Below are 60,948 nucleotides of genomic sequence, written 5' to 3'. Positions count from 1 at the left end.
GTGTGGTTCCTGACGCTAGCTTGTACATACTGCAGGAAACAGGTACTGGAAGAATTCCTCTGGCAGAGGCTCCGATCATGATCTCAGTTTTGCACAGGGAGTCGATAGATACATAACGCATACCAAGGGGGAGATTTACCAAAGCTGGTGCACACAGAATATCATGCAGTTGTGCAAAGTAGCAAATCGGCTACTAACTTTAACTTGTTCAATTAAAGGGGTTGTAAATGTTTTTTTCACCTTAATGCATTGTGTGCATTAAGGGGAAAAACTTCTGGCAGTCACTGGCTTGCCTGAGCCCATTCATCTCCTCCAAGGGGACACGTTGTCTCTCTCCACTGGGTCCTGGCTCTTGATTGGCTAGATTGATAGCAGCGCAGCCATTGGCTCCCACTGCTGTCAATCAAATGACCCAAGGGGCGGGGGCCGCAGTTCGGCATTCGTGTCTGTGGAAACAAATGCTGGACTTGATAGCACGCCCGCAAGGTAACCCCCTCGGGAGCGCATTCCTCTTAGGGGGTTATCTGATGTGATTGATTGATTTAATGGATTTATAGTGCGCCAAATACTGGCCCGTCAGGGCAGTGTCAAAGCGCAAGAAGCAAAACTGGAAATAGATAAATCAAAACGGGGAGTGAAGGAAATAGAATAGAGAAAAAAAAAAAAGAGAAGAGCAAGATAGACTGAGAGACAGATCAACAGAAAAACACCAGAGAGAACTAACCTAACTCTGCATACTTTTTCTCAAAAAGCCAGGTTTTTAGCCTTTTACGAAGGGAGTGACCGAATGGAAACAGGGAGACTGTTCCATAGAGCCGTAGCTCTCTCAGAGAATCCCCTGCCACCAAAAGTAAGCAAACGGGCAGATGGACAAGTGACAAGACCAGCCGTTAATGATCTGAGTGCTCGTGCCGGAGCATATCGCGTTATCAAGGAATTCAGATATTGCGGGCCCATCCCATGATAAGCACGATAGGCAAGACAGAGAGCCTTAAAGCGGGGGTTCACCCTTAGAGGGCACTTTTCCCCCTTAGATTCCTGCTCGTTATTACTAGGGGAATCGGCTATTTATTTTAAAATATGAGCAGTACTTACCCGTTTACGAGACGCATCCTCTCCGTCGCTTCCGGGTATGGGCTTCGGGAATGGGCGTTCCTTCTTGATTGACAGGCTTCCGAGAGGCTTCCGACGGTCGCATCCATCGCGTCACGATTTTCCGAAAGAAGCCGAACGTCGGTGCGCAGGCGCAGTATAGAGCCGCACCGACGTTCGGCTTCTTTCGGCTACGAGTGACGCGATGGATGCGACCGTCGGAAGCCTCTCGGAAGCCTGTCAATCAAGAAGGAACGCCCGCTCCCGAAGACCCATACCCGGAAGCGACGGAAGAAGATGCAGCTCGAAAACGGGTAAGTACTGCTCATATTTTAATATAAATAGCCGATTCCCCTAGACCGAACGAGCAGGAAGCTAAGGGGAGATTTTTTTTTTTTTTTTAAATGGGTGAACTCCCGCTTTAAACTCAACGCGCTCTACCACAGTGAGCCAGTGCAGTGATCGCAGGGTAGGGGTAATATGCTCCCACCTGTTTAGGCCGGTGATTAGTCTGGCGGCCTGGTTGTGTATGTGCTGAATTTTCTTCAGCCACTTTAAAGGCATGCCCAGATACACAATGTTGTTAAAGTCAATCCGGGAGTTGACGAGAGATTGAACCAGAACTTTCCGATGGTTCTGAGAAAACAGATTTTTGACTTTTCTCAGACACCTGATGTAATACAGTGCGTTGCGGATACATTGATCGACTTGGGGTATCCAATTCAAATTACAGTAAAAAATTGTCCCCAGGACACGGACTTGATTCACCGGAACAGGACACGACCCAAGGTTCGTGGGCCAATTCCCCAGAAAGACAGCTGGATCAATACGTCCAGAAATGAGAATTTCTGTATTTTTAGAATTTAGACTGAGGGAATTGTGATCCATCCACTGTTTGATGTCTAATAGACAGTATTCGAAAAAACCTCAAGGAATGGGATTATATAGGCAACACACAAAAAGCTTCAAAATATATAAAAAAATATATCGATTTATTACAAAAAATAGAAATATTACATAATACAAAATATCTAAAATTATCATATAAATACACAATATACAAATCATATATGATGTAAATACTGTCCAGCATATGGTACCATCACCAAGATTTGGGAAGTAAGTTGTAGCAGATAGCTGACGCGTTTCGAATGCTAGGCATTCTTCATCAAGGCATGTGCAGGTATTACATCTACTGTTTAAAAACTTTGTGCCCAGAAGAGGCTAAGCCCAGGGGGGATATCATGGGGTGCAGATGTCTCCAATGCAAGCTGGGCCAACACAAGCTTTCTCTCCATTTATTGGAGAGTCTGCAATCAATCTACACCCAGTGGGACTCTGTTTTGGGGCTGGCTGGGAATCGTTTTCCACCTATTGCCTTGGAGAGATAAGACTTGACCTTAAAGCCTTTGTGGATTTCAGTGCCACTCGATTGAACTTAATAGTTCTGTCTACCCTATGAGTGAAAGAAACAAGGAATTTTGTGTTGGCCCAGCTTGCATTGGAGACATCTGCACCCCATGATATCCCCCCTGGGGGGGCCCCTAGGCTTAGCCTCTTCTGGGCACAACGTTTTTAAACAGTAGATGTAATACCTGCACATGCCTTGATGAAGAATGCCTAGCATTCGAAATGCGTCGGCTATCTGCTACAACTTACCTCCCAAATCTTGGTGATGGTACTGTATGCTGGACAGTATTTACATCATATATGATTTGTATATTGTGTATTTATATGATAATTTTGGATATTTTGTATTATGTAATATTTCTATTTTTTGTAATAAATCGATATATTTTTTATATATTTTGAAGCTTTTTGTGTGTTGCCTATATAATCCCATTCCTTGAGGTTTTTTCGAATACTTTCAATAATCACGGGATGATGGCAACTACATGCCGTTTTGTATGAGTTGGCCCTTTTTCTACTGATGTCTAATAGACAGGAGGCGAGCTGCAGACCAGGAGCAGGGTCGGATAGACTGTCATTGACCAACTGAACATCGTCTGCGTACAGCCGGTTAAACACTGCAAGCGGCCGAAGATACACATTAAATAGCCATGGCGACAGGGCCGAGCCCTGAGGCACCCCACAACTCAGGGTGCTGATGGCAGATAGGAAAGGACCGGTTTTGACCTGAAAGGTCCTGTGAGTGAGGAAGTCTGAAAGCCAGTGTGAAGCAGAGCCGGTAATGTGAAACTCGTCCCGAAGCCTGGCAATCAACATAGCGTGGTCTACAGTGCCAAAGGCCGCAGAGAGATCAAGAAGCACCAAGGCAGCCCCCACCCCCCCCGCGCGTCCCTGACCCCGAGCAGCTTCTCTCTGGTAGAAAGGACCATGAGCTCTATCCCACGGCCCGGACGAAATCCGGACTGCGAGTCGTGAAACAAACCCTTTGTCTCTGAATACGACTGAAGTTGGAGAAAAATTTCGTATCTCACCAGTTTGGCCAGGAAACCTATAGCTGAAATGGGTCTATAGTTCGAAAGACAACCAGGGTCCAAATTGGGCTTTTTTAAAATTGGTGTAATAATAGCATGCTTCCAGCGGGCCGGAAACACGCCATGAGTTAGAGAAAGATTGACATGTGGAGAGGAGCCGCAGAGGGACCCCAGAATAGGAGGATCGGGGTGCCACTGCAAAACAAGCTGCACAGTAGAGGTAAGTATGCTATGTTTTGTTATTTTTAAAAAATCTTTTACGATCATTTTAAGTTTTGAGAATAAAAACTGGAAGCTGATTGGTCACTGCACAGCTGCACCAGATTGTGTGTGCACCAGTTTTAGTAAATCTCCCTCATTGTGTCAATGACAGTGGGTCCCGCATTGATCGATGTTGGAATGGGGGAGCATCACCACTTAAGGCTTCCAGCCCAATATATATATATCTATCTATGTGTGTGTGGCCCAGTGGAAATGGCCACTCTCCTGTCTCCCTGCCCTGTCTTCTCATGGGTGTAAAGAGCCATTATAATCAGCACAAAGAGAGTTCCTACTATCAATCAAATATGAGTATATAGTTATAGCAAATTACTTCTAATTAACCAAAGACACAATCTAGTTCAAGTGTTTATATACAGTATCTCACAAAAGTAAGTACACCCCTCACATTTTTGTAAATATTTTATTCTATCTTTTAATGTGACAACACTGAAGAAATTACACTTTGCAACAATGTAAAGTAGTGAGTGTACAGCTTGTATAACAGTGTATATTTACTGTCCCCTCAAAATAACTCAACACACAACCATTAATGTCTAAAACAAAAATGATTACACCCCTAAGTGAAAATGTCCAAATTGGGCCCAAAGTGTCAATATTTTGTGTGGCCACCATTATTTTTCAGCACTGCTTCAACCACAGGTTGCCACTGGAGTCCTCTTCCACTCCTCCATAATGACATCACAGAGCTGGTGGATGTTGGAGACCTTGCTCTCCTCCACCTTCCATTTGAGGATGCTCCACATCTCTGAATAATGCTCTCCTTGCCCAGCCTGTCAGTTTAGGTGGACGGCCATGTCTTGGTAGGTTTGCAGTTGTGCCATACTCTTTCCATTTTTGGATGATGGATTGAACAGAGCTCCGTGAGATGTTCAAAGCTTGGGATATTTTTTTTTTTTTATCCCATAACCCTGCTTTAAACTTATCCACAACTTTATCCCTGACCTGTCTGGTGTGTTCCTTGGCCTTCATGATGATGTCTGTTCACTAAGGTTCTCTAACAAACCTCCGAGGGCTTCACAGAACAGCTGTATTTATACTGAGATTAAAGTGTATGTAAATTCATAAAATTTGAGCTGGGCACATATATCTGCAGTATTTTGTTATCTCTCTACACTGAGCTAAGTCCCATAGCTCTCTCCTGACCCCTTCCTCTTTTGCTATAAATAGATTAGCAGGGAACTGGCCCTGTTACAAAACACCTTTAAAAGTCTCTGCCTATGATGAGAGGGGTGTGTGCATTTCCTCCAATCAGCAATTTTAGCTATCTTGGCTGTATGCCCAGACATCACACTCTGTAAACAGGAAGATCTGAACTTTTTAAACAGTATATAAATGTGAAGACAGCAGATATACAAGTAAAACTTGATTTGGTTCATCTTTGTGTATCATCTGAGGCTGTTCACTTCACTGGGTATATGGAGGGTTTACATCCACTTTGAGTTACGCACAAATGGACTCTATTTACTAATTAGGTGACTTCTTAAGGCAATTGGTTCCACTAGATTTTAGTTAGGGGGTATCAGAGTAAAGGGGCTGAATACAAAGGCACCTTTCACATATATGTATTTGTAAAAAAAAAAAAAAAAAAATTATAATTTTCCTTCCACTTCACAATTATTTGCCACTTTGTGTTGGTTTTTCACATAAAATCCCAATAAAATACATTTATGTTTTTGGTTGTAACATGACAAAATGTGTAAAATTTCAAGGGGTGTGAATACTTTTTCAAGATACTGTAATGGGGACACTTGATGTAAAGGGGCATTCTGATGGGCACACCTGATGTGATGGGGACACCTGATTTAAAGGAGCTCTATTATGACGGCACCTAATATAAGGGGGCACCCTGATGGGGACAAATTATGTGAGGGGGCACACTGCTGGGAGACACCAGATGTAAGGGGGCCTTCTGATGAAGAAACCAGATGTAAGGGGGCACTTTGATGGGGATACCTGATATAAGAGGGTACCCTGATGGTCGCAACTGGGGGTAGTCTGATGAGGGCACCCAATGTAATTAATAACTCTGATAGGGGCATTTCATGTAAGGGGGAACACTATTGGGGACATTTACATTTAGAGTATTACTAGACTGTGTGGAGGAAACAGTAAAGACAAGGTCCATAAAGGCATGGATGAGTGAGTTTGGGGTGGAGGAACTTGACTGTTCTGCACAGGAAGGGATTCCGGCGGGACCTCGACTCGTGGCGGCACCGGCTCATCCACCGTGTTTGTATTTTCCGATTGTGTGTACACAAGTCAGTCGGGAAAAAAAATCCAAAGTACAAACACGCATGCTCAGAAGCAATGCTAACCATAACACAACAATAGCAGAAGTTGCCCAAAGAATGGCGCTAAAGAACTGAAAAAACACATAGCTTCGTATTTGTTGCCCAACAATTCTTTTCCGTTTGTATGCAATACAAGTTCGCGGCCAACGCCCTTCGGACACAAGTCCTACAATTGGTTCGTGGAAAATCCGATCGTGTGTACTGCTTAAGACTGGGATGCCAATAAAGTTCACGTGCGTGTAAATGCAGGCGTCCCAATACTTTTGATAATATAGTGTAGTATGGATGGTAACAATGTTTCTGGTTACATGTGTTCCGTGTACAGTCTTCTCCAGAATCACGTGTTATAAAAACAGCTCGGCCATTATTTATTTTTAACCAGACTGATACATATCGATTTGTGCCAACAATCTTCGATGAATAAAGGATTGTTTCACTATCACCTTTTTCTACAGGAGATGCAAACACATCACAAATCATTTTTCTTTCTTTTTTATTCTCCTCAGACATCAGAGTAGAGAGGGGAGTAATATGGAACAGCAGAGTTCACACATTAGACCTGAGCTGCTGTTGTTTCCTCTGTCTGCATGACAGACCACATCTCCCAGAATCCCCCGGGGCTGGGCGCCTACTGATGACGTCAGAGCTGTGTTTCCTCCAGGAGAAGGCATGGCTGCTGTAGAGAAGGCTGCAAGACTCCTGTCCCTGAATGGACTCTTCCCTGTCTACAAACCTAAAGGGCCAACATCAGCCCAGAGCCTGTATGAGCTGAAGATGAAGCTGCTGAACGGTAGGAGGAGGAGGTGTATGATTATATGTGTATGTTTATTATTTACCTTCCTGAGGTTCCACTCCACACCTACATGTTGTAGTAACAGATAAATGTACAGTGCATGTGTTAGTGTGGTGCCATTCATTTTCAGTGATAATACAACATACATGTGCTTCCTTGCACCACATTGGGAAAGAAGAGTTTCAGGTTATTATGTCCATTCTGGTGCATTCGTAGCCAGTCCAGAGACCTTAATGTGATATCATAACCCACCGGAATGGAAACGTGTAAGGGGGTCCAGGGGGGTTTAATAAAGTGTACCCACTTGATTACTTTTTTTTTCTCTCAGAACTTTATTGGTGAGAACTCTGCTCCGAATTCCTGGGTCTGCATACTTGCCGTTTCCATTATGAGGGAATCTCGCACATCCCAGTGTGGAGTTCCCAGGTCTGCACACCTGTTGTGCCTATTATGAGAGGTTCCCACCATCCATGTACGGAGTTCCTGGCCATGTACACTTGCTGTTCCCATTATGAGAGGTTCCCACCATCCCTGTACTGAGTTCCTGGCCCTGCACACCTGCTGTGCCCATTATGAGAGGTTCCCACCATCCCTGTACACTTGCTGTACCCATTATGAGAGGGTCCCACCATCCATGTACTGAGTTACTGGCACAATACACCTCCTGTGCCCATTATGAGAGGTTCCCACCATCCCTGTGCTGAGTTCCCAGGTGTGTAAACCTGCTGTGCCCATTATGAGAGGTACCCACCATCCCTGTACTGAGATCCTGGCCCTGCACACTTGCTGTGCCCATTATGAGAGGTTCCCACCATCCCTGGTACCTGGCTCTGTACACATGCTGTACCCATTATGAGAGGTTCCCACCATCCCTGTGCTGAGTTCCTGGCCATGTACACTTGATGTACCCACCATCCCTGTACTGAGTTCCTGTGCCCATTATGAGAGGTACCCACCATCCCTGTGCTGAGTTCCTGGCCATGTACACTTGCTGTTCCCATTATGAGAGGTTCCCACCATCCCTGTACTGAGTTCCTGGCCCTGCACACCTGCTGTGCCCATTATGAGAGGTTCCCACCATCCCTGTACACTTGCTGTACCCATTATGAGAGGGTCCCACCAGCCATGTACTGAGTTACTGGCACAATACACCTCCTGTGCCCATTATGAGAGGTTCCCACCATCTCTGTGCTGAGTTCCCAGGTGTGTAAACCTGCTGTGCCCATTATGAGAGGTACCCACCATCCCTGTACTGAGATCCTGGCCCTGCACACTTGCTGTGCCCATTATGAGAGGTTCCCACCATCCCTGGTACCTGGCTCTGTACACATGCTGTACCCATTATGAGAGGTTCCCACCATCCCTGTACACTTACTGTACCCATTATGAAGGGTTCCCACCATGCCTGTACTGAGTTCCTGGCCCTGTACACTTACTGTACCTATTACTTACTGTACCCATTATGAGGGGTTCCCACCATCCCTGTGCTGAGTTCCTGGCCATGTACACTTGATGTACCCACCATCCCTGTACTGAGTTCCTGTGCCCATTATGAGAGGTACCCACCATCCCTGTGCTGAGTTCCTGGCCATGTACACTTGCTGTACCCATTATGAGAGGTACCCACCATCCCTGTACTGAGTTCCTCTGCCCATTATGAGAGGTTCCCACCATCCCTGTACCTGGTACCTGGTTCTGTACACATGCTGTACCCATTATGAGAGGTTCCCACTATCCCTGTACACTTACTGTACCCATTATGAAGGGTTCCTGGCCCTGTACACTTACTCATTACTTACTGTACCCATTATGAGGGGTTCTCACCATCCCTGTGCTGAGTTCCCAGGTGTGTAAACCTGCTGTTCCCATTATGATAGGTAACCACCATCCCTGTACTGAGTTCCTGGCCCTGCACACCTGCTGTGCCCATTATGAGAGCTTCCCACTATCCCTGTACACTTGCTGTACCCATTATGAGAGCTTCCCTCCATCCATGTACTGAGTTACTGGCACAATACACCTCCTGTGCCCATTATGAGAGGTTCCCACCATTCCTGTGCTGAGTTCCCAGGTGTGTAAACCTGCTGTGCCCATTATGAGGGGTTCTCACCATCCCTACTCTGAGTTCCATAGTGTGCAGGGGCCACCCTGTCATCTGCCAGCTCAGCGGATATCAACAGAGTGATCCCCGCTGAGCAAGCGGATAAGAACGGTACGGATCCTCACAGGATCCATACATGTGAAAGGGCCCTAACAGCATATGGATTACTGATTACTTAATGGTTCCTGCACACATATATTGATATGATCTTTCTTTATGACTTTTAATCAAAACAACCATCACAAAGCAAAGGCCCCTCCATTCATCCAGTTCAGTGAGCACTTGCTTACTTTCAATTCTGACATGTCGATCACTTTTGATTACTTGAATATATTGAACAAATATCAGATTTATAAAACATTTGTTTTTAATGTATGACTGATAAATTATCCATCACCCTTTTTTTTTTCAATTATGTAGATTAGTACCATGTCTGTCAAATTTTTTGATATTCTAATCAATTATAAATTGTTTGTAATTCCTTGTGCCACCTTTTAAAGCTGAAAGTGGAGGTCCGGTTAAAAAAAATAAGTCAGCAGCTACTAACACTGTAGCTGCTGACTTTTAATAAGGACACTTACCTGTCCAGGGTGCCAGCGATGCCGAAGCCGAGCAATCGCTCGGGTCTCGGCTGCCCCGCCCGATTCCCTACTGCGCATGCGCGAGCCGCGTGGTGCTACGTGAATGGGCGATGTCTCCTGGGACACACACAAGGTCCCAGAAGACACCGCTCCCCCCCCATTCCCCAGGAGGCATCACGAGGAGGGGAAGAAAGAAGACGGATCGCGGATCAGGAAGTGGCAGATTAGGAGGATCTGCCTAGCAACGGGCACTTCTGGTATGTATAAAAAAGGGCGGAGCTCCGCTTGAAGTTTGATCTGCCTATATTTTGCCTCTTCGCCGAATCACTATGCAAATTACATTGTTTAAAGGGTAACTCCACTTTCGTGGGAAAAAAAATGGCAAATAAAAAATAAGAATATTGTGTATACAATTGTGACACAAGTCATATTGTAATTGAATGCTATTAAAAATTACCTTTCCTTTTTAATCTGCAGCTCTGTCATTTTTTGTAAAATGCAATATGGAAACCTAGAGGTGTTCTGTACACAGAATGTATATAGAACACCCACCAGAAACATTTCCTGCTTGTGTGATTGGCTCATTGATTTTCCTAGAAGTTTGATGCCTGCCTATGCGATATGATTTTTGTCCAACTCCACAGTTCGCACTGCGATCTGTGATCCGACCTGGGGGGTGTCATGAAAGCGGAGGTCCACCCTAAAAAAAAAAAAATGGCCAAAAAAGGTTCCAAAATTTTTATTTTTTTATATACTTACCAGAAATGGCTGTTGCTAGGCAGATCGTCCTAATCTGCCACTTCCTATTCTGCGGTGATCTTCTGTCTTCTCTTCACATTGCCCCCTGGGAAATGAGGCACGTTGTCTTCTGGGACCTGTGTGTAGCACAAAAGACAGCCACCCATTCACAAAGCATTGCGCAAATCGCGCATGCGCAGTAGGAAACGGGCAGTGAAGCCGTAAGGCTCCACTGCCTGTTTCCCTTGCCTTGAATGGCCGCGCCGTGACCCGATCCGAAGGATGGATCGGCCTCAGGTGGCCGACATTGTGGGCACCCTGGACAGGTAAGTGTGCTTATTTAAAGTCAGCAGCTACAGTGTTTGTAGCTGCTGACTTTTAAATATATATTTTTTTCCACTGGTCCTCCTCTTTAACATTGTATTGACACCCGCTGCGGTTTGCAGAAGGCAGTGTGAACTTCCTGCGATGCAGGAACCGGCTCGAGGATCGTGCTGGTTCCTGCATCAATATAGTGTGAACCCGGGCTAAGTCGGCTCACTCTTTTACTCGCTGTGCTTGTCTCCAATTTCCAGAGGCCGGTGTAAAGGAACATAGGAAGAAGAGGAAGCAGACGCTGAAAATTGGACATGGCGGAACCCTGGACTGCACCGCCTCCGGCGTGCTGGGTAAGCGCCTGTAGAGGGAATTTTTTATAAATCGGGCTAATAATGACTTGGGCAGAGTTTGTATATTGTGTATAGAATTGTACCCACCTATAGGGGACTGGAGGGGTGTCGCACGGAATATGGAATAGTCTCAGGTCCCCTCCACTAGAGCTACAGACTAGAAGTGGGCTGTGTGCAGGAACATGATTTCCCCTTTAAGGCCTGTGTTAAAAGCTTTGGATAGGAGCAGCCGTTGCCCAGCCTCCCAGCATCACATTGGATCCAGAACAGGGATGGTTCAGCTTCACCGCCACCAGACTGGCATGTAAAGCCAAAGAGAGAGAGAGACAATGGCAGCTTCCATCTGAGGCTTTTCATGCAGGCGTTCTTTCTCCTTTCCTTTTAGAAGAAACCTGTTAGAATGGAAGGCCTGCCATTGCTGATCACCTTCTGAACATGCCTGATGTCTGGCTGTCATGTGGATTCTTTGGCTTCTTTCTGACGCTGCATTTACACTATGACGTTTGCATAACTGTGCAAAAACACATGATGTGCTTGTGGTGCCATTCAGTGTCAATGGCATCCCAAGTGTGGCAAAACGGATGTGTTGACAATCGCATGACAAGTCAAAACATGTATTTCTGCAGGTACTGTCCTAATCAATGCGACTCAAGTCACAGGGGTTAAAAAAAAAAGTTAATTCAATGTTTTTCTATGACTTTGGTGTTATTTAAGTGCAATAGACTGCAATGTTAAATCACAAAAGTCGCAATGAAATCTTAAGCAAGTTGCACAAATTTAGGGTTGCAGCAGTGTGAACTGAGCCTTACTGTTCTTGAGTGGGACCCTTTCATGTGTTCTGCAGGGGACAACCTTCCTGCCACCTTAGGCCCTGCCCCCCCTCCCCAACGGTGGCAGAACTTCAAGGCCTAGTCACAATTGGGACCTTTGCATCCCTGGTAGTTCTGCCTCTGTGTGTAGCACGTAAATGTGCATATGCCCGACATCTGGAGTTCGAACTTCACCCTGGCTTTATCATTGTCCAAATCAGTGAGCCAAGAATTGACTGTCGGCATAACAGCCAGGCACCTAGCATTGTCAGGAAGTCAGCAATGGAAGCCCCTTTGTTTATTCTTTTAGACAGGTTCTCTTTAGGCTCTGATAGGCTGTAGAATTTTCCCATGTTTTATGTGGCTCTATGGGTATACAGGTGGTTTGCACTCGTCCCTGAATCTCTCCTGATCTCTTTGCAGTGGTTGGCATCGGAGAAGGGACCAAAATGTTGGGCACCATGCTGGGGGGGAGTAAGGTAAGACATGAGTTCTATATGAGTGTTTTAATAACTTTGTTTCTGTTTATGATTTTTAATTCTCTATAGACATAGTTGCTGCCTTATTTGCTGATTACAACCTTGGTCAAAAGTTTTGAGAATGACACGAATAGTAATTTTCACAAAGTCTGCTGCTTCAGTGTTTTTGGATCTTTTTGTCAGAAGTTACCATGGTTTACTGAAGTATAATTACAAGCATTTCATACATGCCAAAGGCTTTTATTGACAATTACATTAAAGTGATACTAAGGAGATTATATATATATATATATATATATATATATATATATATATATATATATATATATATATATATATATATATATATATATATATATATATATATATATATATATATATATATATATATATATATATATTAATTTTAAATAACAAACATACCATGCTTACCTCCACTGTGCAGTTCGTTTTGCACAGAGTGGCCCTGAATGCCATCTTCTGGGGTCCCCCAGCGGCTGCTCCCCGCATCAGATAACCCCCTCTAGGAAGCGCTTTCCCAAGGGGGTTCCCTTGCGGGCGTCCTACCGTGTCCAGCATTCGACATCCATAACCGCAGAATGCAGGTCTCTGCCCTGCCCCCCTGCGCCCACATGATTGGATTTGATTAACAGCAGCAGGAGCCAATGGCTACGCTGCTATCAATCTATCCAATCAAGAGCCGAGAAGCCTGGGCAGAGAGACGGCACATCCTCGGCATGGGACAATCCAAGGCTTGGGTAAGTAAAATGGGAGGGACTGCTTTAAGGTGAAAAAACATGAGGGTTTACAAGCCCTTTTAAGTTTATGCAAAGTGTTAATATTTGCAGGGTTGACCCTTATTTTTCAAGACCTCCTGCAATTCCCTCTGGCATGCTGTCGATCAACCTCTAGCCATATCCTCACTGATGGCAGCCCATTCTTGCATCATCAATGCTTGGAGTTTGTCACAAATTGAGGGTTTTGTTTTTTTTGTCTTTTTTTTCACCTGCCTCTTGAGGATTGATCACAAGTTCTCATTGGGATTAAGGTCTGGGGAGTTTCCTGGCCATGGACCCAAAATTTCCATATTCTGTTCCCTAAGCCACTTATTGATCACTTATGGCAAGGAGCCCCATCATGCTGGAAAATACATTGTTCCTCACCAAACTGTTCTTGGATGGTTGGGAGAAGTTGCTCTCGGAGGATGTTTTTGTCTAATTTTTTATTTTATTCATGGCGGTGTTTTTAGGCAATTGTGAGTGAGCCACTCCATTGGCTGAGAAGTAACCCCACACATGAATGGTCTCAGGATGCTTTACTGTTGGCATGACTGATGGTGGCGCTCACCTTTTCTTTTCTGGGCAGATTTTTTCCGGATGCCCCAAACATTCGGAAAGTAGATTCGTCAGAGAAAATGACTTTCCCCCAGTCCTCAGCAGTCCAATCCCTGGACCTTTGCAGAATATCAGTCTGTCCCTGATGGTTTTCTTAGAGAGAAGCGTCTTCTTTGCTGCCCTTCTTGACACCAGGCCATCCTCCAGAAGTCTTCTCCTCACTGTGTTTCCCGATGTCCTCACACGTGCCTGCTGCCATCCCTAAGCAAGCTCTGCACTGATGGGGACCGGATCCCGCAGCTAAATCAACTGTAGGAGACGCTCCAGGGGCTTGCTGGACTTTCTTGGGCGCCCTGAGGCCTTCTTCACAAACGCAGTGGAATGTTTCTTATGGGATTTTATGGGAAGTTCACTTTCATGGCAAAGAGGGACTTTGCAATTCATCTGATCACTCTTCATAACATTCTGACGCAATAGGAAATTACCATCATAAAAACTGAGGCAGCAGACTTTGTGAAAATTAATATTTGTCATTCTGAAAACTGTTGGCCATGGCTGTACATATGCAGACTCAGCTTCCTGCTTTAGTAATGCTGCACAGTGAATGTGACTTGCAGATCCTCTTATCTCAATGCAAATCTACCAGACAGGGTCTGTCTAATCCAGGGCTCGACAAATCCCGGCGCCAGGTCGCCATGGCGACTAGAAATTGTGTCCTGGCGACTTGGCTTGGAAGGTGGGCAAAAAAAAAAATCTTTTCTTGTGTGTGAGCTGGCGCCATCTGGTGGTGAGCCGTTGGTATTACAAGTTAAACAGCAATTCTAATGTCATTTTTCACTATTTTCACTGCCATCTTCTTCCCTCTAATTAGAACCCCAAACATTATATATATTTTTTATCCTAACACCCTAGAGAATAAAATGGTGATCGTTGCAATACTTTCTGTCACGCCGTATTTGTGCAGCGGTCTTACAAGCGCACTTTTTTGGGAAAAAATTACACTTTTTTTAATTAAAAAGCAGTAAAGTTATCCCCATTTTTTTTTTTTTTTTTTAATATTATGAAAGATAATGTTACGCCGAGTAAATTTATGCCCAACATGTCACGCTTCAAAATTGCGTCCGCTCGTGGAATGCCGACAAACTTTTACCCTTTAAAATCTCCATAGGCGACGTTTAAAAATTCTACAGGTTGCATGTTTTGAGTTACAGAGGAGGTCTAGGGCTAGAATTATTGCTCTCGCTCTACCAATCGCGGCGATACCTCACATGTGTGGTTTGAACACCGTTTACATATGCGGGCGCTGCTCACGTATGTGTTCGCTTCTGCGCGCAAGCTCGTCGGGACGGGGTGCGTTTTCTGGCTCCTAACTTTTTTAGCTGGTTCCTAGATTCCAAGCAAATTTGTCAAACCCTGGTCTAATCGGCAATAGACTCTCTGCAGTCTCTAACCACGAGAAACACTCACAATGTTCTTGATGGACAGAGATTATTTTCCCAGGCTTTAGGTTGCATAAAAGAGCTTGAGTTTATTTTTTTTATGGCAAACAAGAGGGACTTTGTATCCAAATATAATAATGTGATTTAGAAGTGCAGACATGTGATGTGTGAATTTTTTTGACCGCTCCACTTGAAGTGAGAATATCAGTTTATTCCGATTACAGTTCTGGACGGAGCAGCTGCTGCATCTGAAAGGATTGAGCTCCCGGGCAGTCTTTCATCTTTTCCTGTTTTCCATAATCCTCTCCCGTACTTTGTAAAATCCTTTTTGGTTGCCCACAGATGAAAGGTGGCGGTTGCCAGGCTTCTTGTTGATTTTCCTCCAGCGATGCGCTAATGTCGCTGGTAACAGAAAATGCATTACAGGGCAGGTGACATAAGCAGCAGGCTATGGCATGGTGACTTGGGGGATTTGTTTGTTAATCATCTTGCATGCCGTGCAGAGCTGTGCAGGTAAACTTCTGTCCTCTGCTGGCTCTTCTAGTTTTCTGGTCCTGGAAGTAACGGCACAGGTCATGCATCAGGCTTGGAATGCATATTCCCAGAATGCAGTGCAGGCACCAAGGTACTTACTATATATCCACTATTAAAGTGGAGCTATAGAGAAGAAAAGCCTATAGCACCAGACAGTATCTGTGCTTCTTTAACCTCTTGCCAACTGAGTAACCTATACACTCACCGGAAACTTTCTTGGGTACAGCTTGCCAGTTCTGGGTTGGACCCCCTTTTGCCTTCAGAACTGCCTTCATTTTTCATGGCTTAGATTTAACAAGGTGTTGGAAACATTCCTTAAAGGTTTTGCTCCATAGTGACATGATAGCATCACGCAGTTGCTGCAGATTTGTCGGCTGCACATCCATGATGTGAATCTCCCATTCCACCAAATCCCAAAGGTGCTCTATTGGATGAGATGTGGTGACTGTGGAGGCCATTGGAGTCCAGTGACCTCATTGTCATGTCCAAGAAACCAGTGGTGAGATGATTGGAGATTTGTGACATGGTGCATTATCCTGCTGGAAGGAGCCATCAGAAGATGGGGACACTGTAGTCATAAAGGGATGGACATGGTCAGCAACAATACTCAGGTAGGCTGTGGTGTTTAAACGATGCTCAATTGGTACTAAGGGGCCCAAAGTGTGCCAAGAAAATACCCCTACACCAGCCTGAACCGATGATACAAGGCAGAATGGATCCTTTCTTTTATGTTGTTTATGCCAAATTCTGACCCGACCATCTGAATGTCGGAGCTAAATTTCGAGACTTGTCAGACCAGGGAATGTTTTTCCAATCTTCTATTGTCCAATTTTGGTGATTTTTAGCCTCAGTTTCCTGTTCTTAGCTGACAGGAGTGGCATTCGGTGAGGTCTATTGCTGCTGTAGCCCATCTGCTTCAAGGTTTGATGTGTTCTGCGGTCAGAGGTGGTATTCTGCCTACCTTGGATGTAATAAGTTGTTATTTGAGTTACTTTTTGCCTTTCTATCATCTCAAACTAGTCTGCCCATTCTTCTCTGACATCAAGGTATTTTCTGCCGCTCACTGGATATTTTCTATTTTTCTGAGCATTCTCTGTCTACCCGAGAGATGGTTGTGTGAAAAATCTGGTTCAAACAAAAAAATTAAAATTATCATACAATCCCATATACCCAATTCTATACCCACAGTTGATCCAGAGGAAGGCAAAAAAACCCAGCAGAGCATGATCCAATTTGCTCCAGCAGGGGGAAAAATTCCTTCCTGATCCCCCGAGAGGCAATCGGATTTTTCTCTAGAGCAAGCAGTTTTTGAAACACTTAAGTGATTTTAGACGTGGCATGATTGTTGGTGCCAAACATGCTGGTTTTATTTATGGAAGCTGGGCGATAGTTGGTTATGATTTTAATGATATTTTGTAACAATTTCCCAATAGATGTAGTGACCGCCATTATCCTGATGACTCTTGTGTAACGCACATGTGTGGCGGCAAAGACTTGGGCTTTAATGCTGCCTACATGCTGCACAGATTCATCGCTGGGTGGCCACATATTTGGCAGATCTGTTTGTGACCGTGCTTGGCCTTCCTCACTTCTACCTGAATGTTACTGAAATTTAGCTGCTGTTGTGCTATATTTAGTATTTTGTTTATTTTTTTTCTCTCCTTTTTTCCACTTTTTACTTTACAGAAATACACTGTGATTGGTGAGCTGGGAAAGGAAACTGACACTCTGGATGCATCTGGGGCCGTGACAGAAAATAAACCTTATGGTATGGGCTGCACGTTTAAAGTAGATCGCTAAAATCACACACTATCTTTAACATGCTATTGTTATTTCAAAAGGGGTGTGTGTGTGTTTTTATTTTTTTTATCAACTCTTAAGTAAAATAATAATTACTGGTCTGCCTCGAAGGTCCATTTTTAGTCACTTTCTGTTATAGGGTGTTAACCGTCTATCTTTGTCTGCCAGTTCCTCTTTTGTGTTGTCTCCCCTTTCACACACAAAAAAAGACGAAGTGCATTGTTCAGTCCAGAAATAGTTTATTTTAGGGCTGTTACTGATCAAAATTTTTGTGTTCGATGAATCGCTTTTTTTTTTTTTTTATCGACTAATTTCGATTAATTATAAGGCACATACAGATCCAACTACTTTTAGCTGATCTCCTTGCAGGCTGATTCCCAGTGCAGCTACCAACCACTGGAAAAATGGATAGCAGGATACAAAAAACACACAAAGGCAGCGCTTGATGGGAATAGCATTAAAACTTTTATAGTCTTCAAGTAGGTAACAAAATAAATATTGCACTGGAGATAAAATCGATGTAGCTACATAAACTGTAAAAATGGTGCGAGTAATACCAATTAGTAACAAAAGCAGTCATAAAAACATGTAGCTAATTATGATACTGGTATAAAAATGTGTACAACGATGCCACTGCTGAATCCAGATGAGGAGAGGTTAACATCAGTCCGTCGGCATGTAGATGTCCCATGAAGGTAACTATCACAACTCCCAGTGGATGGCTGTAGAATCTCAGGTTGATAGAGGGAAGTGTAACAGCCCTTGCGTGTGGCAGATAGTGAGGTCCCGCCGACATGCAGATATAAAGGCACAGCACAGGAGCCCTTTAGATGGACACGGCAAGCCCCGCCAGTGGCCGTGACGTCACCGGAACTCCCTGAAGCCGGCGGAGAGCTGAGTACAAATCAAAATAATTTTGATCGATCAAAAAAATTAAAGATTAATTGATGAATTAATTAATTTCCACAGCCCTAGTTTATTTTTATTCACTGCTCAGTTTTCATTATTAAAAAAAAAAAAAAAAAAAATGTAAACCCAACATTTCTTATTCCTGATATGTGCCTCTTGTACCATGTTCTTGTATGAGAATGTATCCTGTTCTATTTGTATTGCTTCCTCCTTATGTGAAATCACCGGTGCCCCTGCCAGTCCTTCTGCTTTCTTATTAAAAACTGACCACACCAAGCAGGAAAACACACAGTGGTCTAGATGTGCTGGGAACTCAGCCTGCTCTCTTCTAATGTTTAGACTTGTCCTGACCCCCCTTGCACTGGGAAGATCAGTGTATGCTGTTTCTCCTCTCCCAGCGTATATGCAGCTGAGAACCGAGGGAATGTGATCACTTGTTAAATAAAATAAACGTCTTTTTATATATATATATTTATATATATATATATATATATATATATATATATATATATATATATATATATCGGCAACAGTTTACGCAGAACTTTACAATGTAGAGGGGGGACAGCACAATTACAGTACAGTTCAATACAGAATGGTCCTGCTTGTACAGTTTACACTCTTAGGCTCCATTCACACCTAGGCGTTTTGTCGCCTGTAGGGCGACGCCATTGCAGCCTGAAATACGCTGGAGGGGTGATTTAACATTGTCGGCTATGGAGATGGTTCACATCTCCACGCCGTACGCCTGAAGCTCAAAACAAGTCCCGGACCCTTTTTTCAGGCGGCTTTCGGCGTTCGGCATAGCCGACAATGTTAATCCCCCCTTCGGCGTATGTTTTTAGGCTTAAAAGATGCCGCGTTTTATCGCGGGACAAAACGCCGCAATTTATTGCGGTAAAATACGTCGCGTTCAGGTGTGAATGCAGCCTAAAGGGAGGTGGTGGTGGTATTTATTACATACATACATACATATATATTATACATACATAAATGGTTTGCCTTTCATTTTCTATTTTTCACAACTTTGCACTGTAGCTTTACCGCTACAATGCGGACTGGCTGCGCATAATCGTGTGTGTATTATACCGCTCCTTCGCCGCTCCAAAGATGCAGCTAGCATGACTTTTGGAGCGGTCCTGCTAGCGCACCGCTTTAGTGTGAAAGCCTTCGGGCTTTCACACTGAAGACTGCAGGGCAGGATTTTTTTCAGACGTTATTTAGGCGCTATTTTTAGCGCTAAAACGCTTGAAAAACTCCTTGCTGTGAAAGGGGCCTTAAAGTAGTGCAGTGCCGAAAAGCAAAAATGGTCTGGTCATCAGGGGGAGTAAATTTTCCAGAGCTGAAGTGGTTAAACTGATCGGGTTGCTTTACAAGGTGTGAGGGTTTACAGTCATTTTTACCTATGTGCATATGTACAAAGGTATGAGACCTTCTGTGTGCAGCACGTCCCCGTCCCCCCCCCCGCCCCCAAAATCCAGCAATGTTCACAGTAGCCTGGGACTCTCCTTCCTCATTAGCTGAGACAGCATCAGGAGCCCGTTTGCTCCCACTGCTGTCAATCGCAGCCAGCGAGCCAATGAGTAGAGAGCGGGGCCAGGGTTGAGCCGCTACTCTGTTTCTGGATGGATGCATAGAGCAGTGGCTTGGAAGCGATCATGCAGCGGTGCCCCCGGGGCAAGCGCCTTTCTCTGGGGACACTGCTCGAGGGGAAGAAGCCAGGAGCCGATTAGAGCTGCTCTGTGCAAAACCATTGCATAGAGCAGGTAAATGTAACACGTTTGTTTATGTTTATTTTTTTTAAACGGCTTTAATACCACTATTGGTGGCCCAGAGCGTGAAATATCCCGACAGAAATTGTGTGGGGAATTTTCAGGGAAAAAAGTTGCAACAAATGATCCATTACATCTTATCTATTACATCGCAGTGACCCAAGTTTAGAAGGAGTCTTGAACCATCTACCACTTGGCACACTGATGTGTTTATTCTCTCCGTAGAAAGTGTATGCAATCATTTCAATTATATGTCACCAAAATTCCAACATTTGCGAGAAATGTTGGAGATAGGATTTTTTTTTTATATTTTTGGCACACTTGTTGCATTCCACAGGAACATACATTGTGCGTCATTGTTTCGTGGCTAGTAAAAATTGTTGCAGTCTGCCCTATTTTGATGTTTTCAGGCCCTTGACAGCTGAGAACTCCAGCGATTGTCATATGGGAAGCACACAGCAGTTCTGGAGATGTTGCATCCGGAGACAGCAGGGGGCGCCATAGTAGGAATGAATGTTGTGTGATGCACTTCATTACATCATTGTTTCCCAACCTCAATCCTCAAGTACTCCTAATAGGCCATGTTTTGGGAATTTCCCTTAGATAAATTAGCTGTCATAAATTCCAAGCAATGACTTTTATTTAAAGTGCCTGTAGAAGGGGGAAGAAAATCCTGAAATCAGGCTTTGTTTAGGGATATTTGAGGACTTGCGTTTGGAATCGCTGCATTGCATGGGAAGGTTACAGTGGTGGGCAACCTCTGGCTGATGTGTTTTTTTACATAAAATACATCTAAACTCAATCACTGAAATATAGGGCCATATTCTCAAATAATTTACGCAGGCGTATCAGCAGATACGCCTACGTAAGTCCGATCCTATGTTTAAGTGTATTCTCAAAATGAGATACACTTAAACATGCCTAAGATACGACGGCCTGCGCCGTTGTATCTTAGGCTGCAATATCTACGCTGACCGCTAGGTGGCAGTCAGCGTTGAATATGCAAATGACTAGTCACGCCGATTCTCTAACCTACGCTTGCCCGCCGTAGTGTTTTAACGTCGTTTCCGTAAGCGATACGCGGCGTAAAGATAAAGATGCCCCCTAGGTGGCGTACTCAATGTTAAGTATGGCCGTCGATCCCGCGTCGAAATTTGAAAATTTAACGTTGTTTGCGTAAGTCGTCCGTGAATGGCCCTGGACGCCATTTACGTTACAGTCAAAACAAATGACGTCCGTGAGACGTCATTTAGCGCAATGCACGTTGGGTAATTTACCCGACGGAGCATGCGCATTACGATCGGCGCGGGAGCGCGCCTAATTTAAATGATCCACGCCCCCTACCAGGATCATTTGAATTAGGAGGGCTTGCGCGGGTGGATTTTACGCGACGCCGCCGCAAGTTTACAGGTAAGTGGTTTGGGAATCAGGCACTTGCCACTTAAACTTGCGGAGGCGTAACGTAAAGGACATACGTTCCGCCGCCTCAGATCTATAAGAATATGCCCCAGAATCTTTAATCACTTGACCTCCGGAAGTATTACCCCCCCCCCCCCCCCCCTTCATGACCAGTAAGTTATTTGCAATATGGCATTGTGTTACTTTAACTGACAATTGTGCGGTCATGCAACCCTGTACATAAATTTAATTAAAAAAAAATCCCCATAGATGGAGCTTTTTTTTTAATGGTATTTGATTACCACTGGGGTTCATTTTGCGCTATAAACCAAAAAAAAATCTGACAATTTTTTTGAAAAAAATAATTATTTTTTGCTTTCTGCTATAAAACCTATCCGATTAAAAAAAATAATAATCATGGGCTAGATTCGGCATTGATTTACGCCGGCGTATCTATAGATACGCCGCGTAAATTCAAAGCTGCGCCGGCGTATCTTCTTTCTGTATTCAGAAAGCAAGATACGCCGACATTAGCCTAAGATCCGACTGGCGTAAGTCTCTTACACCGTCGTATCTTGGGGTGCATATTTACGCTGGCCGCTAGGTGGCGCTTCCGTTGTTTTCGGCGTAGAATATGCAAATGACCTAGATACGCAGATTCATAAATTTACATACGCCTGGCGCTATTTTTTTACGTCGTTTACGTTGGGCTTGTTTGGCGTAAGGTTGCTCCTGCTATTATGAGGCGTACGCAATGTTAAGTATGGACGTCGTTCCCGCGTTGAATTTTGAATTTTTTACGTCGTTTGCGTAAGTCGTTCGCGAATAGGGCTGGACGTAATTTACGTTCACGTCTAAACCAATGACGTCCTTGCGGCTTACTTTGGAGCAATGCACACTGGGAAATTCAACGGACGGCGCATGCGCCGTTCGGGAAAAACGTCAATCACGTCGGGTCACCAAGAATTAACCTAAAACACGGCCCCTCATCCTCATTTGAATTACGTGCGCTTACACCGGCCCCATTTACGATACGTCGCCGTAACTTAGGAGGCAAGTGCTTTGTGAATACAACACTTGCCTCTCTGACTTACGGCGGCGTAGCGTAAATACGATACGCTGCGCCGCTGTAATAATGCACGCCCCTACCTGAATCTAAATTTAGGCCAGTATTTATTCTGCTACATATTTTTGGTAAAAATCCAAATAAGCATACAGTATATTGATTTGCACAAAAGTTTTATAGCGTCTACAAACTATGGGGTGTATATACTGGATTACATTTTTATTTTTATTTTTTTATATTTGTAATGGTGCCGATCAGCGGCTTATAGCAATATTTTGGTGGATAGTCTCCCACTTTTGACACTTTGTGAGAACCAGTGACACTAATACAGTGATCAGTGCTAAAAATATGCACTGTCACTTGGCCTAACTTCCAAGTGATCGCTCGGAAGTGGGGATGGGTACCTGTCAAAAACAGGTACCCGCTCCCCCCGAAAGGTGCCCAATGTGACACTGAAGTGTCCACTTTTGGGGGGACTCTGCTTTAACATGTTCACATTTTAGGTTTTTTTTTTTTCTTTCCATGTTTTTACATTTCAATCTTGATAGGGTCCATGTTCAGGGTCCTCCCTGTTATGCAGTGACTCTTGTCAGTGTTTCGGTATGGTCACCCTGCCTCACGGGCTTCCCATTATGACTATAGGTGGCCATGCTGCCCCACAGTACACGGGCATGGTCTGTTGTCACCATCTATTGGAAAACCTGTCCTGAGAAATGCCATGCAGCCATCGCTGGAGTGTATGTACACAGGAAGTGGCTGCAATAAGGTTACAGAAGATCAGCAGCACTGAGATGTAACAAAGGATAGGAAAAAAAAAAGCAAAGAAAAGGATTTTATGGAAAAATACATTCCGTGGTTGAGACTCCTCTAGGTCTGGGTTTACTTTAATACATAGTGGGCCATATTCTGAGTAAAGTTACGATGGAGTATCTCAGGATACTCCATCGTATCTCTCTTTTTTGGCCCGGGTATCTATGCGAGTGATTCTTGGAATCATTTTCGCATAGATACGCTGAAGATCCGACATGTGTAAGTCACTTACACTGTCGGATCTTAAATGTAATTACTCCGCCGGGCGCTAGGTGGCGTTTACGTTCAGGTCTCATTTGTTTATGCAAATGAGCCTGATACGCCGATTCCCGAACTAATTTGCAGTGCGTAACCGTCGTAGGCGTAAGGTTACCCCTGCTATATGAGGGGTAACCTTACGCCATTCCCACGTAGGCCATGTTAAGTATGGAGTCGGGTCCGCGTCGTGTTTTCCCGTCGGGTACGTCGTTTTAATAAGTCGTTCTTCAATACGACTTTACGTCAATGACGCACACGTCGGCGTCATTGACGTTTTACGCCGAGAACTGGAGCATGCGCACTGGGCTATTTTATGCCCGGCGCATGCGCAGTTCGTTAGAATCGAGGGCGTGCTTAATTTAAATAGAAGCCGCCCCCTTGGATTTACGCGTGGATACGCCGGGCCAAATACACTACGCCGCCCCAAACTACGGAGCAAGTGTTTGGGGAGTGTAAATGGCTTACGCGCCGCCCGCCTACTTTCTTCAAGAATATGGCCCAGTGTGTGTACGTTCCATTATATTGGTGGTAGGACTGGACACCACTAAAGAAATGTGCCGCCTGGGTGTGAATTCCCATTCCTAGTTACTTATAGAAGTGTCTTTGTTGTAGTAATAGAAAGAAAGTGGCAGCTGCTGAATCCCATTTACAGTATAACCGGCAGAGGAAAGTTGTTGGGGGCAATTCACCGCAAATGAGCAGTTCAGAAATTTCCCATCTCTCCTTCCAGCTAGACAACGCTGATAAGTCGCCGAATCGCTAAAATGTTCAGTGAGAACGCTGGATGAGCTGCGCTGTGTCCTGCACAATGAATCCACCCCCCCCCTTTCTCTGTGTCTATATACAAGTTTGGTAATTGTTGTGTTTTCTCCCTGCAGATCACATCACTAGAGAGGACCTGGAGAAGACAATGAAGACCTTTACAGGAAACATCATGCAGGTCCCTCCGATGTATGTGTAGCTATATTCGTGTAACTGTTAATACTCAGGCTTAAAGAATATGTAAACCCAACATTTCATATTCCTGATATTTGCCTGCTGTACCATGTACGAAAAATTATCCCATTTTGTTGTATTGCTTTCTTTATGTGAAATTCTTGCTGTTGCTGCCAGTCCCTCTGCTTTAAAAAAAACTGACCACACTAGGCAATGAGAGCGTAGTGGTCTGTTTTATAACTGTGCTGGGATCTCCGCCTGTTTTCCAACGATTAGACTTGCTCTATCGTTTCTTGCACAGACATTCACTGGGAAGACCGGTGTGTTGCTGTTTCTCCTCCCCCAGCTCCCTAAAATCTCTACTTTTACATTAATCAATAAATTAAGTCCTGCTAGGTGAATTCAGGCGGGTCCCTTTTTCCGGTATAGCTATGTAAAACATAAAAAATAAGTGCCTATACCAGGGGTGTCAAACTCAATTTCATGGGGGGCCGCATCAGCATTATGACTGCCCTCAAAAGGGCCGGTTGTATCTGTAAGATTAGATGTCCAGCGCATCCCCTCCCCTTACATTAGATGTCAAGAGCCACCCCACCATCAGAAGTTGTGTCCCCCACTCTCCCTTACATCACAGTGCACCCCCTTTCCTTATGCTGCTGCTGGGAAGAAGCTGAATGCATTGCTTGAAAGCAGAAAGTAAGGGTCTGGAGGAGGACCAGAGGAGGGCTGGAGCTCTCCGGATTCGGCCCGCGGGCCTTGTGTTTGCCACCTATGGCCTGTACTGTTTAAAATCCAGTAATACACTGTCTGACCCTGCTCTACGCATGCTCAGTTGCTATGTTCTTTTAGGCACTGCTAAGTTTGTAGAGGCCGATCTGCTGACAGCCTTAAGGCAGAATTAACCCCCCCCCCCCCCATCCTTTTACAGCCAAGGACACCAGCCAGGTGATGGTTTGACAGTTCAGTTGAGGACAAATGTGACAGTTGGCAATCCCGGCATTCCAGGAATGTATCTGTTTTTTTAAATTGTTAAATCGAGGGTTTTAGTTCTGCTTTATGATTAAGGCCCCTTTCACATTGAGGCGTTTTTTTATGCGGTACAGCGCTAAAAATAGCGCTGCTATACTGCATGAAAAAATCATGCCCTGCAGGCTTCAATGTGAAAGCCCGAAGGCTTTCACACTGAAGCGGTGCACTAGCAGGACCGCTCCAAAAGTCCTTCTAGCCGCATCTTTGGAGCGGTGTAGGAGCGGGGTGTTTACCGCTCCTATACCGCGCCTTCCCATTGAAATCAATGGGAAACCGCGGTAATACCGCCCGCAATGCGCCTCTGCAGAGGCGCATTGGGGGTGGTATTAACCCTTTTTCGGCCGCCAGCCGGGGTTAAAACCGCATCGCTAGCGCCCGACTATCGCGGTAAAGACGACGGTATAGCGGCACTAAAAATAGCGCTGCTATACTGTCACCGTACCTCCGCTGCCCAATGTAAAAGGGGCCTTCTGCTCTTCAGGAGCTCTGGGCTTTAGCAAAATGGCCGCCTCCAGCAAGAAGACACAGGAGCCATGCTGGAGGAGTATTACAGCACACACTAATTTGGGTGGCATAATTATTACAGTAATGTGAAATATTCAGTTTGAATGTCGGGTTTTTGTGATGTAAAAAAATTAGACAAAGAAATCATTTCGGAACTATTTCACCTTTTAATGTGATTTTATAAACTGTACAACGAAGTTGAAAAACAAACTTTCAATCTTTTAGGTGGAGGGAAGTACAAATAAAATATGGTAGCACACCCTTCAACTAATACTTTGTTGAAGCATCTTTTGATTTTATTACAGCACTCAGTCTTTTTGTGTATGAGTCTATCAGCATGGCACATCTTGACTTGGCAATATTTGCCCACTCTTCTTTGCAAAAACACTCCAAATCTGTCGATTTGTGAGGGCATTTCCTGTGCACAGCCCTCTTCAGATCACCCCACAGATTTTCAATTGGATTCGGGTCTGGGCTCTGGCTGGGTCATTCCAAAACTTTAATCTTCTTCTGGTGAAGCCATTCCCTTGTTTATTTGTGATGTATGCTTTGGGTCTTTGTCATTCAGTGATTAGGGCCCCGTTTAATACAGATGGGACCGATCAGGTCCACATGTCAGGTTTTTCACACCAACCTGACCATCCATTGCTCTATATGGACATGTGTCTGGCATCCGATCGTGTCTGCTACAAACAGGCAGATGGGTATCTATTCCGCATCCGTCTGGCAGATCGGATGACACTTGGATGGAAATGACAGGCGGTCTATTTCCATCTGACAGCCCATAGAGGAGAGCAGGCTGTGTCCGTGTCTGCTCTGCATCAGCGAAGTGAACACAGACCTATCCTCTACCTGCTCAGCGGAGAGATCCCCCTGCTGAGCAGACAGATCTGGTGGTGGAATTCGCCAGTATGAAAGGGGCATAAAAATGATTTTATTTGCACAGTTTGGTATCCAGGGACTGGTGGCATCGCGTCTGCACCCCAGCTGGGTCAGGACAGTTGAGTCCCCCGTGATTATAGAGTCATGGCAAGTTTGGTCCCCTCTCCATAGCCTAGTTTGGTGATAGCAGGATGCAATGTCAGAGATTTGGAACTTTATTTTATTTCTTTGTTTTTGTTTTTTTAAGTTTCTCTGCTCTGAAGAAGGATGGGAAGAGACTCTCCTGCCTGGTCAGAGAAGGGGCCAAAGTGGAAGAAAAGCCTGCCAGGCCGGTCACTGTCTATGGACTGTCCATAACTGACTTCCAGCCCCCTTTGTTCACACTCGGTAAGATCTCCATCACAGATATCAGAATTATAACTTCCTGTGCTGCACTTAGACCCAGATATTTGCCCTGCTCTTTCCACACTGGGGCATTACACCGGAACAGTAAATAATCGTCTGTTTATAGTCCTGGTGCCCGACCTGCTGCCCAGGGACTGCATGTGGCCCTTATTGTGCAGCCCTCCCTCCCTGTGGATGGTGGTCTGTGTCTTGGTTCTTGCTCAAGCCAGTAAAATATTCTTTAGACTGGCTTCTAGAAGTTAAATGGTTTGGTTTATTTATTTCCCACTTTATTTTAATGATGTAATTTCCTTTTGCCATTTTTTTTTTCTATGGATCTTGCTGAGAGAAATATCAAATGTGCCACGTGTGATTTTTTAAAGGAAGATTTAGGCCTTGTTCACACAGACCTACTTAAGCGTACAGCTGCACAAGGGCAGATGTTCTGTGCATCTTATTGCAGACCGTCCTATTAATGTTGATTGGTATGCACTAGACCAGGGATCCTCAAACTACGGCCCTCCAGCTGTTGTAGAACTACACATCCCATGAGGCATTGTAACACACTGACATTCACAGACATGACTAGGCATGATGGGAATTGTAGTTCCTGAACAACTGGAGGGCCATCGTTTGAAGACCCATGCACTAGACATCCATGATTCTGGCTAAACTGAGAATCACGATTTTTATTTTGAATTTTTTTGCTTGGAACAAAGATCACGATTCTCGTGACGTAACATCTTTCACATTATACAAAAAAATTGGGCTAACTTTACTGTATAGCCTTTTTTCAAAAGAAATTGCGTTTTGCCCACCTCAGCCCCGGACCATATTGCTGGTCAAAAACCAGGCCACTTTTTGCGATTCGGCACTGCGTTGCTTTAACTGACAATTGCGCGGTCGTGCGACGTGGCTCCCAAACAAAATTGGCGTCCTTTTATTTTCCCCCCACAAATAGAGCTTTCTTTTGGTGGTATTTGATCACCTCTGTGGTTTTTGCGCTATAAACAAAAATAGAGCTGTAATATCCCCCAAAAATATATAAAAAAAATGTTTTCCTCAGTTTAGGCCGATACGTATTCTTCTACATATTTCTCGTAAAAAAAAATCGCAATAAGCGTTTATTTGGTTTACGCAAAAGTTATAGCGTTTACAAAATAGGGGATAGTTTTATTGCATTTTTATTAATATTTTTTTTTTTTTACTAGTAATGGCGGCGATCAGCGATTTTTATCGGTACTGCTACATTATGGCGGACACTTTTGACACATTTTTGGGACCATTGGCATTTTTATAGCGATCAGTGCTATAAAAATGCATTGATTACTATAAAAATGCCAATGGCAGGGAAGGGGTTAACACTAGGGGGCGAGGAAGGGGTTAATTATGTTCCCTGGGTGTGTTCTAATTGAAGGGGGTTGGTGGACTCACTAGGGGAAATTACAGATCGCTGTTCATACATTGTATGAACAGACAATCGGGCATTTCTCCTCCTGACAGGACCAGGAGCTGTGTGTTTACACACACGGCTCCCAGTTCTCGATCTGTAACGAGCGATCGCGCTCGCCGGGCATGCGCGTTGGCGTTAGGGGCGAGCAGGGGGCGCGCGTGTGCCCCTATTGGCTGCTCGGCGAGATGACGTAGATATAGGTGATCTCGCCCAGCAGAGCCGACCTGCCGCTGTAAAACTGCGGTGGCTGGTCGGCAAGCAGTTAAAGACCGCTGCACAAATACAGTGTGACATAAAATATTGCAACAACCGCTATTTTATTCTCTAGGGTCTCTGCTAAAAAATATATATAATGTTTGGGGGTTCTAAGTAGTGTGTGTGTGTGTGTGTGTGTGTGGTGTTTTTTGTTTTTTTTTCGCTGTCAGAAGTGAGCAGAGAACTCTGCACTTGTTACATAGAATCTGGAAATGCTGTTTTAAGATCAGCAGGGGAGTAGAATCGTGATTTTGATTAACGAATAATCATGCAGCTCTGGTATGCAGCGAACGCACAGACACAGCCAATTTGACAGCTATGTGGGTGCAGGTGCATGTCCCCGAACACAGACCGTATACCTTCAGGGACACATACCTGCACAGATGTCAGATTGGGGGCAGCTGCTACATCCCAATTGATATAAGTAGGACTGCTTGTACAGGGTTGCGTAGAACACTTGGGCATCCCTGTGGGGGCAAACATGGCCCTTAAATGGGCATACGCTTCAATTGAACCATGTCCATTATCCTCTGCAATTCTTATGTAATGTCTGCAGTCTCTGTCCACCTCGTCGCATGTCTGCCGTCTTCAAAAGCTTTCTGTAGCTTTAGTCCGTAAATATAGTGTGTGGCCCCTTGGTGATGTCAGCGGCAACACTTGAGCCCCTACATCAAGTTGACCACAAATTATTTAAAGCAAGTCCTGTTCTGAGGTTATTGTCACATTTTACCTGAAAATACACTTTTTAATCTGACTCGCACACTTTTGTTTGCCGTTCTGTTTTTTTTTATAAGAGATTTTAACTTTTTTTTTTTTTACCGTATTGCATGTCTGTTGCTGACCAGCACAAAATGTATTTGTTTTGTGTCATTGTTTTCCCCCGTCGCACCTTCCTTATTTCTCATTCAGATGTTTACATGTTCTAAAGGAGAAAGCGAGCCGCAATACAAATCTCTCAGCCGCTGTATACTTTTTATTGATCCACAAGGTAGAGAAGCGAACAAGATCTGGTCTGTCTCGTACCTGGTGGATCGATTAAAAGTATACAGCTGCTGAGAAATTTGTAGTGCGGCTTTTTCCTTTAGTTCATGTGTTACTGAGAAGTTGATTTGGGCCCTATGGAGGCCAAAACCCAGCATTGATGAGTGTTGGGGGTACATAGTGAATGCAGATATTAATAATACATATATATATATATATATATGTATGTATGTATGTATGTATGTATGTGTGTGTGTGTGTGTGTGTGTGTGTGTGTATGTATGTATTTATATGTGTATGTATGTATGTATGTATATGTGTGTGTATATATGTATATAATATATATATATATTGTATTAATTAATATATTAATATTATTATTAATATCTGCGTGTGTGTAGATAGATAGATAGATAGATAGAGATATAGATATATAATGTCTTTTTATAGTTTAGTGCTTTTGGTAATTACCCTCATGACTATATATTGATCTTCAGCTCGTCAGTGATTTACATTGTGAATGCCCTTGTAAGTCATTCCTCTTGGCAATAAAGGTCCCAGGCAGATTTATTTCTGGGAGGGATTATTTTCTTTGGATGCTCAGAATGGTGGGCACCAAGTCACTTGGGTTAAGGTTTTGTAGATTTGTATTGCACTAGTATACAGGCATACCCCACTTTTAAGTACACATTGGGACCAGAGCATGTATGTAAAACGAAAATGTACTTAAAGTGAAACAATACCTTTTTTGACTTGTAGGGTGTAGTGGGGGGTCAGGGGGTGTAGTGGGGGTGTTAGGAGCTGTAGTTAGGTCTCAGGGGCTGTAGTGGGGGTGTCAGGGGCACACTGGAACAGGGCCGGCTATGCTCTGAGCATCAGCTCCTTCTATTGCGGCTGCAAAATGTACGTACAGTGCTTGTAAGGCACTTTACATACACTTGTGGGTATGTCTTTACTCGCGAGTGTATGTAAAGTGAGTGTACTTAAAGCGGGGTATGCCTGTATGGAGAACTAAGAAGGAGGGTCGAGGGAAAGCATGATACCTGCAGATTCTGCTTTTTCTGCAGGTCTTCCTAACCTTCTGGGTCTCTCGCAGGTCTATGCTGCCTGGACTCTTAAACTTCAATTGTGGTTTCTTGACAGCTGAGGTTCTAGTGTTATCTCAGTCTTAGAATTCAAGGTAGGACAGCTTGGAAAGGTTCCTGTGTTGACTTTTCAATGCACCACATTCATGTAGGGGACAACTGCACCTCCTGCTTCTTCTAGGTCAACAGTAGAACATTCACGGTATCCAGTATCGTCAAGGGTAGGGAGACTCTTTCAGCACTACAGGTTTCTAGACTTTAAAACCTGTAATAAGACACCTGTTATAGATGCATCCTCAGAGGGCAAAAGCCCAGTAGGGAAGACCTTGTAGTAGAAGGTGCTTCAGATATTTAATCTCACGGCTTGCACCAAGAGGACCGCCTTAGCCTGCCGACTGGCTGATTTTGGGTAATAAACCAGATGTCATCTCTAGTACACCCTGCTCCGTGTTTAGAGAACATTAAGGCATCCCATAGATAATTCAGTGTTGCTTTTATTCTTTATTTTTTTTTTTTTTTTATTGTTCAGAACAGGAAACTGGTCCATACGAACTACAACATAAGCAATACAGTGATTTACATCAGCAATTACACATACACAGAGGGAAATAAAGTCTCTGTATCATCTCCTGCCGAAGACATGGACCCAAGCGGTCCAGGGGGAAAATCCCCAGGACGCAACACCCCCCTGCCTCCGGCATATTCTTTATTTTTATTTTAGCAATGGGTTGACGAAAAAATTACTCGCTTTCCCCCCCCCCATCCACACATTTGTGGTGGATGGGGGAACCTTCCCACTGTGCCTTTTGGAGTTTGACATTGGGGAGGGGGGGACTTTTCTGCCATCAGAATACATTGATCAGCGCTGGTGGCTATTGCCGGTGGTGCTGATTGTGCGGATATTTTCCAACAGGGCAGATGTACAGCAGTCAGTCATGTGATCGATTTCTTTACAACCACCCTGCCCATACATGGATTGAAACTTGTCCGGTCCCTGCTGAACTGGCTGAATTTCGAACCATGTATAGCAGGCTTAACGGACACATGGCTAAGCTGTCTAAAGCTCTCTATAAGATCACAAAAATACAAAAAGGATATTTGAAAAAACACTACACCCTTACATCTGCAAAATTGGCTTCCATGTGGGGGAGAAAATTTTCGCGCCAATATCTAAATTAATAAAATATAAAAAAGCTGCAATCTGAAAAATTCTGGGGGACAACCCCAGTATTTGAGACTATGTGAAGGAAAAAAGATGCGCTAATTAAATAAATAAATATGTTATGAAATTCAGTGAATCAACCTCAAACATCTAGAAGTAATTATAAAATAAATAAATAAATAATGGTGGGATAGAAGTGAATATATATACAATAATAAATAAGTGTCCAACAAATGAATAAGACTCCTAGTAGAGGAGATCAAACGAATTGTTGTGCAAAAACAGTCCAAATGATAGTGAAAAGAATTATGCAGGATAAGTCCATAAATCTGTGTAGACTTCCTCCTCCACCAAGGAAATAGAAATAAATCACCGCAAACAAGTGCTCATGGATGGCACCTTACCACAAAAAGTTGATCTCCTTAATCAAAAGGGGATCGCAATAGGCATGGGTTCATATATCATCAGAATCCTTTTAGGTAGATATCAGCAGATCCAGCATACAGCATACAGCCTCATAGAATAAGCCAAAAAAAAAAAAAAAAGGGAGATCGCCATAGTATAATAACGTTTAATAAAATCAAAGTTATAAGACAGGCAACGCCAAATGGCCCCTTACTTGCAAGGTGCCTTAACCCGGCACTGAGGCTGGTCTGCGTTGGATGATTTGGGGGAGAGATCCACGCTCCAGGAAGGGTATAGCGGCGTGCGTTCCACCTGTATGTGAGCGAGGACCAGCAAAGCCGGAACCGGAAGTCCGTAGGACCAATGCGCCTCGACGTACGTTTCGAGATTGACTCGTCGTCAGGAAGCGTCATTGGTCACGCGTATGGGCCATTAATATAGGCCGTCCAATCAGATTGAAGTGGGAGGGACAAAGGATAATGACAGCCTCAGTCCCGCGCCAAGCAACAAATACATACAGCGATGCAATGGCCAATCAAATTATACATCTACAAAAAAGATATGGGCTAATATAAATATGTCACAACAATCCTAGGCTAACAAACAATATTAAATAATGCCTATAATCGGAAACATGTCGGACAATAATATACATAAAATTAAAAATCACATTTAATAATGTTATTATAAAATTGCATAAAAATGCATAAAATAAACTTAAAAATTAAAATATTAAAATATGATAAACCAGACAATAAATTCTATTCGTTGGTTATAAAACAATTTAGATCGAGATCAATGTTTAAACCCAAAGGTCGCATGGTACGCAACCGGTGTAACCATTTGGTTTCGTTCTGGGACACTGTCTTTTTTAGATCTGTACCTCTCCAATGGCTAATTACCCTATCAATGCCATAAAATGTTAAAAATCGTGGGTCTCTATTGTGACACTCATCAAAATGTCTAGATACGCTATGTTTAGGGAATCCCTTAAGAATGTTCGCTACATGCTCATTGATACGCACCTTAAGTTCTCTAGTGGTTCTACCCACATATTGTAACTTGCAAGGACATTCCAGAACGTAAGTCACGTATCTGGAATGGCAAGTTATTAACGGTTCAATGATAAATTGTTCATGTGTAACATAGGATTCAAAACCAAGGCGTTTTTTCCCCACTCTTAGTACTCTTGCATGATCTGCATCTAGTACAATAATAGAATCCTGGGCTATCAAGGAACGTCAGAGGTTTCTCAGGTGGGTCAGGGACATTTTTTGCAATTTTATTGCGTAAACCAGGAGCTCTCCTATAAATAAAGGATGGCTTGGATGGTAAAATTTTGGCCAAATCTGTGTCTTGTAACAGAATAGGCCAGAACTTTTTGACAATCTTCTCTACCCCTTTATATTGTCTATGGGAACCAGAGAGAAAAGGGACTGTATCTGCCCGTTGGGGTCTCTCTCTGGATTCCAATAGGGATTGTCTATCCATCCCAAGCACCTCCTTTTTGGTGCTTAGTAGGGATGATATAGAATAGCCCTTTTCTTCAAACTTTGTAATCAAAAGGTTAGCCTGTTCTTCAAAATCTGTAGTTGAACTACAGTTTCGTCGGATACGCATGTTCTCTTTTTGCCATCGGCGGTGGATCACCTTCCTTGTGGAGTGTCAGTTTTTTCTTTGTTTATTCTCCCTGCTTTCAGCAAATCGCTTTGGATCTTGTTTCCCTGCAGCACTGTATATGCAGAGGAATTGGTGCAGAACAGACCTGTCAAGAGGTACGAGGTTCTGCGTTGTCTCCCGCTATTCCTTTAACATCGCTCTGCATGAACATTGTTGAAGGTGCTGCCTGCCATCTCCCTAATACAAATCCACATATACATAAAACATAGGTTTCTGAATGTTTCACTCTATGGTTGGTTCAGCGTTGTCCTCCTGTGACCTTGTCCCCCAAAAAAATCTGCTGCAGCATAAATGCAGCGTGTGTGTGTGTGTGTGTGTGTGTGTGTGTGTGTGTGTGTGTGTGTGTGTGTGTGTGCGCGCATCTGACCGTGCGGGAGTCACTTAAAACAAACAATGTAACACTACAAAATTCATCATGTGCAGCTACCATCTGCTGCTGGAACATTTTAGCATCTTGGAGCCAGTTCACACCATAGAAATGCAGTCCAGATGGGATCTGGATGCAGTTCTGAATGTGTGTTTTTGGTGCGTTTTTCATGCTTTCTAGTGCACTTTTTCCCCTTTTTAATTTTTTTATTTTTCTTCACCTTAAAGTGGAGTTCCACCCATAAATATAACATTACATCAGTAGTTTTAAAAAAATTTCATTAGTCCTTTAAGAATTTTTTTTTTTTTTTTTAGATGCCTTCAAAGTGTTGTTGCTAGGCAGAATAGTTAATCTTCCCTCTTCCTGCACCTAGGTGCTTAAGCTTCCTAACCTACACCGCACAGACTCCTGGGAATGTAGTGGGTGTAACTTTCCAGGAGTCTGTGCACTCCCCAGTCTCGAAGAATCATGTGACTTGGACAGTACAGGTGCTGAAACCTGATCTGAAACCTATTACACTGCTTGTGCAGCACAGAGCATGTGCGAGATCTGCAAGGCTGAAATCCAGGAAGTCATACAGTCTGGCTTCATGATGCCCACACTTAAGATGGCCCCAGTCAATTTCTATTTTATAAAGTGTCTAAATGCTGTAACAACCTAACAAAACGGACCTTAGTTTACAGACTAACTTTACTAGAATACATTAAGCTTGTGTATTACAGGGGTATTTATATTTAAAAGTGAAATTGTGTCCGGAACTCCGCTTTAAGCCAAGGTTCACATTGGAACGGGTTAGAAATTGTGTAAGTTCACCTGAATTCACACGATTTCTAACCTGGGAATGCAGTCTGACTCCAGCAGCGATTTGACAGACATCTGTGCGGGTTCCTGCACAGATGTCTATACAAATCGCCCCCCTGAAGTCGCCAAAAGTATTACAGGAACGACTTTTGGGAATCGATGCGGCACCGCACCGATTCGGACGGTGCTATTGCTGGCAATAGCCACCATTTTGGCATCTGATTTGACATGCTAAATTGTACCAATGTGAACCTAGGCTCAATGGTGACGTGTGTTCCAGTGCGTTTTTTTTATGCATTCCAGTGCCCAGCTCAAATTTAATGAATCGGGTTTACATCCCCTTTAAGTCTTGCACAGCTGTTCAAGCCCCACGCCTGTAATAAAAATGCTTATTCTGCACACTGTGAGCTTTTCACAACATGCATTAGAAGCTGCAGCAAATCAGATAAAGCCTGCCCCATTTCCTTCCTGGAGGACATCAAGCATCTAGACCAGTGATGGCGAACCTTGGCACCCCAGATGTTTTGGAACTACATTTCCCATGATGCTCATGAACTCTTCAGAGTAGCTGAGCATCATGGGAAATGTATTTCCAAAACATCTGGGGTGCCAAGGTTCACCATCACTGATCTAGACTTTCCTCCCCAGCCTGACTGTCCCTGATCCACTCATTTCATACCTTGGATTTCCGTTGTTTCCCTCATGGAGGGTCGGTGTCACATGTGGGCGTTACCTAGGGGGGGTCTGCATGTAAATGGCCTTCCTCAGGACATGAAAATAAAAAATATAAGCAGAATGAACTTGTATGTTTAAGAAATGATTGTTTTGCAATGATTGGTACCTGCAGTTCCTTAATCTATCCCAACCCAAGATCAAAAATTTAGGGTTGAAAATGTGTTTATTGTTAATTTCACATATATCGGTGAATTCAATAATGTTATATTGCAGCTTATGAGTCTCTAGATGTGTTGCCTAAGTTTTTCTTTACATTTTATTCTCTTATTTTCACCTGATGATCATACTAATAACACACTTCCTGTCCTAGGGTGACAACACTTGTTCTCTGTACTGTATCTATAGAGAATCAGCGTTGCTGCCCTAGAACTACAGAACACCTCTTCTCAATAACCCTCTTCTCAATAACATGGGGGTAGGTTCTGTAGTCTTAGCACGCTTCCTGATAACATTGTTAATATGAGACTACAGAGTGAAATTTAGAGTTTGTGGATGGCTGTCAATACTTAATTACGCATATTTAAATACTGTTTCCTGAACATTATATCACACAGACAAATGAATTATTCAGGCATAACCTCTTATAGACATAAAACAGTTCTGCTCCTATCTCGACTCCAGCTTTGCTTGTACCAAGTCTGCCAATATAATATAATATGCTCTTCTCTCCCCACAGACATCGAGTGTGGAGGCGGATTCTATGTCCGCAGTCTGGTCAGAGACCTTGGCAAAGGTGAGTGCCTTAAAGCGGGCTCCTGCCCAAAGAGCTTAATATTGTATAATCAAAGGATGACACTGTTATTTGGAGCCTGCAGATTCTCCTCTTCCTATGTCCTCTATCCTTTCATATGCCTATTAGTCTATGAATGAGTGTCGCATCTCCACTGAGGATTGTGCCAATGCTCCAACGTCTGTAGTTTCCCTTCCCCCTCCAGTCCCTAGTACTTGAAATATGTTTGAACAGGAATCGGCAACTGGTCAATCAAGATGGATTTGTTTATCCCTGCCATGTTAGGGGTAACCCTCTTACCATGCCAGCTCCTGACCCTATCCGCAGCCGAGCCGATCAGATCGGAGCAGCCAGTAAGTAGAGGTGCACCGAATGGACATTTTTGCTTATACTATTAGCAATGTGTTTAAGAGATTGCAGACATGATACAAGAGATGGTCCGAGGCTGCAGACATTTTTACTGAGCTTTTCTTGCACTAAAGGTGCCAATAATGGCCAACAATAAATTCATATTCATTTAAAGTGGAGGTTCACCCTATAAAAAATTTCTAACATTATTTCCAGCCCAGTTCTGCAAATAAAATGACACTGACCTTTTTTTTTCCCCCTGTTTAGCCATAGAATTCACCGCGGTAGGGAATCCCGCAGGAGTGGGCGTTCCTATTGACATGCTAAACGACGGCGCACACAGCACGTCACGATTTCTCGAAGGAAGCTCGGGTCGGCTCGGCTCTATTCGGCGCCTGCGCACTGGCGCCGAATAGAGCCGACCCAAGCTTCTTTCGGGAAGTCGTGACGCGCTGTGTGCGCCGTCGTTTAACATGCCAATTGATTGGCATGTCAATAGGAACGCCCACTCCCGCGGGATTCCCTACCCGGAAGCCGCGGTGAATTCTATGGCTAAACGATATCTACAGGGAAAAAAAAAAAAAGGTCAGTGTCATTTTATTTGCAGAACTGGGCTGGATATAATGTTAGAAATTTTTTATAGGGTGAACCTCCACTTTAAATTGATGATATTTATTAAAAAGTTGAATAAAATACAATTTTATATATAAATATATTTTTTTAAAACTGTAATTTTTGGTGAGTCCTGCATTTTCGGTATCTAAATTTCCATTCGGTGCACCTCCATTACTTACCACTGACTCTTGCACTTTGCATTATGTAGTACTGACCCCTGCACTCTGCGTTTTATATATACTACTGAACTCGGTTACTCCTCACCCCTTCGCTTTGTGTTACTTACTCCTGACCCAATGGGGTATTCAGGGAGAAGGCGGACTTGTTGTCACCACTGTGCAGATCAGGTGGGGGAAAAAAAGAGGCTTTGGGCATAATTCTAATAGGTAAATACTGTCACTTTGAAAGGTTTCTCAAAAAACAGCGATTTAAAGTGATGCTAAACCCACAACAGTAAAATCCAGTGTGTATATGCAGTAACGCATGCTTTTTCTACGCACTGTGGAACCTAAGGGGTTAATCCTCTGCATTGTGCTAAAAGACTGTTTTGATTCCGTCTTCTCTGATCCTTCCTTTCTTCCACTGTTTCCATTCCATCTCATGATAAGACGGAGCCTTTGGAGCCACATGCTTAGTTTGGTGTGTATTATTAGAGTTTTTTCTTTCTCTGATCACTGCAGGTCAAATCTGCACTGTCCAGACAGAGGGTCCTGCAGCATCATTGGACACTCGGAGTAGAATGAGAACTCCTCATACAAGCTTTAACCAGACAGTGATAGAAGTCGCAAGATTGCTATATTCTGTACTGCTGATGAGAAAATATATTTACCGTATTTATCTTGCTATAACGCGCCCCGGCGTATAGCGCGCACCCCCGAACTTGAAGGAAAATTCCTGGAAAAAAAAAAATACTTAGTTTGCATGCCCCTCGTCGGTGTCTTGTCCATCGGCGACCTCGTCCGGTCCGGCGTACTTCTGCAGCCATCGTGGTGTCCTCCCCGCTTCCCGCGCTGTGTTTGAACCACTGTGCCGACATATACCGTGCGCAGTACACTCGGGTATAGTCGGGCAGGCTCGGCTACTCTCGCGTAAAGGACGTACAGGACGTGACCGCGAGAGGAGCCGAGTCTGCCTTACTATACCCGAGTGTACTGCGCTCGATATATGTTGGCGCAGTGGTTCAAACACAGCACGGGTATCGGCGTATATCGCGCACACGCTATTTTGCCCTGATTTTCAGGGCAAAAAAGTGCGCAGTATACGCCGATAAATACGGTATTTAGCAGTTTATATTTACTAAAATAATTGCATTACCCTGTTCTGTGTACTGTGGGAGACCAGATATAGTGACTGCAGGCTGCTGGGTTTAGTATCACTATAAGATTTATCTGGTACTGCTGCTGTTTGTATAGTTTACTTTAGAGTGTCAATTTGATATGTCAACAAATATAAATAAATAAAAAAATGATATATATATATATATAATAAATATATATATATATATAATAAATATATATATATATATATATATATATATATATATATATATATATATATATATATATATATATTTATATATTTATAATTTTGCTTGGGTATTTACATGTCTGACAAAAATACAGTGCAAATGAATGGAATCAGTTGTGGCCTCCATTGCACTTGTTATAACTAGGTCAGCTAGGCTTTTCCTGCCATAGGTGTTATTGGCCCTATGAAGTCCCTCTAGTCTCAGGTGTGCTTATTATTCTACATTGGTTACCTCTTGGATGAAGCCGATTGTTGGCCTCATACATGGGGTGTCAGAGGAAGAATATTGATTTTTGCTATCTGCAGTCCTTATGAAAGGTCGGCGGATCTTCCTATCTTATGTTCCTGGCTGCTATTGGCCCCCCCGACCCAGATATTCACCTCCCTGCTGCTGCTTGCAAACACAGCGCTTCTTGGAACGCAGGTGAGTCATGTGTTCTGTATGCTTTCCTCTCCTGGCTGGAAAGGTTGCTTGGTCTGTTATCGGCTTGTCCCAGCCCAACGGCAAATTCACCTCCTCTATCCAATTCACCGTTTTGTCTTTAGTGCAGATAGGGCATGCATCAATTTTATAGCCCCTTATGGCCTCTGTTGGGGCTCCTGTTCCCCCCCCCCCCCCCCCAAAAAAAATAATTCAAAGTGGCCTAAAGGGGAAATTTATTCCTCCTCCTTCTTTTTTTTTTTTTTTTTTTTTTATTTATTTATATATATATATATATATATATATATATATATATATATATATATATATATATATATATATATATATATATATATATATATATATATATATATATAATATAGCGCCCGTGCAGCTTTCTCATCACTTTGTGACATGCCCCAGAGCATGCCATCTCCTATGCCGCAAAGTGCCAGCTCCAGACAGTTACGGAGCACTGTGTGGAGCCAGCACTCTTTTTTCCCCCTGATATGAGACTTCCAGGTAAGTATTAAAGGGTGACAGCAGCAGCTCTGATGATTGAGCTGTGAGATGTCCAATAGAATGACTTGCAGCACAGAGCTGCCTGCGCCTACCTCCCTCTGCCAAAGTCCGATGGGATGCTGGAGAGAGACTGCAAGAAGGAATGACATTGGGCATCTGATGCTTGATGTAAATCTGTTTAGGGTCGAGGCCAGGGCCGCATGCAGGAGCACTGGCTTGTACCCTTCACCCCATAGCTGCCTGAAGATACATTTACATCTTAGGTAACCTTATTAATGGTGACCATTATCAATATGGTGACCATTATCAATAAGTAACTCTTTTTGGATCTGTGAAAAATCTGTCTAAATGAAAACTATTGGATGTGAAAATATTTCAAATCCAGGCAGATATATGTAAAAAAAAAATACAAGTTAAAGCATTACTAAACCCAGTAATATTAAAATGGTCCAACCCAGAGGCGTTGCTAGGGGGGTGCGGTCCGCCCCGGGTGACACCATCCCGATTTAAAAAAAAAAAAAACATGCTGACATGTGGGGGATTTGACTGAAGGGGTGGGGGGGATGTACTAAGGGGGTGTTTGCACTGAGGGGGGGGGTGTTTGCACTGAGGGGGGGGGGTGTTTGCACTAAGGGGGGGGGTTGCACTGAGGAGGGGGGGTTGCACTGAGGAGGGGGGGTTGCACTGAGGGGATGTCTGCACTGAAGGGGGGTCTGTGTAACATGCAGGGGCCCAGAGGTGCAGGTGGCTGTGTAATGTAAAAGGGGTGCAGTGATGCAGGTTGCTGTGCAATGTAAAAGGGTCCAGAGGGCTGTGTAATGTAAAAGGGTCCAGAGGTGCAGGGGGCTATGTGATGTAAAGGGGTGCAGAGGTGCAGGCGGCTGTGTAATGTAAAAGGGGTGCAGGGTGCTGTGCAATGTAAAAGGGTCCAGAGATGCAGGGTGCTATGAGATGTAAAGGGGTCCAGTGATGCAGGGTGCTGTGTAATGTAAAGGGGTCCAGAGGTGCAGGGGGCTATGTGATGTAAAGGGGTCCAGTGGTGCAGGGGCTGTGTAATGTAAAGAGGTGCAGGGTGCTGTGTAATGTAAAGGGGCCCAGGGGTGCAGGGTGCTGTGTAATGTAAAGGGGTCCAGTGATGCAGGGGCCTGTGTAATGTAAAGGGGTCCAGTGATGCAGGGGGCTGTGTAATGTAAAGGGGGCCAGTGATGCAGGGTGCTGTGTAATGTAAAGTGGTCCAGAGGTGCAGTTGTGGAGAGGGGTACACAGTAGTAACAAAAAGATATTGAAGGATACAGAGGTATGCAGGGGGCACAGTGGGGTGTTTTTAAATGTTAACGTGTGGGGGGGGGTGCCAGATATTGGATCTGCCCCGGGTGCCAAATGCTCTAGATACGCCTTTGGCCTATAGGCTCCTGAGATGTGAATTCCGGTCCTGGAGAAAGAGAGGTGGGGGAGGGGACAAAGAAAAATGGAGAGAAAGAAGGGATAGAACGAACAAGAAAGATGGATAGGGGGAGAGAGAAAAGGGGAAGAAAGGAGAACAGAAAGCAAACAGTAGGGTAAAAAATATTTGAAAAATGTTATTGGGGGGGGGGTGACACCATATTTTACCGCACCAGGTGACACCAACCCTAGTGACGCCACTGGTCCAACGGCCCCCCCACAGTGCCCAGAGCTTATAAATCATCTTTTTACATTAAAATACTGTCACTATATACCTTTTTTGGATAATCTGTATACCAAATTCAGTGATGAACTGCACAATCCAGGGAGGATTTTCACTACATGCGTTTTGTCAATAGCATGTGACCTGGCTAGCTCTGAGAACAAGAAACTGTTCTCTCCAGCATAGAAGACACAACTGAGCATGTGCAGGCTGAGGTTGGCTACCTTGCCTGGTCTTTCTAAGGTAGACATTGCAGGAGGGAAGGATTCGTGCATACAGGTTAAAACAGCCTTTTTCCACAATGCAGCGGATTAACCCCTTAAGTTCTGCAGTGAGTATAACTAGCATGCTATGCTGCATATACACACTGATTTTACTGTTGTGGGTTTAGTAACACTTTACACTTTAATGCATCAGTAATTTTTTTTTCTAAATAAAAGCAGTGTAAGTATCTAAATCTGACCTGGTATCAGCATCTTTCAGTTGCTGTACAGCAGGGGTCCAGTGGTGAGGAAGGAAAAGCAGCACAAGGAGCCAGTCAGTTGAGCTGCAGTGTGTTGATGAGGAACATGCTGATAGGACAGGAGGGAGCATAACTAAAGCCTAAACTTTGACTTTAGTTTTGGATGAAGTAGAGAAGGGTTGGAGCCTTTGTGTCAGTTTTTTGTCTGTGTCTCATTGGAATGATTTCACCTTACTTTCAGTCCAAAAGACACAACAGAAAGTGTGGAAAATCTGATGTCACTGGGGGTCCCCGCTGGAAGATTTCTCTCTTGTCTTCCTAATAAAAAGTGTTTTTTCCTTTTTGTATGCACTTTGCAGGGGTCTTTCTGGGATAAATCAAAGGAAGATTTATTTATTTTGGACACTGATCTGCAGCGCAAAATAGTCCAAACCCACCTAGGCAGGCTGAGACTTGTAGTTCGCAAAGGCTGAAGAAACAGTACATTATGGAGGTTTTTCACTTTAAGAACAGTCCAGTAAAGATAACTTTAAGATCAGTCCAGAGGACACTCTTGAAGAATAAGGTTTAACATCTGCGTATGGAAAGGCTTCTTCACAGTAAGAGCTGTGCAAGTGTGGAATAGACATCTCAGAAACTAGTTCTAGTCGGCTCAATTTTTTATTTTATTTTTTAAACCTGGATGCATTCGAACAGGGTTAGGCAACCATTAAGTGGTTGAAATCTTTCTTAACAACATGAAAAAGATCATCAGGGTTTGGCGACTTTTTATATAATACATTTTTTTTTTTTTTTTTTTTTTTAGAAAAAATAAAAAGCAAACCTCCAAATAATAGCAAGGATGGCATGAAGAAAACTATATAAAAATATAAGAAAACAAACATCCCTGTAAATATATTAATGTAGCCAACCTTAGAATTTAGCTTCAGTGAGAAACTTGGCATTAGGTCTTTCGGATGGTGGTTTGACAGTGTCAGCAGGGCAGTGGACCGTATGTTGGCAGTGTCAGCAGGGCAGTGGACGGCCAGTAAGCAGTGGGGCAATGGACGGACATTATGCAGTGGACAGTTGGTATGCAGTGGATTGTCAGTATGCAATGGGTGGCTAATAAGCAGTGGGTGGCTAATAAGCAGTGGATTGTCCGTATGCAGTGGGTGGCTAATGAGCAGTGGATTGTCAGTATGCAGTGGGTGGCCAGTAAGCAGTGGGGTAGTGGACAGACAGTAAGGGGCGGCAGTGAACAGTCAGAACGCTGTGGACGGGTAGTATGCTGTGGGTGGCCAGTAAGCAGTGAGTGGATGGTTAGTATGCAATGTGTGGCCAATAAGCGGTGGGGCAATGGATGTGCTCAGTACAGCAGACTTTTGCACGCAGGGATGCACTTGAGAGAAGGGATCAGGGATCAGTGCTGCACGCTTAGTATGTTCGTTCCCTGCGCCTCTAATGGGCCGTACACACGACCGAACATGTCTGCTGAAACTGGTCCGTGGACCAGTTTCAGCAGACATGTTCGGTCGTGTGTAGGCCCGAGTGGACAGGATTCCAGCATACATTTGCCCGCCGGGCCTTTTTCCAGCGGGCAAATATTTCTGGACTTGTTTTAAAACAGCCCGCTAGAATCCTGCCCGCTCGGACATGTTCGGTCGTCTGTACAGACCTACTGTACATGTCCGAGCGCCCACCATCCCTCGCATGCGTCGAATGACTTTGACGAATGCGTGGAAGCATTGAACTGGCAGGGCCCCGCGTATTGTTTACGTGCGGTTTTTTGTATGATGGTGAGTACAGTCACCATACAGAAATCCCCGGGCAGACATGTACGGTGAAAACGGTCCGGCGGACCGGTTTCATCGTACATGTTTGGTCATCTGTACACGGCCTTAGAAGCAGTTTAGATCTGGGTCGGTAAGCCATGGAGGGGATCTACCCATCTGCAATCGATGGTTGGCTGAAACCCCACCCCCTGCACTAGAATATAAATGGATGTTAACACCTATAAGTAATAACACCAGAGATTGTTGATCCAGGAAATATCCAGCTGACTTGGAGGGTTAGGAAGAATTTTTTTTCCTGTTGGGAAAAAAATCGGACAATGCTTTTATAAGGGTTTTCAACTGTGGGTATAGTGTTTTGTAAATGCAGGTTTTTCGTTGATAGAGATAGAGATAGAGATGGAGATAGAGATAGAGATGGAGATAGAGATAGAGATGGAGATGGAGATAGAGATAGAGATAGAGATAGAGATAGAGATAGAGATAGAGATAGAGATAGAGATAGAGATAGAGATAGAGATAGAGATAGAGATAGAGATAGAGATAGAGATAGAGATAGAGATAGAGATAGAGATAGATTTTTACTTCTTGTCTTTTTCCAGCATAACGCTGATCCTCGGTAGAATTTTTCTTCCAACCTCACCCATCCCCTACTACTCTGGGCATAAACGGATAAACCTTCCCCCACCCTTGACAGTCTCTAATCCCGCATTAGCGAAGCACCGCGTCTGCCAGTTCAGACCCTCCCGGCTCATCGAGATGATTTTCAGCTGATGAGAGTTAAATCCTCAGACATTGATAATTTCACAGTGTTGGTGTTTGTGGTTTTCATGTCATTTTTTTTTTTCCCCCTTTCCCTGACAGCCCTGTCAAGTTGTGCCAGCGTGAAGGAGCTGATCCGCACCAAGCAGGGTCCCTTCACATTGGAGGAGCACGCGCTCAGAGAGGACAGCTGGAGCATTGAACAGGTCGCCCAGTCCTTACAGGAGTATTCCCAACTTCTGCCGGAAAAGCCAGGGGCCAAACGGCTTAGAACAGAGGAGGAGCGCGAGCCTGCCGGAGAGTGACACTGGATGGCCGCTTTATAAACTGTCCACATGTGAATTGCACATCCAGATAGATAACGAAAGAAGCCCTTCAAAAGAGATTTCAATCTGGCAGATTCATGAGCTTCCTGGGAATTAGTTTTGAAGACTCATTTATCAGCATCATTGGTGCTTCAGGAATTGGGTAGCAGAGCAGTGTAGGAAACCTTCATATTGAAGGAAAATACATTTCCCCTTCATGATACATGGACACCCCTAAATAGAGAACAATCATTATTATACACGATTTATATAGCGCCAACAGTTTACGTAGCGCTTTACAATATAAAAGGGAGACAATAAAATACAAGAGGATTATGAGGGCCCTGCTCCAAAGAGCTTACAATCTAATAGGACGGGGCAGGTGGTACACGGGGGCCATTCACTTATTGGCACCAAACCCTAACCTATAGTACCTGCTTGTTTTATAACATGTTCTTTTTCATATGTTATTATCTTTGAATACTAATTGTCATGCTCTGTGCAGCAACTCCAACCACATTACCAAAAAAGGCGTCCTTTTACCCAAAAACTTTAAGCACCACTGGGATATAATGTATTTTCTTTTCCATAGCATTCATTAAAGTGTATCTGTAGCCAATTTTTGTTTTTGGCGGTAGAACCACGTCAGGATTTTTTATTTTTTTTTGGCTGCCTGTTTCCCCAATGGGTAGAATTCCCTTCACTTCCTGTCCAAGAGACAACAGAAAGTTAATCTCCTCCAAAGAATGAGCCGTCCTCCCTTAGGGCTCCTTCACCCCTACCCCATTAAAGTGGTTGTAAAGTCTCATGGTTTTTCATATTAATGCATTCTTTACATTAAGGTGAAAATCCTTTATGTGCTACAGCGCTTCCCACCCCAAGCCCGATCTGATCCAGTGATGTGTGCAAGCTCAGCGGCTCCAGCAGCTGTCTATCGTCATTGGACAGATTGATAGCAGTAGGAGCCATTGGCTCCCACTGCTGTCAATCAAATCCTGTGGCGTGGGGGGCTTTAATGGATGCAGCAGCGTGACCTGGAAGCGAGCCCGCATGGGTGCACCCAGGGAAAGCGGCTTTCCGTGGGGGCACCCGATGAAGAGGAGGGGCCTGGAGTGCCGGCAGAGGACCCCCTGAAGAGGATTGGGGCTGCACTGTGCAAAACGATTGCACAGAGCAGGTAAGTATAACATGTTTATTTTTATTTAACTACTTGCCAACCTGCTGCCGTCGTTTTACGGCGGCAGGTTGGCTCCCCTGCGCGAGAGCCCGTAGCTCTACGTCGGCTCTCTCGCAGGCTACTAGGGGGGGGCGCTCGCCCCCGAGTCCCGTGCGCGTGCCCGGCAGGCGCGATCGTTGCCGGGCACCCGTGATCGCTCGTTACAGAGCGGGGACCGGGAGCTGTGTGTGTAAACACACAGCTCCCGGTCCTGTCAGGGGGGAAACGCTGATCCTCTGTTCATACAATGTATGAACAGAAGATTATTGATTTCCCCTGGTGAGGCCACCCCCCCCCCCCCCCCCACAGTAAGAACACACCCAGGGAACATACTTAACCCCTTCCCCACCCCCTAGTGTTAACATCTTCACTGCCAGTGGCATTTTTATAGTAATCCAATGCATTTTTATAGCACTGATCGCTATAAAAATGCCAATGGTCCCAAAAATGTGTCAAAAGTGTCCCATAATGTTGCAGTACCGAAAAAAAAAACGCTGATCGCCGCCATTACTAGTAAAAAAAAAAAATATTAATAAAAATGCCATAAAAATACCCCCTATTTTGTAAACGCTATAACTTTTGCACAAACCAATCAATAAACGCTTATTGCGATTTTTTTTTTTTTTTTTTTTTTTTTTACGAAAAATATGTAGAAGAATACGTATCGGCCTAAACTGAGGAAAACAAAAGTTTTTTTTTTTTTTTTTTTTTTGTTTTGTTTTGTTTTTTTATATATTTTTGGGGGATATTTATTACAGCAAAAAGTAAAAAATATTATTTTTTTTCAAAATTGACGCTCTATTTTTGTTTATAGTGCAAAAAATAAAAACCGCAGAGGTGATCAAATACCACCAAAAGAAAGCTCTATTTGTGGGGAAAAAAGGACGCCAATTTTGTTTGTGAGCCACGTCGCACAACCGCGCAATTGTCAGGTTAAAGCAACGCAGTCCCGAATCGCAAAAAGTGCTCTGGTCTTTGGGCAGCAATATGGTCCGGGGGTTAAGTGGTTAAAAAAAAATCCTAGGTTTACAAACACTTTAAGCTGCAGAGGCAGCGGCCAGGGATGTACATGTGCTGCAGTTGCTTTGCAGCTGCAGTGAGAATTATACCAGCTGTTGCAGGTGAATGGAGCTGCTCTGCAACTGCAGTGCTCTACTGCAGGGGTTAAAGCAGGCGGTGAGGAGAGACTACAACACCCCCTCGCTGCCTGTTCAGTGCTTTATAGAGAGCAATGCTAGCGTGAATGAGCATTGTATCACTGCTACAGGTGTTCCTATTGGAAGATCTCCTCTCTATTCCTGTTCTAGTGACAATTGTAACATTTTGGGTCTTCCATCCCATTTCAGTCTCGGTGTCCCCAGGGCGAATCTCCCCCTTCGGAAACACGGACAAAAATAAAAGGGAGGAACTGTAGCACTATAATGGACTCTGCGCCATAAGCCACTCTATGCTTACTTCACTTAAAGGGTAACTCAACTTTCGTGGGGGGGAAACACTGCAAATAAAAAATAATAATATAGCGTATACAATTGAAACAAGTAATATTGTAATGGAATGTTATTAAAAACAACCTTTGTTTTCAATCTGCAGTTTTGTCATTTTCTGTAAAATGCAATATGGCAACCTGGAGGTGTTCTGTATACAGAATGTGTACAGGATGCCCCCCCAAAAACATTATTTGCTGCTTGTGCGATTGGCTCACTGATTTTCTCAGAAGTCTACACAAAGTCAGATTTTTGGCATCCCCTGCAACAAAAGTGTCATTTTTGGTGAGATTCTCCCAATAGGAAATCATGGCTAAAGGGATGAAGACCCTTCAATTTTCTTCATTAGAGCCAGGGGCGGACTGACCATTCGGGCACAGCCCGATGGCCCCATGCCACTAGGGGGCCCCATCAGGGTTGCCAGCTTCAGTAAAACCAGGGACAGTATGTAAAAATCTTTTTTTTTTATTTTTTTTTTTTTTTTTTAAGTCTGTCCCTAAAATGTCCCTTACCTACATACTTTTGGTCTAAAAATCCCAAGATTATAGCTGCCCCTCCTCTCCAGTACCTTGTCAGTGTGTGTCTGTATGTGTATACTGAGAGTGTGTGTGTATGTATACTGTATGTGTGTGTGTATACAGTACTGTGTGGCCCCATAATCTCCTGTTGCCCGGGGGCCCCATAATCTCCTGTTGCCCGGGGGCCCCATAATCTCCTGTTGCCCGGGGGCCCCATAATCTCCTGTTGCCCGCGGGCCCCATAATCTCCTGTTGCCCGCGGGCCCCATAATCTCCTGTTGCCCGCGGGCCCCATAATCTCCTGTTGCCCGCGGGCCCCATGAGTTGTCAGTCAGCCCCTGATTAGAGCCCTGCAGGTCAGCAGTTGATTAGACTCACTTGGACATTGAAAACACACAGGGATTTCTTCATAATACCAAAAGGTAGGAATCTGCAACCAAGTTTGTTAAAATCCTTGCAATGTACACGGAGGGGAATTTTTTTTATTTTTTTTCCTCTTTTCCCCCTCAACAAATGTTGAGTTACTTCTTACAATGTGCATTAGAATCTGCAGCAAATTAGATGCAACAGGCTTCATTTCCTGGCTGGTCAGCACCTACCATTGGCTAGCCCTTTCCTGCCCAGCTTGCCTGACTCTGGCCTTCAGAGATCCAGTGATGACATCACTGGGTCTAAAATAAAATATGCAAAACAAATAGAATAGTTTTATTTAAACTGTCATCAACATGTTGCTTATTGGTAGGGCAAAATCCAAGCAAATTAAACCTTGGCTTTATAAGCTCGCCAATACAGAGAATTATGCTGGAAAACGAGAGAGAATTCCAGTATTGTACGTCATGACACTGCGCTGGGTGTTTAAAACATTGCATGGTGTGCTTCGTGCACTTATTACCGGTGAGTAATCTGCTTTTCCTGTATGAAAAACACTTAATAAAAGGGATTACATGACTAAAATTGTCTTCTGTAAAGTATGTTTTGTAATGCAAACACTCTGAAATAGCAAGTTAAAGATAATGCATGTAAAACTATTAGGTAGATTCAGGTACATATGCTTAAACTTGCGGCGGCGTAGCTTAGCTTGTTTAGGCTACGCCGCCGTAAGTTAGCTAGGCAAGTACATGATTCACAATGTACTTGCCTGCTAATATACGGCGGTGTAGCCTAAAGCAGGGGGACGTAAGGGCGCCTAATTCAATTTTTACTGCGCATGCGCCGGGCGCCTACATTTCCCAGTGTGCATTGCGGCTAAGTACGCCGTACGGGCCTATTGATTTCGACGTGGACGTAAACGACGTAAATCGCTATTCGTGGACGACTTATGCAAACGATGTAAAAATTTTGAATCTCGCGGCGGGAACGGCGGCCATACTTTAACATTGCTATTCCATCTAATAGATGGAATAACTTTAGGCCTGATAATGGCTTACGGAAATGGCGTAAATGTACTGCGGCGGCCGGGCGTACGTTCGTGAATCGGCGTATCTACTAATTTACATATTCTATGCCAACCGCAATGGAAGCGCCACCTAGCGGCCATCCGAAAAATTGCAACCTAAAATAGGACGGCGCAAGCCGTCCTATCTTGGATATGTTTAAGCGTATCTCTGTTTGAGAATACACTTAAACATAAGTCGGCGTAGATTCTGAGTTAGGTCGGCTTATATACTGATAAGCCGGCCTAACTCTTACTGAATCTACCTATATATGTCTTGTGGTTTTCTCAATAGGTTTCCCAACTGCTGTGCAAAAATATTCAGATTCAAAGTGTTTGGATTAAAAAAAAAAAGTTACCTTGGTTCTTTTTTATAGCTAAACTGCCAAAACATTTTTGATCATTAGCCATAAAAGATTAAATCCAGTTTGTGTGTACCAAAACCCTTTGCAAACCTAGATATTACATTGAAATGTTATCCCTGTGCTGTACATAGCAGAGCTGTGGGAGGGGCCCAGCAACTCCACCCACTGCCGGCCGTCTGCAGAAAACTACAGAGGGGGTGGAGACAAGACCAGTCACCCAGCACAAGGAGCGAGAAAGTAGTGAGTGGTCTTTATTACAGGAAAAGTCTCACCCTGGATTACTGCACAGATCCAGAAGAAATACACACATCACACCAAGATTCCAGGAAGAATACACATGATAAATGTATTGGGAAATATTTACTTATTTAAGAGTTTAATGTGTTGGAGGACCTGGAGGAAAAGTTTCCAGTGGAAGATGGTGTGGAGCATCCATTATAACATTGCAGGCCTCCTTTTCATTAAAGTATAACAAAATGCAAAAAGTTTTTGTTGTTTTTGTATAGAGTAAGGTAGGTTCTAACTCTTGTCTTTTTTTTTTTTGCCACCTGTGTCCGTTTTGGGGAGATTTCCCTTCACCGCCTAATGATCATCTATGGCGGCAGAGTGGTTCTCCTGTGCCACTTTCAGGTAGGGGGCACTTTCAGCTCCTGTGCTGATTGGTCAAAACACAAGCCGATCAGTGTTTGCCGGCCAATGGATGTCTGCCGGCATGCGCTGATTGGCGAGGTGAACGGCAGAACAGAGCTCTGACCTGTCAGCAGGGATGTGTGTGAGTGAGTAACTTTTATATAGCGCTGCAAATGCGAACTAAATCGCCTCAAGGTGCTGTAACCAATGTGGTCGTCTAACCATGCTTCAGAATAGATGAGTCTTATGTTTTTTTTTCTGAAGGCCCGATGATTTTCCTCCAACCGAATGTCTGCAGGTAGAGCGTTCCATAACCGAGACCTTGGACAGCGAATCTTCGTTCTCCTTTCGTTTTGTAGCGAGATTTGGGGATGTGGAGGAGGTTTCCCCGCAAAGCAGGGAATAAAATTCGGCACATCCCTTAGTAAGCACAAAGCAGTGGTTAGGCACACATATAACCCTTTGATTGCCCTAGATGTTAACTCCTCCCCTGCCAGTGTCATTAGTACAGTGACAGTGTATAATTTTGGTACTAATCATTCTATTAGTGTCACTGGTTCCCACAAAGTGTCCAATTGTCTGCCGCAATAACCTTTGCGCAAACCAATCAGTATACACTTTTTTTTTTTTTTTTACCAATACACATTGGCTTAAATGTATGAAGAAATTAGATTTTTTTTTTTTTTTTTAATTATTGGATGTATTTTATGGCAAAAAGTAAAAAAAAAAAAAGTTTTTTTCTAAATTGTTGCCTTTTTTTTATTTTTTTAATCGCGCAAAAAAAAAAAAGCAGTGGTGATCAAATGCCACCAAAAGAAAGCTCTATTTGTAGGGAAAAAAAATGGACATACATTTTATTTGGGTACAGTGTTGACCGTGCAGTTGTCGGTTAGTAATGCAATACCATATAGCAAAAAATGGCCTGGTAATGAAGGGGGTTAAATTATCCTGGAGGGCAAGTGGATAAGACGTTTATTTTAAATGCGAATGTGGAGCTCAGGGATTTGGATGGAGATTGTGTGTGTGTGTGTGTATATATATATATATATATATATATTATATATATATATATATTCAATACAAGATGATTGTTGTATATGAACTGTAAACTACTATTTGATCTCCATGTGTTTTTGACACTGGGATGTATTTTGTTTGAAGTTACTGCTTATATGACAATACTGTATTTACCTGTATATAAGGTGTAGCAGCTGTGCCTTTTTTTTTTTTACTGTCTCTTTGTTGAGTATTGTAAATGACATTGTATTGCCTTCAAAGCTGCAAAAACTGAACTGTTTATACTTTTGTGTGGAATTAAAGAGCAACTTTGTTCCTTTACAGTGTGCAGGAAAAAAAGTTATTGCAATCCTAATTTTAAATGAATCACTAAAAAAGCAAATACATATGTTAAAAATTCAGAATTGCAGTTTTTGTGTGATAAAAAAACACAAAATTCTCGGGTCAGTCTGGGAACAGAACTGAAATTGATGTGCTATTAGGGGTCCTTGAGGACAGTACTGTATATGGCAACCCTAATGGGTTGGATACAAGCAGGCTGGAGGGTATGTTCTCATGTCTGTCTGTCTGTGACTGGCTCAGTGTGGACAGTAAATGCAATACAGCGCTGTTTCCTGTTCCACTCGTTGGGCACTTGTTTCTTCCCAGGACAAAAAGCTGGAGACTGCTGTTATGAAGAACTCCTGAGACAATTGTCCTTCTGACTGTATCTGCAGGTCCCCTGCACTGTGATACTGACCACAGAGCCCCAATGCGCTGTGACACTGACTGCAGGGTTCCGATGCGCTGTGACACTGACCGCAGGGTTCCGATGCGCTGTGACACTGACCGCAGGGTTCCGATGCGCTGTGACACTGACCGCAGGGTTCCGATGCGCTGTGACACTGACCGCAGGGTTCCGATGCGCTGTGACACTGACCAGAGCCCCAATGCATTATGACACTGTCTGCAGAGTTTCAATTCGCTGTGACATGGACCGCAGGGTTCCAATGTGCTGTGACACTGACCGCAGGGCCTCACTGCTGTGACACTGACCGCAGGGTCCCGATGCGCTGTGACACTGACCGCAGGGTTCCGATGCGCTGTGACATTGACCGCAGGGTTCCGATGCGCTGTGACACTGACCAGAGCTTCAATGCATTATGACACTGTCTGCAGAGTTTCAATTCGCTGTGACATGGACCGCAGGGTTCCAATGCGCTGTGACACCGACCGCAGGGTCCCAATGCGCTGTGACACTGACCGCAGGGTTCCGATGCGCTGTGACACTGACCGCAGGGTTCCGATGTGCTGTGACACTGACCAGAGCCCCAATGCATTATGACACTGTCTGCAGAGTTTCAATTCGCTGTGACATGGATCGCAGTGTCCCAATGCACTGTGACACTGACCGCAGGGCCTCGCTGCACTGTGACACTGACCGCAGGGCCCCAAAGCGTTGTGACACTGACTGCAGGGCCTCAATGCACACTGTTTCCCTTGCAATTGTGACGCTGGAAGTGCCCGCCCTGTGACACTGACCACAGTGCCTCATGCTTTCTTACTAATAACTGATACTGCAGCTAGAGACAGATTAGCTGTTAATCCCCACACCAACTGCTGGAAAAGGTGGATTTGCTGAGATTTGTGTATAAATTTTATCTGTTATTACAATAAAAATGTCATTCAGCCTGGTGTGGGTGAGCGAGAGATTCAACATTATCTCCACAGAGCAGACAGATTATGGAAAAGGAGAGAGCGTTGCAAGAATCGCACACCCCGTCCCTTCATTGTATCTCCTCCGGGTGAGTATAAACTATGAATTATAAAGGAAGCAGTTTGATCCAGCTAATTTAGTGATTTACCCTTTCACTTTTCAAAAATTGTATTGCTTGATCAGTTTGATGGAAAATCTGACAACATTTGAGAAAAAAATTATCTGTGTCAGTATAGCTGCTTTTTTTTTTTTTTTTTTATCTTCTGTACCCCTATGTGTAATGATTTGTACTTGAAAATGCGGCTTCCTGATCTCACACTGCAGTGCTATGTGCTGGCAGAGCTGAGTACCAGCCACACCCCTCCGCATAGACTTATAATGAGACTGCGGGCTTAAAGCAGTTTTTAAAACCCACTTTGTTATTTTTACCTACAGGTAAGCCTATAATAAGGCTTACCTGTAGATAAAATGAATGTCTCCTAAATGTGCACCGTTTAGGACAGGGATATGCAATTAGCGGACCTCCAGCTGTTGCAGAACTACAGGTTCCAAGAGGCATAGCAAGGCTCTGACAGCCACAAGCATGACACTCAGAGACAGAGGCATGATGGGACTTGTAGTTTTGCAACAGCTGGAGGTCCGCTAATTGCATATCCCTGGTTTAGGAGATATTTATCCTGGATGCAGCCAGTGACATCACTGGTGCATGCGCTCTGAAGGTCCGGCATACCTTGTCAGTCACATCCGCAAGAAAGACCGGGGAACACATGGGCTGTCTCAGCGCTGACAGTACAACGCTGGAGAGCTTAGTTCCAAGGTGAGCATTTCATAATGTGTTAGTATGTGATGCATGCTAGCACAAGTGCTCACCATAGCAAACCGCTTGCTATGGGGGCACACATGTTGGCTAACTCCTGAGACGGGTCTGTGTGTCCACACAAAGCACAGCTCGGCCCCTCCCTCCTAACTGGGCTCGCTCGTGTGGGCTCGCTCCTGAGCCGTGTCTGTGTGTCCACCCCCTCTACTCCCTCCTCATTGTCTGTGGCTGCCAATGGCTCATGCTGCTGTCTCTGAGTTTATAAGGAAGAAAAGAGCCACAGCACTTGGGCGCAGTGTGGTTTGAGATTGGACTCGGGTAAGTAATAATAGGGGGCTGTGGGGATTAAAAAAAAAAAAATCTTTATGCCTATAATAAAAACATAGAACGCAGTTCTCCAACTATGCTGGGAACTGGGTCTGCTCTCCTCCAATGATCAGACTTGTCCTGCACAGCCATTCACTGAAATGCTCAGCGGCGGCGGGTGTTTTTTGCGGTAGCAAGGATGAGGCGCACCAAAAATAAATATTAAAAAGGGGGGAAGAAGGGGTGGGTGGTATTTCTGGTGACATTTCCAGCTTCCATTCCACCAGCTTTATTATTAGATGATATAAACTCTTTTCTATAATTTATGGACAGAACAAGCTGAAATATTGGAGGGCCCTCCCTGTCCTGGTCACAAGACATATAGTCCGCAGGGCACAGCGCAGTGCCAACATCAGCGATCGCAGTGCCAGCACAAGAGACAGCGCTCCGTGAAATTGGTGGAAATTGGCCAACGCCCCCCCCCCCCCTCCAGATTTACAGGAATGTCAAAGCGTAAACATCCCAATAAATATTTCATTCACCAGGACCTTCTGCTCCAGAGCTGGCAGACACATTTCAAATATTTTGCTCTGCTGTGAAAGAGAACAAAATGGCACAGATGCTGAACCAGTGACGGACAAAGCATGTTGGATGGAGAAAGATCCATCTGCTCACTGAAGTTTGATATTATTAATTGTTACAAGTAAATTACATTTTATGGAAATTGTTAAAAAAAAAAAAAAAAATGACCTTCATAACCAAGATACTCTTTATATATGAAGTTTGGGAAGATGAAAAGCACCACAATGGGAGAGCGCAGAAAGTTCACGCACGCAACCTGGCTTGTTCCCAACAAGCCAAACATAACGAGTGAATTTTTGTTGCGGACAGTTATGAACGTCCTTATATAATTGGCATCCTCTTTTGGAGGATTTAAAGTTGAATTCAAGCTTGGACCAATGTTAAGAATGCATATGCCAGACCTGTGGAAGGCAGAGATTTGCTGCAGCGATATGGGAAAATCCCCCAATGGGTTTTTTTTAGGCAGCTGCTTCAAAGATTCACACAGGTGTATAATAAAAAGTTTTATTATATAAAATTAATTGGAATCATACCAGTTGAGATATGAACTCTGGTAAAAAATCTTAAAGTGGTGGTTCACCCTAAATAACAAGTTTCTACCATAAAATACAGCATACTAGCGTGAGCTACAGTATGCCTTTATTTTATTTTTTGCGCCGTACTCACAGTTTAATCCCGTAGTTAAGTTTCAGACTCCCCGCGGGGAATAGGCGTTCCTATGCAGAGGGGAACATGATTGATGGCCGGCTATGGCGCGTCACGCTTCCCGAAAATTTCCGGAGTAGGACTCGGCTCTTCACGGCGCTATACGGCACCTGCGCACAGACTAGGAGCTGACTGCGCAGGCGCCGTGAAGAGCCAAGTCCTATTTCGGCTATTTTCGGGAAGCGTGGCGCGCCATAGCCGGCTGTCAATCATGTTCCCCTCTGCATAGGAACGCCTACTCCTCGCGGGGAGTCTGAAACTTAACTACGGGATTAAACTGTGAGTACGGCGCAAAAAAATAAAATAAAGGCATACTGTAGCTCGCGCTAGTATGCTGGATGACATGGTAGAAAAAAATATTTTTTTTAGGGTGAACCCCCGCTTTAAGATGTATGTACACACAAGGATGCAAGCATAAAAATTGTCATGCAATCCGACATTTAACGTGTACAGGCAAATGACAATTCTGATGCGTTTCCACCCCTTTGGGGGGGGGGGGGGGTCTTCTTCAGAGGATTTTTTGATGCTGCTGTAACAGAATACATAAATAAAATAAATTTGCTTCTACAAATTTTTGAAAAAAAAGCATACATGGATCGGGTCCTGTTGGTTGGAGTGTCGATAAGCTGTCGTGGGTTGATGGAAGGTCGTAAACGGTGGTGACCGTTACAATTATGTATAGAGAGCTTTTTTATATATAGTTACCAAATGGCTGCGTGTTAACATGGAAAACTTAGACCAGAGTTTCCATTAAAATCCAAATCCCGAGGATCCCAGGTCAACCTTCCACCAGGATGGCGTCCCAGGGAGGACGAACGGTAGGGGAAAAGTTACCAAGCGGCCTACAAGAAGTCACAGGTAATGGAGAAAGGAGTCCACATGATGGTCGGCATGGAGGGGAAGGGAAAGGGGGGAAAAGGGAAATGGAAGAAGGGAGAGAAAAGGGTTTCCCGCACCTAGGCAAAGTATTGAGTATATGATTAGAAAAATATTCGATATTGTAATAATATCAATTGATATATTAGTGTGTTGCCAAGAGCGAGCGAGCAGAAAGGGTGTGTCACAGAGTAAATGTTACTGAAAGACTGACATGTGGAACTTGATCCAAGAACGTGCACATGAATGGAACCAGATCTCCAAACATATTACTCATATTTAGTCTGCCATGCCCAAATGGATAGGCAGATCAAAGATGGAAGAATCTTTCTTATAAATCATAACATAATGAATAATTATGTGTTTAACATGAAAATATTGAGCCATTATGCTCAGAGTTGTAACACTGCATGGCATAAGGTACCAAGAAAGAAGGGGGGGGAGAGAGGGAAGTGAAGGAAAGGGAACCTGGGGAGTGAACGCCTGAGGGGAGGGGAAATTACAGGGGAAAAGGGAGAAAATAGAAAAGTGGAAAAAGTTGGGGGGGGGGGGAGGGAGGGAAGGGGGGTTCGAAAGGCAGTGAAAAGGTTATATAATGAAGATTATATAATGAGATTTGCTGTAGCAACCACCACTACTACAGTGATTCTCGCCATCTTCTGCACCCGGGCCTGCTGCATAATTAACACGGGGTTGCTTGTTCGACATTGACACAATTTAGAGAACACCTTGCCGTTTTCTCAATTAATGCAAAGTGTTCTGTGACTAGATGGGAGCATATCATGACATCACCTCTCCGCCATTCCACCTCATCCATTCATTAAGAAAAATACAAGGTGTTCTCTGAATGGTGCCCGTACCAAGATAGAGACCCCTAGTGTCCACTATGCAGAGGGGCTGCTGCTCAGCACAGAAACCATAAGACAGTGAGGATCATTTCAGTAGCAAAAACTATTATAATGATTCTTTGCTTCTTCAGGTATCGACCAGCTGGACCAATGTAATTATGCAAAAAAAAACATCCTGGGATTTAGGTGTAAAGAGCAGTTTCAGGGGAAATGGTTTAGACCTCTCTCCCCAGCCTGATGTGGACAGATCATATACCCTATCAGCCATTATTTACTTACTAGGTAAGACCTCTGGAGTAGCAGTTCTAACCTGGTTTATTTTTATCCCCATATCTTCCTTTTGGTCACCTCAGTCATCAATCTTTTTACTCTTTATGTACCTTCCCCACAGACTATCTATCCATCTATGAAGGAATACCTGGCATGGATGTCCACACCTATTTATGTAGACAAGGACTATTGCGGTTGGGGTCTGGCAGGATGGTGGAGAGGACAAGATTTTTCTAAACCTTTCTGTCTGTGTTTGGAGCTTAATCATGTAAGTCAGGGGTGCCTCAACGTTTTGAAGAGAGAGGGCCACTTTAGCGACTTGGTAACTGGTCGAGGGCCACAATGAGCGGAGCGGACGGATGACAGGTCTGTGTCCACTCTGCAAATGCAGAGCAAACACGGAAACAGTCCGTTCTACTCTTTGTATCCTCCGATCTGCCCAGACAGAAGGGGACGGAGCCCCTTCTGGGTTTTTTTAAGCAAATCGGATTGGAGGTGGACGGATGCAAAAGGCCACAAGTCCCAATGGAATGAATGAAGGGTCCAATTGGGTCCGCCTTAGAAATGGACAGCCGGACCCAATCAGACTGATTGGGACTTTGAATGAGGCATGAAATCAAGACTAGTAAGCGGACAATATAGAAAAAATAGATTTTATTCTTGTACAGCCATGAATGATAAAACATGTAACAGTAGTTGCATGCGTAAAAAGCATGGAGAAACATAATATGACAAAACCATGCTGATAATCCCTCTGGGTACACTATTAGTCCATTGGTATATCTATGATTAATTATAGACTATTGAAGCATCCTCCCCTGAAGAGTTGGTATTATCCCTTGAAACACGTCGGGCTTACACAGACGCTATATGCCTATACATGTTCTTATTGTATTTTACTCTAGACTGTACTATACAATTGTCCCAAGTGATCTTTTTACGTGGCAGAAAGCTTCTCTTACCGTACCATGATATTTTTTGATATGTATTATTGATTATTAGCATGCTTTTTACGCATGCAATTACTGTTACATGTTTTGTCATTCATGGCTGTACAAGAATACAATACATTTTTCTATATTGACCACTTACTAGCCTTGAATTCATGCCTCCTTCAAAGTCCCAAACCCCCCTCTCTTTATATATAGAATTCTATTATATCCTGCAGGTGTGGTGCACTTTCTGAACGTGCACCAAAACTCCTGAATTTAGGTGTTTTTGTTGCGCTTTAAGAAAGCACACCAAACCTGCTGGTAATAACAGAAGTCTATGGCTCAGTGCAGGTAACCTGGAGGTGCACTGTGCTGCAACTGTGGATCAGTTTGAAAGCAGCCCAGAGTAACCAGTGCAGAGAACAGCCATGCCCATTGCTATTTGATTTTAATTAAAAATTGACCTCAATCTTCACTTCAGGAATTTTACAGGTATCACCGGCTGTTGCTGTCCCAGGTAGAATGCATTTGGTATCACTCTGCCTGTGACAGGAGTCTGCGTTCTAACGGAAGCATCGGCTCTGCTCTCTACTGCAGCCACATGCTTCCTCTACCGCTGGCTTAATGCTCAACACTGATGTTCTGGAATGGCGGGTCAGTAACCCGCAATCTTGTCTTGCGGAACTGCCATCCAAGAGAAGGAGACATCAGGGGAGCCTGAGCAGCAGCGAAAAACATATGGGACACAGGGAGGTTGTTTAGCGTGATCAGGGAGGAAATTACTGGAACCAATCCCCTGAATGGCTCTCCCTGCAGCAGCTGAAAGATGTGGGAGAGAGAGGAGAAAAGGGCCAGCTTCCAGTTGCTTAAGATGGAGCCATACAGGGGATTGGTTCCAGTAATTGCCCCCCACTGTGGCGATCACCCTGCCTGCCCACATCCTATTCACCCAGCTGCATGGGCCCCCCTACTGGCCTGGGCTTCATACAGGAGGACTGGTGGTACCCCCTTATCCACTGCCCTGGCGCTCATAGCCATTAGCTGTGGGCACTGTTTGGATGCCGGACGGCATGGTATTCCAGCATGCCATCTCTACAGAAGACAGATGTTAGGCCAGCTTCTGTCGGAAAGACTGATGTACACACTGGCCATATGTCAACTGGTATCTGTTGCAACAGCCATTATTCAGCCTGTGTGTACCTTCAGCCTGTACGTAGCTTTTGAAGGAAAAGAAGTGGAATATTCTGCAATGGCCGAGTCAACCCAATTGAGCATGCATTTCACTTGCTGAAGGCAAAACGAAAGGCAGAAAGATCCACAAAGAAAGAACAACTGAAGACAACTGCAGTTAGAACCTGGCAAAGCATAAGGTAATGTCCATGGGTTCCAGACTTCATGCAGTCATTCCCAGTAAAGGATTTTCAACAAAATATTAAAAAATTAACATTTTATTTATGATTATATTCATTTGTCCAGTTACATTTGAGCCCCTAAAAATGGTTGTAGTTCCTAAAATTTGTACTTGATATTTATGTTCAACCCCTTGAATTTAAGCAGAAAGTCTGCACTTGAAATTAATTTGGATTGTTTTTATTTTAATTTTATTCTGGTGGCATACAGAGCCAAAAATATGAAAATTGTGCTTGTGTCCAAATATTTATGGATTCAACTGTATATTTAACTCTATGTTTTTTGTATTTCGGAGTAGGAAACATTCAGCTGTACTCTGATTGGGAATAATTGTATTTCACCTGTTGTTGGCTGTTAGTAATAAGTAATTATGATTACTTTGTATCTAATTGATGTCATTTCTGATCTCCAGCTTTATATCATCATTGGTAAATTGGTGCAGATTAGTTTGATGAAAGG

The 60,948-nt window shown here is 43.9% G+C and overlaps 1 protein-coding gene across 1 annotated transcript; it reads left to right on the top strand.

Moving 5' to 3' along the window:
- Window positions 1-6,690: 6,690 nt before the first annotated feature.
- On the top strand, window positions 6,691-46,029 carry TRUB1 (TruB pseudouridine synthase family member 1). The gene is made up of 8 exons (XM_040361536.1): window positions 6,691-6,896; window positions 10,895-10,987; window positions 12,220-12,275; window positions 17,269-17,350; window positions 24,474-24,546; window positions 27,194-27,333; window positions 36,931-36,987; window positions 45,183-46,029. The coding sequence occupies exons 1-8, from the start codon at window positions 6,776-6,778 to the stop codon at window positions 45,383-45,385; spliced, it is 825 nt and encodes a 274-aa protein (XP_040217470.1). The 5' UTR covers window positions 6,691-6,775; the 3' UTR covers window positions 45,386-46,029.
- Window positions 46,030-60,948: the final 14,919 nt, after the last annotated feature.

The sequence above is a fragment of the Rana temporaria genome, chromosome 8 (genome assembly GCF_905171775.1).
Source record: "Rana temporaria chromosome 8, aRanTem1.1, whole genome shotgun sequence".
Lineage (NCBI taxonomy): Eukaryota > Metazoa > Chordata > Amphibia > Anura > Ranidae > Rana > Rana temporaria.
The sequence above is the reverse complement of the archived record's forward strand: the minus strand, read 5'-3'. Positions and strand labels throughout refer to the sequence as shown.

Excerpts from the sequence above, each read along its gene's own strand:
- TRUB1 (XM_040361536.1), top strand. The coding sequence starts at position 6,776 with ATGGCTGCTGTAGAGAAGGCTGCAAGACTCCTGTCCCTGAATGGACTC. Across the intron at positions 6,897-10,894 it reads GAAGATGAAGCTGCTGAACG|AGGCCGGTGTAAAGGAACAT; the intron begins GTAGGAGGAGGA and ends TCCAATTTCCAG. Across the intron at positions 10,988-12,219 it reads CACCGCCTCCGGCGTGCTGG|TGGTTGGCATCGGAGAAGGG; the intron begins GTAAGCGCCTGT and ends ATCTCTTTGCAG.